This window comes from Coptis chinensis, chromosome 2 (genome assembly GCF_015680905.1).
Source record: "Coptis chinensis isolate HL-2020 chromosome 2, ASM1568090v1, whole genome shotgun sequence".
NCBI lineage: Eukaryota > Viridiplantae > Streptophyta > Magnoliopsida > Ranunculales > Ranunculaceae > Coptis > Coptis chinensis.
Genome location: NC_141457.1, coordinates 25,140,131 through 25,211,379, shown reverse-complemented (window position 1 = coordinate 25,211,379; position 71,249 = coordinate 25,140,131). Strand labels below are relative to the sequence as shown.

Genomic DNA, 71,249 nt, shown 5'->3' with positions numbered 1-71,249 from the left:
ATGGATCAACCAAGAAAAATAATGCAGAGAAAGACTACCCGAAAACTTTCGAAGATGGCGGTTTTCTCCTTATTTTGACAATCAAATCATACGCCGTGGATGGATGCCTCTTCTATATCATTCAATTGTTGGTTATTCCGAAGAATTGGTTTTGATGTTCTACCAATTTAATGGATCCGAAAATGGAAAATTCTACTTCAATGCCTATGGACAACGATTGAATTGACTAAGGAAATGATCTCCACATACTTCAAATCCCAATGAATACCCAAGAGTCCCTTTTTCAAGAGTCATCATTTGATTCCGCCAAAACTTTACTACGAGCTACCGTAACTCATGACGAAGTCGGAAATACACATCACATTGTTCTTCAACGCTCTTTGAAACAGATCAACGTGTTGTGCTCCACCGGGTTGGGACACAATGTGGTAGGTACATCACACCAATCGAAGTCACAAAGCCTCAACTTCACCTACTTTGGATTTTGCGTGACTCAAAGAGATGACTTTTGTCTAATCCAACACCTCCGAACGTAATCACCAAGAAAACAAGAAGGTCAAGACCTACCCACTTTAGTAATGAGTTACATTATGATGCGTTGGTGTAGCGCCCGTATTTTTAAATACGATTTTTTATATTTATTAATTAATTAAATTATTTATTTTCAAAATTGGCCGGACCGACTCGGGATACGTGGGCCCGATTTTTACGCCCGAGGAAATGTTGTTGGGCTTGGGTTTTTGGACCAAAGTATATAAACACATTTTTCTAGAAAATAGGGTTGAAAAGAAATAATAAAATAATGAAAATGGCAAGAGCATTTAAAGTTCTGGATTTCTGGAGCGTTGGAGCGCGACGGTTCGGACTACGGAGGATTCGTCGGGTTTTAATTCAGGTGAGTAGCTATTTTGCTATTTCACCGAATTTATAATTTCCGTGTACCGGCGTATACTGTTAAAAAGTTTATGCTCATATTTTCGGTTCAGTATTTTGTTATTTGCATTCGTCCTGTTTTGAAACTCATACTGTTCATACTGTTGAACTGTTAAACTGTGGTTTTGGATGAGCTGTTGAAGCTCTGAAGAAACATCAATGGCGGCACCAAGAAATCGCCGATACCATATTATATAAACTGTTGGTGGTAGTAAGGGGATGAAGATTGGCCGGGTGCTGTCGAAGTTTCGACAGAGCGTCAATGGGGGCAGCGAAAACCCCTGTATTCGTTTTTGGTTTTTGTTGTTTTGCTCTAGTTGGATTTTGGTTGTTGTATTATTGTTGTTGGGGGTTGGAGTACGGTGGTTGGGCTGTTGGGAGCCTTGAACAGGCGTCAACGGCGCCGAACGCCATTACTGATATACTGGAGTTGAACTTTTGTAGTTTTCATTGGTTGGTTGGATTTCGTCGGCTTGAATGGTTAGTTTGGTTGTTGATGTATGAGGGAAGGTCGAATTTGGGTGGGCTGTTGGAAGCTTGAAGCCAGCCATTAATGGCGGCAAGAAATATTCCTAGATCTAGTTTTTGTGATGTTTGGATTGGACGATTTGGGCTTGTTGTTTTCATTAATGTTGTTTGGTTTCTTATGGGGAGTCTAACCGACTTAATGGAATGGGAGTGGGTGGCCGGAAAAATTTGGTGGCCGGTGGTGGCAGTTGGAGAAGAAGGAGAAGCACTGTTGACGGCTTGGGCTTGGGCCTGGGTCGGTTTCAGTTTTTGGGCCGGTCTAATTTCATTTGTGGATTGGGCCGAAATGTTTAAGTTTTTGGGCCCGGTTTGTTTTAGTTGTTTGGGCCAAATTCTATTAGCTATTTGGGCCCGGTTTTGTTTTAATTGGTGGACCAGTTCAGTTAAATTGATGGGCCGAACCATTTGTGGGTTGGACCAGTTTAATTAGTTTCCTTTGGGCCCGATCACTTAACTGTTTTGGGCCAGTTTCTAATATTGCTTGGGGCCAGTTCATTGGACTTAAAATAGATCTTTCTGGGTCTTTACATGTTTAGACTTTCGGGTTCTAAGGTTTGGGCTTGGCGGTTGGTCCGAACCATTACGTGGTCATGAGCCACGAAATTTTACGACTTTGACCTTAGCTACGAACCATGGCTACGACTCAACCCCGTCGAATCCGATAACCAGTTGAAACTTTGACCATGACATTGACTTTGACTTTGACCACGACCGATTGACTTTGACCGCGACGGTTTGACTTTGACCTTTGACCATGGACGGTTGACTTTCACCTTTGACTTTGACGATGGCAGTTTGACTTTGACCATGACATGTGGAGTTTGACCTTGACCATGAGGTGTTGACCTTTGACCGAGATTGACTTTGATTTGTTGACCGTTTACTTTGATGATTGATCGAATGTTGACTTTTCCAGCTTTTCATATGTTTGTTTATATGGACAAATATAAGAATAAAATATTATCGATATTATATTTGGGATGGTCATTATCTAATTTAGATTTGACGCGAAGAAGTGTAGAAAGATATATATATATGGGGGCTTTGATCATTGGATAATGGATTTGTTTATTTTCTTACACGCTTTATGCAGATATTATATGGATAACATATAAGAATAAAATCGCGGGAAGTTCAGAATATAATTTGGTGGTCATTATCTAAGAAAGATTTGACCTCGATGTTCACAGATTTTGACACGCGTGACGATATTGAGATATTAGGAGATATTATATTCCTAATACGCTATAATGTATGTGATAACGTTGAAGATTGTGACATGATATAATATCTTTGGGATATTTATATTAACGCAATATCTTGGAGAAATGTATATACACCATTCCATTATTTTATATGTGAGATCTTAACGTAGTATCGGTGAATATTTATTGCGGGAGTGTGGTATAGTCAATAATATATTGGCACGTGAAAAACGAAAGTGACTATGAGATATAATTGAGATGTTTCTAGATATTATGGCTTAGTGCAATAAGGTGAATTGACCAAGACGCGATATAGTAGAAATGTTTATGAGTCATTAATGTATGACACCTGAATAAATTACATAACGAAAATCCTAGAACCTGACTACCACAACTCATGTGATTGGCCCTCCTGGCGTAGCCGAATAGTGGCTTGATTATTCCGTTCGCAAAATAGAACGATGATGCGCAATATTTTATGCCGAATAGTGGCAGTGCTTACATAGATTTGGCTTCCGTGTGAGGATTTCTCGGTGTCGCGATCCCGCTTCGGTGGTGGTTACGCACGGAGTGGCTCATTATGTAAGGGAGGCATGTGGATGTACATGTTCGGCGTTGGGTAGCGATTGTGGTAGCCAGGGAAACTAGGTAAGACATAGATACGACGTGATTTTAGGGACACACAAAGAAAGCCTAAACTAATATAATTATGGTAATATGTTGGTAAATGATATATCTTTAGATAGATGATTTGTATATGGTTGGCTGGTTATAGTTTAGTTAGAACCTAAGGCGCCTCGATAGAGGAACTACATGTCTTATTTATGATGCGTATAGTATGTTGTGTGGTTAGTGGGAAGTTAAAAGCGCTACTTCGATTGGAGGAACTACCGCTTTAATTATTGTACTTGAAGTATGTTATATTAGTCGTTGAAAGTTAAAATTTTCGGTGGAGGAACTAAACTGCGTATGGATTATGTATATATTTGTATAAGTATATGTTGTTTTTAGAGCTACTCACACCAAAGATTTTTATAATGTCGACCCGATTTGCATGTTTGTTTATCGGGTGTGTTCATTCAATGAACATAGTTGATAAGTTTTAATGAGGTTTAGTGTTGAAGAAGATTGGGTTTCGCTTGTGGTTCATAAGTTAGCATTCAGATCTCGTGTTGTGTTTTGTTTTCCTCGAGGTGATATAGATTTTCAACGAGATAATAATAGTATTTGCATTTTCATTTGTAAATTGTTTTATAATGAAGAGGACTTTGTTTAAGTTAAAATTTTTATTGGTTTTAATTATCCGCATATTTTAAACTGTTTATGGGCTTTTGGAAGTGGAGAGTGCGTCACACCTCGGAGATCGAAGAGTCGGGGACAAATAATGTTTTTCCGAATTCTGTCGAAATTCGGGGTGTGACAGTTGGGGTTATCTAGTAATTTCTCCAGAGACACCCCTTCAAAGAGCACATATAAAAGTACTCCAAACAGACTACTCCGTTGGTTTTTGGACTCCTGATACTCTGATAGATGAACAGAACGACCCAAGCTCAAATTCTGACCATTTATTTGATGAAAATGCCATGATGAACATTATTAATCCCATGGAAGGCATTAAACGTCTTCATCATGGTTTGAGGGAACTACACGCTCGTCAGAATATCATCATCACAACTCTTTAGGATTTCCAAGATCGTCAAGCAATGCATGATGTTGAACAAGAGGAGATCTTGGAAAATCATTCGGCCCTTGCAAAATCACTCTCTCCTAATGGAAAATCAAACTACACTTCTCTCGCCAACCAAGAGGGACATTCAGATGCAACTTCGCCAACAAATGGAAGAACTAAAAATGACCGGTGCACGATATGCGTCTCCAAGATCAACATAACAATCCATAATTTTCTAATATTACTAAGTCAATAAATAAATACTGTGATATGTTATTACATTTTTCGTAATATTATGAATTTTGTCTTACCTTTCAGTCTTCTTTTTGTATGAAATGCTAAATAGGATTGTCATCATTTGCGTTGGACTAATATAATTTAACATGTGCTTACAGGAGGGTCTATTCTCTTACATACTCATTTATCCATCCAGGTTTGCCTTTGTCGTTACCTATTTCTTTACTTCATCCACTATGGCATCTTCATCAATCAGATCTTCATCAAACATGGTATCTCCCAAACTCATTCCCCGAAAGCAATCCTTTCGCCTATGATGGATTCCAATACCTATGGCCATCTCTTCCGTGACTACATTACAAACATCGGATGGTCTTCCCTAATTCTTCAACCCGACCAAACTTATTCTCTCGAAGTTTGGTCGCATACTTTTATGCTAATATGGAAGACACACCAAAGATTCAACCACGCGATGGTTTCTACTTTTTAGACATGTGTTCACAATCAAAGTTGGTGACACACCTCATATCTTTTTTCAACAACAACTTGCACTAACTTTGGATCTTCCATATCACTTAACCCGTTTGATCATGGCATTACATCTATCATAATTTTTACCGTTCCTTTCAAATTGGAAAGCGTTTTCGAAACTTACGGTGATGGTCTTGAGATTAAACGAGAAGGAAATGGCCATGTGGCATGGCGTGACATCTCCATTCCCTTAGCAAGCATGACCATGAATATGGGGACCTGGATGTTATTTGTACTCAACATTATGGGAGATTGGCATTTTTCTATCGCCAATGAGGTCGCTTTGTGTCGTCGATTCGCACTAGCTCAAGGTCATACATTATTTAACATCCTAGGTTGTGTTATCTCCAACCCAAACGAGCTCGCGACTTTTCGGGATCAATATATACTTTTACCGGCCACCGCCATTTTAATCATAAAGACACATTTCCCACGGTTTTGCGCCTACTTTTCATGATCGGGTCAAGGTAGATTCTATGTGCCCAAAGAAACGTAATCATTCGCTCATTGAGGTTTCTAAGAATGGAAGAGTCCCGCTTCGGACTGAGGCATGTTCGTTGTTACCCCAAGGATGAAAATATGAAGACACATTCGAGGAAACTGAAACGAAGAATGGGCGTAAATTTGGCAGACTATTATCTTTTTGCGCTGATGCTAAGGAAATGCATTTCCTTCAAGAGGACGCTTAACTTCACATCCCGGCTGGATGGTAAACTCGAGCTTGCCATTGTACATATATCTAGCTAAACCTTATGTTTGGTGTGCTATTATTTTTTCATGTTTCAGATTCTATTGTTTTTATTTCGCGGTGCTATGTTTAGTGTGCTATTGAACATTTTCTTGTTCTTTTCGAATAATATATTATGTTCTCCAACCTTCTCGCGTTCTAAAGCAATCTAGCCCTAATTTTGCTCCACGGTTCTCGTGTACTTTTCTCTTTAATTATTGATACTTCGGGACTAAGCATCATGTTGGGGGTGCTTTAACCCTCAGAGCAAATATTAGGCAAATTGTAACCAGATATAGTTTTTATTTTCATGTTAATAATTGTACTTAGTGACAAAGTCTTGTTTCCTTTTCAATGATGAAAATTGTCTAGAAATCTCACATTAGTATCCACGAATTAGGATTTGTTTTTTAAGAAACTTAAGATAATATGTATGCAATAGTTTATACATCTTTTCATGAACATTCATGTACTGAGTATCATCGATTGTACATAGCAGTAAGTTTCTGGAACTAATGGTTAGTTACTTAAACTATAAATCCTGTAAGAATCTAACCAAAAACCTTGACATGAGTGATTTGTGTGTGATGACACGTAGGAGGAGTAGTTTTACCGATTAGAGAAAATCACGATCTACTTACTTGATCACCACCACCAACCCTAAAGCGAGAATTTAGGCCATCTTTGGATCGACATAGCTAAAAATTCTTACTGTTACAAATTTTACCGCTTAGTCACCTCCAATCGAACCTTTCATCAAACCTTTCACTTTCACTAAAAAAAAAATCCTTACCCATCTATTAAACCAAATAAAAGAACCTACCTAAGTGATGAGTATGAGAAATATGATGAAATGTGGAAAGAATAAAAGAGAAAGACTTGTCCCAAATAAAAGTCGGGTTACTTGTTTTTAGGAAAGAAAAATAGAATCATGTTCTTAAGCCATTTAAAAAAAAAAAAAAAAAAAAAAAAAAAACCATTAGAGGCTTAAGAACAAGGTTGGAAAAACTTCGGTTAGAAGAAGGAAAGAAAACAAGGATTTCTAGTGTAAAATATATGAAGACCATATTCTCTCATACTTGTAAATTTTAATTATCCATTTCCATTTTCTTGTACACTATCACCTAAGCCCCACAATACCTAATAAAGACCTCTAGCTCAATTAGGAGTAGGGTGGTGTGATAATAAGTAGTAGACGGATTGATCGACATCGGCTCCTCCGGGTCCGTCATTAAGATGTGAGGAAACGTGTGCCCACTACATAACCGGAGTTAACAAAACCCGAGTGGAAAATTTTTGAGTGAAATTGTGTTTTGACACATACCGCGGAGAACCCATTTAGGTACACTCTCCAAAGGATTCAAACAACCCCGCTAGTACATTTCAATGAAAAGTTCACTTTGCATGCATAATCATATGTAGATGTTTTAATTATTGAATACATATTAACTTGAATTTCAAAGAAATCAATCCTCGTTCCTCGCTAAGGAGATGTATGGATATCCGAGATTAATTTAGGAAACGAAGTTTACATCGAAGTCGCCAGAAGTATAAATGAAGTTTGTGAGTATCTTCTCTCCGGAAAACTCTCACGAGGCTATAACTCATCCACTAGGGAATTCCTAGGGGTTTAAGGCCTTGTTGCATATGGTCAATGCAACCGCACTCTGCGAAACGAGACTTAGTTAGGACTACACATTTTTTGCCACTTATCTGTTTTAATGTCTCTTCTTTGCTTGAGGACAAACAAAGTGTTGTTTGGGGGTTGTGTGATAAGCACCAAAAAGTGTATTATGAAACCCCATTGAGACATATAAATTTGGTTAACTATGTGTTTAATAATCATAAAATAAATATGTTTTCATACTTTTGCAGGTATTCGCAGTAGACATGGAAATATGGTTTAAACCTGCGATAAAGCACGAGGAACGACATATATATGAAATCTTCCAAATCCGCACAGAAGCATCAAACTTCCAAAGCTCCTACCTCTTGAACCAGGACTCCGAATGTGACAAGTGAGCTGCTCGCATAATCGTATGATGAACTCTACGATAAGTGGAAGTTGTAAAATTGCCCAAAGACCGGACCGCCATCGATTGCACATAGACCCACTATACGGTCCCGCAAGATTGGATGAGTCATCAATCATGGAGCATGTCAAGACAAAAATGACAAATTATTGGTGCAAAGTTGACACCTTGCATGTAATTAATTAGATTAGGTGTTAATAGTGAAAAAAAGGCAAGGTGTCACTTTGTTTTAATGTGGTGGATAAAAATGAAGTAAATGTGATGTGGTTTGATGTTTCACATAGGAGGAAATGAGATGTCTCTCAAATGAAGAAGAAAACAAAACAAGGGGGGACACTCCATTTACTCCCTTGACTTCTTTTCCTTACCTTGTATTATTTTAGTTCCTTAGTCATTTTTATTATTTAGTTTTAGTTTTTGTAAGAAAAGCTTGTAATAGTTTTAATGGAGGAAACTTTGGTTTTCTTCTAGAAAATAAATAAAAAGCAAGTGAGTTTAAGTGAGTTTTTCTTCTTCTTCTTCCTCTCTCTCTTTTTGTTCTTCTAGTTTGTAATTCTTTATCCCAAGGATCATGAGCTAACTTCCCTTTTGGGGAGTTAATCCAACTCATGTGAGGGAAAATAATTGTTGTTGGCTTGGTAGGTTGTTAGGAAGAACAACTAGACCTACATCCTATCCCAAAATGATAGTTGGTGTAGTGTCTAGTTAGGAATCAAGTAATGAGCTTAGAGATAAGTCATTGCTTGATTCCAATTGCTAACATGTATGAGCTTAAAAATGAGCCATATATGTTAGGGATCAAATTTTCTTCCATTAGGGCTTATCTATGAGTCTAGGAAGAATCAAATGAACCTTTTCAAATCAACAACTAAATGTTATTTTCACATGAGGAGGATTAGCTCTCCACCTTTTCTTTAGTAAATTGTATTTTGTCTTAGTTGCATATTTCAAATCTTAAAGTTTTTCTTTAATGTTTGTGTAGGAAAGAAACCTAGTATTAATATAAATTTACTCACTAGTTCCCTAAGAGTAACAACCAAGTTGTAGTTGTCCTAACCTTTAGGTTGGTTCGATCCTTACTTCAACTTTACGAACGCGAAGATCGTGAGTAAGGAACTTTGAATTCGCTCTTTTGCCAAATTAGAGAGTCAAATCTCTAACGTAGTAAAAAACTAATATCAGGATGGTTCTGTTCGAACAGGATCAGAGTTGGTGAGGTTCGTACCGCGTGCGCGAGTCGATTTTAGACTAGCAGTACCATGTTTGCAAGGATTTCTATGAGGGAGCAAGATCCGGATTTTGGGGGGGAAGAAAACTGAGAGGCTGACGCATGGGTCGTCTCGCGTGATGGGTTTTGTGACCGGACACGTGATTTGGGTCGGTTCTAATTTTTGGCCCAAGCTCAAATGAATTCCAGAAATTTCCCTTATGTCCCGAAATTTCAAACGCGGAATCTCGATTCGTTTCAACTCCAAATTGAACGGATGAGATGTCAAAATGATCGGCATTAAAAATGGCATCCAATGGAATATGGCTAAGGCACATTCAAACCTTTTTTTTTTTATATATTTATTTTTGTTTTTAGGGGGTTGAATTTTGTAAAAACAGAATGTTTTTTTTTTTTTTTTTTTAATTTTTATGTTTTTTTTTTAATTTAATTTAATTTTATGTACAAATTTACAAGGGGAGATGAACGTGTCAACAACACCGGACTTCAAGAAGATAACCATTACAGTAAAATTAGGCAATTGTCATGTTGGCCTCGAGGCTTAACCCAATCAGCCCGGGCATCGGTGGCTTAACCTTTATGTTTTGGGGCCTAGGGTTGAGGGGCGGTACCATCCCCGACCAATGTGTAATGGTCTAATAATAATATTACCCTTAGTACATATGGTATAGCCTCAAACCGCCCCGAACTGTCATCAAATAGAAAACTATTCGGGGTTGGCCTGGTGAAATCCATTGCCCGTGCGAACGAGCCTCAAACCATCCGATGTTGCACCTCACGACTCTCTTTGTGCACAATGCTTAGTGCAAAGGTGAAAATAAAATACACGAGTATATACATGTTGACTCTTTTAACATCAGATCCTCAAGATGAATGTGAGTCTTTTAACGTCAGATCCTCAAGACGAATGTGAGTCTTTTAACGTTAGATCCTCAAGACGAATCCCAACCTGTGGGAGCAACGGGACGACGACGAAGTTTATCTTGCTGAGCTGGTGTCAGACAATAATATACCTTATACCGGCTCATATCAGATAGTAGTTCAAGACTTGGACATAAAGGTGTTTGACAATTCATACACCACCCCATCCTTCGTGCACGTCGCTTTCGAGCAAAAGTACTACGACCATTATCTATTCGAGATGGGTGAGATTTATACCAAATGATGAGCTAGAGTTCGCTAGGAAGAGAATATAAAAGGGAAGAGAATGAAGGCTGAGAAATTTTTGGTGCTCATTGTTTACCAGAAGGCACATTTGCTCGATTAACAGAAGACATTTATACTCAATTCTGAAATAGAGTTTTTGTGGACTAAGGTTCCGGCGCTTGCAACTACACACTCTAGGAGATTTGAGAGAAGAAAATAGAAGAGGGCCCGACTACCCTAATGGTGTACTTTCCCTGTTTTAAACACCTGGAAAGAAAGACACCAACGAATCTTTAGTCTTTGTAGACTGGATCTTTGAGAAGAGTCTTTTCGACATCTGGAGAATGCAACTCATGATAATGTTTAAGGCGTTGGCCATTTACTTGAAATTCGTTGTCATCGTTTAAATTTTTCAAAGAGATAGCCCCATAAGGGTTGACAACAGAGACAGTGAAAGGACCAAACCATTGAGTTTTAATTTTCCTGGAAAAATGTGTAATCTCGAGTTGTACAACAAAACTTTTTGACCAATTTTGAATTCTTTTCTTAATATGTGCTTGTCATGCACTCTTGGCTTTATAGGATTTCGAGAGATCATAGGCATCACTCCAAATCTCCTCAAGCTCATTTAACTACAATTTTCGCTTCTCGCCTGCCGCATCGGTATTATAATTTAGGCTTTTGATGGCCCATAGAGCACGACGCTCAAGTTCAACCGGAAGATGACAAGGTTTACCAAAAATGAGGCGGTAAGGTGACATGCCTATAGGTGTCTTAAAAGTTGTTCTATATGCCCACAAGACATCAGATAATCGAAGAGACCAGTCTTTTCTAGATGGATTAACTATCTTTTCTAAAATTGATTTAATCTCTCTATTAGAGACTTCTACTTGGCCACTGGTCTGGGGATAATACGGAGTTGCCACTTTGTGAGTGACTCCATATTTCTTTACTAATGATTCAAAAAATTTATTACAGAAATATTTTCCCCCATCACTAATTATAGCTTTTGGAACACCAAATCGAGAGAAAATATTTTCTTTTACGAACAAAACGACCGTCTTATGATCGTTAGCACGACATGCCAATGCCTCAATCCATTTTGATACATAGTCAACTGCTACTAAAATGTATAGGAAGCCATATGAATTTGGAAATGGACCCATGAAGTCGATGCCCCATACATCAAAGATTTCCACAATTAAAATGGGATTTAAGGGCATCATATTGCGTTGAGTAATGCGTCCTAGCTGCTGGCAGCGGTTGCATGCTTTGCAATGCTCATGTGCATCTTTAAACAGCGTTGGCCAATAAAATCCACATTGTAGGACCTTGGCTGTAGTTTTCTTACCACTGAAATGACCACCACAAGATTGTTCATGGCAAAAGGATAACACGTCATTATGTTCCCAGTCGGGAATGCAACGGCGTATCAGTTGGTCAGAACAATACTTGAAGAGGTAGGGATCGTCCCAGAAATAAAATTTCACAGTGGATAAGAACTTTTTCCGGTCCATTCGAGTCCAAGATGAAGGGACCTCCTCGGTAACTAGGTAGTTTATTATATCAGCATACCAAGGAGATGAAAAAACGGAGTACAAGTGTTCATCTGGAAATGAATCGCAAATTGGTTCGGCATCATTATCGACATCGTTGACGAGTCGTGATAAATGGTCTGCTACCACATTCTCGCAACCTTTTTTATCTCTAATTTCTAGAGTAAACTCTTGCAAAAGGAGGATCCATCGGATCAACCTCTGTTTGGCATCTTTCTTTGCTAATAGATAACGCAACGCCGTATGGTCAGTATAGACTATTGTGGAAGAACCAACTAGGTAAGGACGAAACTTATCCAGGGCATATACAACTGCGAGAAATTCTTTTTCAGTGGTGTATAGTTATGTTGAGCGTCATTAAGAGTTTTCCTAGCATAGTAAATGACAATTGGCTTGTTTTCTCGGCGTTGTCCTAGGACAGCTCCAATAGCATAGTCACTCGCATTAATTCAAAAGGTTTAGACCAATCACTCGCATTAATTCAAAAGGTTTAGACCAATCAAAAGTGAAGTCAAATATAGCATCTTTAAGTAACAGATTTGTTAAAGGTCGGGCAACCTTTGAGAAATCTTGAATAAATCTCCTATAGAACCCTGCGTGTCTTAGAAATGCACGTATGTCTCGAACTGAAGTTGGTATAGGCAAGGAAGCAATTTTTTCAATCTTTGCTTTATCGACTTCGATTCCATCCTTCAAAACAATATGACCTAGAGCTATTCCTTTTGTAACCATAAAATGGCATTTTTCCCAATTAAGAACGAGATTTTTCTCTTCACAACGTACTAGAACCTTTTCAAGATTTGATAAACAGTTATCAAAAGAATTTCCATATAATGAGAAATCATCCATGAAGACTTCCATAAAACATTCAACCATATTACTAAAAATGTGAAGCATACAATGTTGGAATGTACCTGGTGCACTACAAAGGCCAAAAGGCATTCATTTATATGCAAATGTACCAAAAGGGCAAGTGAACGTTGTTTTTTCTTGGTCAGCAGGATCTATGACGATTTGAAAATATCCTGAATAGCCATCAAGAAAATAGTAAAATGCATGACCCGCTAACCGTTCAAGCATCTGATCAATGAAGGGAAGTGGAAAATGATCCTTACGAGTGACAGCAATAAGTTTTCGATAGTCAATGCATATTCACCACTTCATTGGAATGCGAGCGGAGATGCATTCATCTTTATCATTTCGCATAACTGTAATGTCAGACTTCTTGGGAACCACGTGTACGAGACTTACCCAAACATTATCGGAGATGGGGTAAATAATACCTGCATCAAGTAACCTTAAAATTTCTTCCCGTACCGCATCCTTCATGGTGGGATTTAGACGACGTTGCGATTCACGTAATGTCTTGGCATTTTCTTCAAGATGTATGCGATGGGTGCACACATTAAGGTCAATGCCTTTAATGTCATCGAGAGACCATCCAATAGTAGAACAGTGTTCTTGAATGACCTTAATTAAACATGATTCCTGATCGGTAGTCAATTGTGATGATATAATAATTGGGTGACTATCATCTAGATATAGATGTACGTACTTTAAATCTGAAAGAATAGGCTTTAAGTCAGAGGTGGGAGGAGTGGGTATTAAAGATTCTTGAGGAAAGTCGTCTTCCAGAGAGAAAATAGATTGATGTTCGTCCAAGTTGCTTGATAGGACGGTAGTAGAGTCAATTGGTGGTATTGACTCTAAAAAGTCGTGTACCTCCTGTGAATAATCATCAACATCAAATTCAGAACCACCAAAAGAATGGAATTGGTGTACTTCATCTTTAGAAAAAGAGTTTGTGAAATATTCTTGTACAAGAGTGTCAATCATATTAATCTCACCATCAATGTCTTTCTCTGGAATTTGTTTCATCAACTTGAACATACTAACCTCGACCGAAAGATTTCCGAAGGACATGGTCATGGACCCATCCCTACAATTTATGAGAGCATTAGCAGTTGCGAGGAACGGACACCCTAATATGATAGGAATGGAGTCACAAGCAACTTCTGTATCCAAAATGACAAAATCGACGGGATAAAAGAAATCTTGAACTTTTACAAGGACGTTTTCCACAATGCCTTTTGGATACTTAATGGATCGATCGGCTAATTGTAAAGTCATCATGGTAGGTTTAAGCTCATGTAGACCTAATTGTTTGAATAAGTAATAAGGAAGTAAGTTCACACTAGCTCCTAGGTCTAGTAATGTCATGGTCGTATATTTGTCACCTAATGTGTCTACTAGGGTCCTTGTATTTTACTATACCATTGTATTCAGTGATGGATGGAAACTGTTCAGTAAGGAAGGCCTGTTGAGGCACATTTGTTCTTGTTTTTGTGGTGCACATGTCTTTCAAAAATTTTGCATGTTTTGGTAATTGCTTTAGGGCATCGAGAAAGGGTAAGTTTATTGTCAAATTCTTAAAGGTTTCTCTAATTTCATCAAAGTTTTCACCAGGTTTATTCTTTGCCAACCGGGCAGAAAATGGCGCCTTAGGGAGAAATTTGGCATAAGGGTCTAATTTCTCGTTTCCCAATTTTGTAGATGGTGATGTTGTTGAACTTGGTGTTTCCATCGTAGGTTCATTCTCTGAAACAGATTCATTGGAACCTCCGGTATCTTTTGTTTGATCATCTGGCATACGGATTTTATTATCAACGATTTTTCCATATTGAAGAGTAGTGATTGCATTCACCTCACCTTGGGTTAGAGCATTTGTACCAGGTGTATTGGTGAGTTCAAAGGCAGTGTTTGCTGGCTTAAGGTTCGGAACTGCTTGGCTAGGAAACACGCCTTTCTGACTCTTTTCTTGCGCTAGTTGTTGGAGTGATTGTTGGATAGACATTAGGATTTGTGATTGTTGGTTCATGTAAGCGAAGAAAGTCTCGTTTGTCCTATCAGTGGCGAGAGGCATAGGTTGTGCAACATGGACAAGTTCACGATTATTGCTTAGAAGTGGTTGATTATAGCCAAAATTTGGATTAGCGGGAACAAGGTTGCGGTTGTTTTGATAGTTAGCATTGGAATTACTTTGAAATGGATTTGGACTTTGTTGGTATTGCTGATTATTTCCTTGGTGGTATGGAATAAAATTATTGATTGGCCGAACAGGTAGATTGGCGAAACCTGGAGGAGCCATTTGTTGGTTATTCGGGTGCCAAGCGAAATTCGGATGTTGTCTCCAAGGTGCATTAGGAATGTTGAATGCACATGCCTCCTCCTGTGTTTGGGTAGGGGGAGTATGTAACAAGGGACAATAAGCATCGGGATGGTCTAGACTAAGACATAGAGCACATGGGGAAGTGTTAACGTTCATCGCCTGTTGTGAAAGTTGATCGTTTACTTGAACTGCAAGAGCATCTACTTTTTTAGTGAGGGATTCTATCAATTTTTTCAACTCGGGATTGGGTTTTACCTCAAAAATATACGTAGCTTTTGTAACAGTATCCTTAGATGACCTAGAAGAATCAGTGTTACCCCACTGTGTACCTTTTTTCGCTTGTTTTTCAAGAAAGGTATATGCTTCAGTAGCTCCTTTATCCATGAAGCAACCGTCGTTCATTATATCAAGCGTTTCTTTTTGATGATCCGAAAGGCCATTAAAGAATGAACGAACAAGTACAACTTTGTCTAGTTGGTGATGAGGACATTCTAAAAGAAGATCAGTAAAGCGACTCCATACTTCCGTAAAGGATTCATGAGGATTTTGACGAAAGAATTGAATCTTCTGAAGCATTTCAGTAGTTTTCTTCTGAGTATAAAATTAAAGCATGAAAGCTTGAACAAGTTTATTCCATGTGTCTATGGATTGTGGCTATTGTCCTGCTAGCCAAATTGACGCTTTATCTGCTAAAGTGAATGGAAACAGTCGCAGCAAGAGTTGTTTCTTAGAGACGGCAGGATTGTGAAATGTTGTGGCCACTTGTTGAAGCCTACGATGGTGATTATACGGTTTTTCATGATCCAAACCATGATACACAGATAACAAACTAAAAATGTTTGGCGGAATTCGAAAATCACCGACAATGTCCTCGAGTTTGATGCAGAAAGAAGGTCCTTCCTGTAATGCTGTATAGAAGTCCGAAAGGGGCTTCTCAGCTGGCGGATTTTCGTCATCCATAATGAATGACGAGAATGGTGACAAGGAATCTGGTTGATTTGGATTAATAGATGAAGAACTTTGTGGAGGTGAGAACTTATGCAAATGCTTATCGTTTTTCTCCTACGATAAGTATGTTCAAATTCTTTAGTAGAACCAGACCGTAATCTCATGCATGCATAAAATTAAGTCTATTTGACAGAATTAACTTATTATTACTTGAGGTTTATGATTATCTTTAAATATTATAGTTTAACAACGTAGGCCTAATGATAAGAGCCCAAAACTGTAGTTTTAACCCTGTAACAGTCATACTTTTAGACCAATTATGTGAGTAATAATTAAGAGTTAACACTGATTACGTGTTTTTATGCATTTCAGGCTTCAAAGTCCATTATGTGTAGAAATGTGCCACTTTAGCGAGATAAAAGAGCAAAGTTCGGTTACTAAGGAGTTCCGTAATTAAAGGCCAAGATTCAAGAAGACAAAGCCTTTCTAAAAGCCCGGTCAAAAGCTGAAAAGTCGACGCGGGTAGAAACAAAGACACAAAGTCAAGAGAACTTCCGGCGTCAGATCTTTGGACTCAGACCTCGGAAGGGGGCCTACCTTATGTCAAAACGACCGGCTCGGAAAGAGCTTTCCAATGGTCTAATCCTTGATCCAATCAGAGGAGCAGAAGAAGACGAAAATTCTGCTGAAGCCAACTGCAGCTGAAAAGGCCTTTTTGGACTGAAAGAATTGGGTTTTGGGCCTGATTATCTGGCCCAAAACATGGCTCCAAGCCCATGCACGATTTTTGGATCTGAAAACATATAAAAACAAAAGCTTAGCTCTTTGTGTATGGTAGATAGTTAATGGTAGCTAGTTAGACCTAAAACTATTGATAATTCTAGATCTAGATTTAATTGTTTTTAATTTAGTTTAGCTTCAATTCAATTCTTGTTTTAGATTAAACTCTTAGAATCATTGTTCTTAATTAGTTTGATAAATAAAATAGCTAGTTTGTCAATTTCGATTCTTGTCATTTACAATTGTTTAAATCTAAATTCCCTTATTACGTAGATAGCTAGACCTAGATTAGTTAGATTATTAATTTAGTATTTGAATCATTGTTTTATTATTCATTAGATTAATAAAATAGTGTTCTCCATAATCTAGTTTCATTTCCATTGATTGTTTAGTTTCAATTCGTAGTTTCAATTATTTGTCAGTATCAGTTTAATTCAATTATTGCATGAGTAGTTTTGAATTGAGTTTAAACAAGTAAAGTTCAAATCTTTATATCATGTCTTGTTTGAATTCCATTGGGAATGATAGCGTGATGATTCTCGGCTACACCTCCATTTGAGGGGGTTGAGAAGCCTTGATGAAAGCTTGATCCCGATTATCGTAGAGTCGTCGTAATTTCCTTTCCACTCTAGAAATGATTAGTTCACCATGAGAATGGGTGTAATCGTTCACATGCTAGTTATGAATTGGTAGAAATGCCATATGGAATTAGGGATTAGGAGTAACCAGATTGTTCTGCGAAGCAGTTCAATTCGGATTACGACGATTCGTCGTTAGTAGGATTAAGTCAAGTTAAGGTGGAATCAATCCCCCTCAACTCCTTATCATAGAATCGACGTAGCATTCCCATAGTTGTTCTAATAGTTGACTAGTTGCATCTTGTGGGTAGTTGCATCGTAGTCTAGTTGCCATTTCGTAAATCTCTCATTAGACTTTAGTTAAGAGTAATTATACGTAGAGAACACAGCATGCGGAAGGACTAGGAGTGGAACGAATTATCTACTCCACTATATCTCATAGGATGGAGAGTAGAAATCTTTGATAAATCTTAGGCACATAAAATAGTTTTAGTTTACTTACGTTTTGAGTTTCATCGTTCATTTTGTAGGTAAACTATCATCTTTTTATGTTTTATGGTGGCGAAGAGGAGGAAGGAAATAACTGCTGGGTTGTTGGCTGAGATTCTAGGCATTCCGCCTAGAATCCATCTAGATGTCACGTTACAGGAGTCCCAATATAATGGGGTAGAGCCGTTGATGCACGTGGACGATTACCGGTGGAGCTATAATGCTTAACTCAAGATTGTGTTCGCCAGCATCCCTCAGACCAAACCAGGTAGCTCAATTTCAATGGATCGGGTCCGGAACGCCCTAGAAAAGGAGAAGGTCAACGACATCGGTCCGAATGCCTCCACATTTTATGGATACTCTAGGGAGCGAATATGAAGTTCTCATATTGGAGTTTTGCTTAACATGATTAGGGGAGTATGGAAGTCTATTGCACCTCTCCCTATTTTGATAACCAAGATCATCTTTGAAGTTGAGAGCGACTCGGTGTCCGATAGGATTTACCTCACCCTACAATCAAATCCTCGTGATCTATAAGGATTGTGTCCAACGAGTTTGGAGGTTGCCTGAGGATAGGGTAGAGGACGAGGAGGATGGTGGAAATGAGAATGACTCAGACGATGAGGAGGATTTGACTTGTTTTGATGCTGATGCCTTGGAGAGGTGTTAGTCAGATACAGAACGCATGGCTGTGATTCATCGTGGCATGCGTTCACTAACACTATCTACTTAAGACCTCCGGACTCTATTGGGCTACTATCCACCATAACTTCGAGATCCGTACCCAGCGAGAGAATGAGCGGTGGGAACAGATGAGGGCCGAGCTAGAAGCTCAGCGCCAGTTCCGGGCCGATATGCTTGCACGCTTCCCACCTCACGGGGATTCTCCTTCTGAGGACACATCATCGAGGCACGAGCGTCGTTGCCGAAAGACGAATGGTGCTGGCCCATCAGGAGCTCAGGAGCCATCTCCTGAGCGTATGCCCTCCGCTACCAGTACCGACGTGTTTAGGGATAGTATAGCTTGATGATTTTTATTTGTAGTTTTATTATTGTTAGTTATTTTAATGTAAGTTTTAATTCCGTAATTTGGATTTTGTAGTAAAAGGGCATTTAATGCCAATTTTAATATAATGTCGTTATTTTCATTGTGCGTGGTTGTTTAATATTGATCCCACCTTCCCAAATTGTTTAGGAGTGGTGTTATCTATTCCAGCATGATTTTTATATGACCCTCGTTTTAGAAGTTATTTCGGAGTCAGGGTGAGAATATGGCCGATTAGGCATATCTATGAATAAATATCATGGTAGGTTGAAATCTCGATAAAATAGGTATATTCTATCCTAAATTCAACCTAAAAGATACTAGGGTTATTTTAGAATCAAGAATATGAGTTGTTTCTGTTTTTGGGTTTGGAAATTTTAGTATTTCCGGAAACTGCCGTAAAAACTTTTTGGCAACTTCCCGATCCGTTTTAGCAACTTAAAACCTATATAAACTTCATTCATTCTACACTCACAACCCACACTACACCTAACTTCCATCACTCACCTTTCACTCCCACGTTTCCCACGTTTCGTCTCATTTTTCGATCTTCAGCACTTCGGAGCACACCTGTAACGCCCGTATTTTTAAAATACGTTTTTATTTATTTATTAATTAATTAAATTATTTATTTAAAAATCGGCTGGATTGGATTTTGGATACGCGGGCCTGGTTTTGGGCCCGAGTCTGCGTTGGGCTTGGGTTTCGGACCCAAGTATATAAACACTTTTTTCTAGAAAATAGGGTTCAGAGAATAATAGAATATTAAAAATGGAGGCAGAGATGAAAGCTGGATTTCTGGAGGGTGGAGCGCGACAGCTCGGACTCGGAGAAATTCATAAGAGCTGTTCATACAGGTGAGTAGTTTTTGCTATTTCACCGGATTTATAATTTTCGAATTATATACAAACAAGATTTTTACCGCCTAAGGTTTCGTTGATTTTACGTAGTTATTCTCTATAATGTCCAAGTGTTAAATGGGCTAAGGTTAGCATAGTGTTGGTTTTTTATATTATTGATTCGAATATCAAAGCTTTGAAGAGCAAAGCTTCGAGGAGCGCAATGGCGGCTCCTCCGTCCGCTTGCGGTCCGTTAAACGGTGATGGGGATGGGTTGGTTGAAATCGGTGGTTAGAATGTTAGGATGGATATTGGGTGTGGTCTGTAAAGCTCGATCGTTCATCAATCAATGGCCCGGGTTATGATATTGGTTGAACTGTTATACAATTTCGGATGGGTGGTTTAATTGTTGTGGTGTATTGGTTGAACCGTTGAGTGGGGGCTTGACGATCGGCGAGAATGGAGCTTCGAATCCGGCCCAATGGCGCATTCTCGCCATTCTTGGTTTCGAAGGATTTGTTTTTGCGTTTTAAAATTGTTTAAACCTGTGTTTTTGTATGGTGGGTTGAGGGATGATGTTTAGTGGTAGTGGGGATGGTTCATTTGTCGATTTGAGCTTGGAACAAGCTCTAATGGTGGCCGAAATTCCAAATCTAGATTTAGGAATAGTTTTTGGATTGTATGATTTGGAGTTTTTGCCTTTGTTAAAGTTGGTTGGGTTTGGATGGGGAGTCGAACCGATTGGATGAAAAAGGCTGATTTTGGTGGCGCCGATTTGGTGGCCGGTGGTGGAAGAGAATCAGTGAAAGAGATGACACTGTTCACCGATTTGGTCCTCGGCCAAAGCCTTTTGGTTTCGGTTTGGGCCTTAGCTAGTTTAAGTGGTTGGGCCATTTCATTTTTTTAAGTTGTGTTGGGCCCATTTCTATTTTAAGTTGTTGGGCGAAATGTTTTATTTGGCCGAAATTTCAATAGTGGTCGGACCGAAATTTCAGTTTAGTGTTAGTTAGTTCGAAGGCGAAGTTTATTCGGATTTGGGCCAAACTAATTAATTTGTTTTGGGGCGATTCGATCCTAAAGTTTTGGGCCCGTTTCTAATATTGTTGGGGGCACCCATGGACTTAAAATAGATCTACTTGGGTCTTTAAATGTTTAAACTTTCGGGTTCTAAGGTTGGGCTCGGCCAGTTGGGTCCGAACCATGACCTTGGTCATGAGCCCATGAGCCATGCACCTTTGACCTTAGCCATGAACCATGGCTATGACCCTGGACTTGTCGAACAGGGAAACGACAGTTTGACTTTGACCATGACATGTTGACTTTGACTTTGACCATTGACGGTTGACTTTGACCTTTGACCATGGCATGTTGACTTTGACTTTGACCATGACATGTTGAGTTTGACCTTGACCATGATGTGTTGACCGTTGACTTTGACTGTTGACCGTTGACTTTGACCGTTGACTGTGGAATGTTGACTTTTCTAGTTTTTCACATATTTGATTATATAAAATATTGTCGATATTATATAACTTGGTTGGTCATTATCTAATTTAGATTTGACGTGAGTAGTGTGTAAAGCATATATATATTGAGCTTTGATTGTGGACTGTGGACTGTTTATTTGTGCTACATTTTATGTGTATATTATATGGACACATATAGTAATAAAATGCTGTGGAAGCTTGTATAATTTGGTGGTCATTATCTAAGAAAGATTTGACCTTGATGTTGTGTATTTTTGACACGTGACGATATTGAGATATTAGGAGATATTATATTCCTAATACGTTATAATAAAAATGTATGTGATACGTTGAAGCATTGTGACATGAGATAATATGCTGGGATATTTATATTAATGCAATATCTTGGAGAAATGTATATACACTCCATTATTTTATATGTGAGATGCTAATATAGTATTGGTGAATATTTGCCCACGGGAGTGTGGTGTAGTGCAATAATATATTGGCACGTGAAAGAATGAAAGTGACTATGAGATATAATTGAGATGTTTCTAGATATTATGGCTTAGTGCAATAAGGTAATTGACCTGCACGTGATATAGTAGAAATGTTTATGAGTCATTAATGTATGACACCTGAATAAATTACGTAACGAAAATCCTAGAACCTGACTACCACAACTCATGTGATTGGCCCTTCTGGCGTTTCAGTTAAATCTGAATGGCCTTCGGTGGCCCTCCCCGGCGTTCGCTTAATCGAATGGCCATCAGCGGCCCTTCCGGGCGTTCAAGAAAGTTGAATGGCCCTCCGGCGTAGCGAATAGTGGTCGGATTATTCCGTTCGCAAAAATAGAACGATGATGATGCAATATTTTATGCCGAATAGTGGCATTACTTACATAATTGCTTCCGTGTGAGGATTTACGGTGTCGCGCATCCCGCCGTGGTGGTTACGCACGGAGTGGTTCATTATGTAAGGGGAGGCATGTGGATGTACATGTTCGGCGTTGGGTAGCGATTGTGGTAGCCAGGGAAACTAGGTAAGACATAGATACGACGTGATTTTAGGGACACACAAAGAAAGTCTAAACTAATATAATTATGGTAATATGTTGGTAAATAATATATCTTTAGATAGATGATTGTATATGATTTGGCTGGTTAGTATTTTAGTTAGAACCTAAGGCGCCTCGTGGAGGAACTAAATGCATTTTTATTATGCGTATGGTATGTTGTATTAGTTGTTGAAAGTTAAGGCGCCTCGATGGAGGAACTAACTGCCGTATGGATTGTGTTTATATTTGTATAAGTATATGTTGTTTTTTAGGGCTACTCACACCAGCATTGTTTATAATGCTGACCCGATTTGCATGTTTGCTTATCGAGTGTGTTCATTAAATGAACATAGTTGATAAGTCTTGACAGTTTAGTGATGAAGAAGATTGGTTGTCGCTTGTGGTTTTTCGTTAGCATTGCATCTCGGGATAAGTTTTGTTTTCCCTTGAGGTGATATAGATTTTCAGTTGAGATAAGGTTATTTGCATTTTCATTTGTAAATTGTTTTTGGTAATGAAGATTACTGTTGTTTAAGTTAAAAATTTTATTGGTTTTAATTATCCGCATATATTAAAACTGTTTATGGGTTTTTGGGAGTGGAGAGTGCGTCACACCTCGGAGATCGAAGAGTCGGGGACAAATAATATTTTTCCGAATTCTATCGAAATTCGGGGTGTGACAACACCTGCGCCCCAGAAGAGCGCACTCGCGCCCAAGGTAAGCGCGACTCGTGCTCAAACACTGGAATTCCAAATCATCAGAGTGCACTTGCGCCCAAGTGGAGCGCACTTGCGTCCTGACTTCCGTGGACCAGAAAAATTCCAGTTTTCTGTGGGTTGTTCCCGGGTCATTCACAGCTATTCCAGAGCGTCATTTTGAGATGACATCTCCTACATTGATACCGGAACAGTCTTTCAAAGATTTGTTCCAAAGCACTACTTATGGTGCTTGGTTTCGCGAGGCGATCACATACGTTGGATGGGAACCGCTTATGGTAAGACCCAATGCACTTTATTCTCCAACACTAGCATCTTATTTTTACGATAACTGCATTTTCTTTGAGAGACCAGATGGAGAACAAGTGTTCTCCATTAACATTGATGATGAACCAATGGAAATTACCGTGTTCTTGCTAGCATTTGTTCTTGGACTTGCTATGCCCGCTGAAATACAAGACCCATGGTGCTATTGGGTAGATAATATGTATGTCTACACTTATGAGTTTTGCATGAGTCCTATGGGGCAGCATTTTTTCGATATCGAGGACCAAAGGGAATATAACGTCGCGCTTTGGTAGCCCGGGTCCATGAACATAGAAACTGTTATGTTTTGGATCATGCTAAATATTTTTGGGGAATGGCGTTTTTCTTACGTGAATGATGCCACTTGCGGCGTCTTCCTTGCTTTAGCCATGAGGCGTATGTGCCATGACCTTCCCGAACCTTGATGTCTAGTTTAGCACGAGCCCATAGCATGAGGCATAAGTATCTTCTTATGCATTTCTAATTTCCGTATTATGTTATGTTTCTTTCGCTTTTTGTACACGTTTCACGGATTAGATTACGGTCGACACTATACGACCCACCAATAGTATTATTCGATCTTTTCCGTGTAATGACTTGGCAAGGGTGGAGGATACAACCTCATCAGGTTGCACCCAACACCCGTCGGACCAAGTGGCGTTTAATAGGTTAGCAATAATAGATGATAAATGGCGGGAAGCCTGGCAAATTATCATGGCATGGCAGGACGCGAAGGAACCTCACTTCTTTATAGAAGAAAAGGATGAGGAGGATGATGAATAAAGCGGGAGATAAGGTAAGTTTTAATTCTAGTTAATGTCTGCTTATGTTCCAAGCAATTTGATTCTTGTTAACCCCATAATGGGTGGAACTCTTATAGAGTTGCGTCAGTTTTTATTTCCTATATTAGTACGTTCTAACCTTGTTTTGCATATGTTCCTGAATTTCAGGCGCTTCAATGGTATTTTTCCTACCCTCTTTATTTAAATGCTTTGAGGACAAAGCATGATTCTTGTTTGGGGGGGGGGCATAGAAACACGTGTAATTAAGGCATCTGTTAGGATATAGATAGGTATAATATGCATTTGTTTTCTAGTTAAAATTTTACAAATTCAAAAATATAAATAAATAAGTTCATGCTATACACTTAGGAATATTGGTATTGTTTTCCTTCTCTATGCTCTTAATAATCTAGAAGTCTCACGTAGCTTTTGCATTAGAATAATTTTTAGAAACTTAGGTTAATATGTAGGTAATAATCTTTGCATCTATCTATAAATATATTACATGAGTATCTATGATTGTTAGCAGTAAGTTTCTGAAATCTAGGCTAGAGTACTTATTTTACAAATCCTGTGAGAATATAGCCTAAAGCCTTATATGAGCGAAACATTTGAGAAATGACACAAGGGAGAAGTAAAATCCGGATAGAGAAATCACACGTCCACTTGCTTAATCACTATGCCATATCCTAAGCGAGAATTTAGGCCCTCTTTGGATCGATATAGCCAGAAATTCAAACCTATGAATTATTTTCCGCTAGTCGCCCCTCTGATGCCCTTCTTTAGCCTTTCATAAACCACAAATCCTTTACCCTCTTACAAAAACAAAACAAAATAAAAAAAAATAAATAAAATAAATAAATAAATAAATAAAAAATCAACCTACCCAATCTAGATAAGTCTGAGAATAGAATGAGGAAGAAAGAAGAAGAGAAAAAATCTATGTAAACAAAAGTTAGTTAATTGCTTCAGAAAATAAGAAAAGAAGTTTCCATCCAAAGAAAAGAAAAATAGAAATAGAAATAAAATAAAAACTCTAAAAAAATAGAATAAAAGGAGTCAAAAGCCAAAGAAAAAGAAAAAAAATATGGCTAAGGATGGAACAAAGTGTAGAAGCAAAAGTAAATAACAAGGTTTTCTCTAGTTACATAATATGAAGACTCTATTATCTCATACTTGTCCTTTTTGAATATCAATTTCCTTCCTTCTTAAACCATCTCCTAATCCCCGCAACACCTAATAAAGACCTCTAGCTCAATTAGGAATAGGTTAGTGTGATAATAAGTGGCAGATGTGTTTGATCGACTCCGGCTTCCTTGTTGTCATTGAGATTGTAAGGTAAAGTGTGCCCATTGCACACTGGAGTAGCAAAACTTGAGTGGAAAAATCGAGTGTTGTATCTTGACTATTATTGTGAGAACCTACTTTAAGGGGCTTATCCCGAAGTTTGAGAAATGAACCTCGCTAGGCATTTCATAGTATTACTCATTGTATATATGTTTATTGTAGATGATTGATTATTATGCATATATTAGCTTAGGTTTCGACTTGATTACTCTATATGCATTGCTAGTGAGAGGTATAGTTAATTTAGAGCATGAATAAGGAAACAATAGTTTTATTTCTTAGTCGTTGTAGTATAGATGAAGTTTGTGAGTACCTTCATTTGGAAAACTCTCACGAGTTATAACTCGTCCACTAGGGAATTCCTAGTGGTTTAAGGCCTTGTTGCATATGGTCAATGCAATCGCACTCAGCGAAACGAGAGTAGTTAGAACTCCATTTTTAGTCACTTATTCAAATTTCTCATATTTGCTTGAGGACAAGCAAAATGCTGTTTAGGGGTGGTTTGATAAGAGCCCAAAACTGTAGTTTTAACCCTGTAACAGTTATACTTTTAGACCAATTATGTGAGTAATAATTAAGAGTTAACACTGATTACGTTTTTTATGCATTTCAGGCTTCAAAGTCCATTATGTGCAGAAATGTGCCACTTTAGCGAGATAAAGGAGCAAAGGTCGGTTACTAAGGAGTTCCGTGATTAAAGGCCAAGATTCAAGAAGACAAAGCCTTTCTAAAAGCCCGATCAAAAGCTGAAAAGTCGACGCGGGCAGAAATAGCACACAAAGTCGCCAGAAACTTCCGGCGTCGTATCTTTGGACTCAGACCTCGGAAGGGGGCCTACCTTATGTCAAAACGACCGGCTCAGAAAGAGCTTTCCAATGGTCTAAGCCTTGATCCAATCAGAGGAGCAAAAGTTGACAAAAATTCTGCTGAAGCCAACTGCAGCTGAAAAGGCCTTTTTGGACTGAAAGAATTGGGTTTTGGGCCTGATTATCTGGCCCAAAACATGGCTCCAAGCCCATGCACGATTTTTGGATCTGAAAACATATAAAAACAAAAGCTTAGCTCTTTGTGTATGGTAGATAGTTAATGGTAGCTAGTTAGACCTAAAACTATAGATAATTCTAGATCTAGATTTAATTGTTTTTAATTTAGTTTAGCTTCAATTCAATTCTTGTTTTAGATTAAACTCTTAGAATCATTGTTCTTAATTAGTTTGATAAATGAAATAGCTAGTTTGTCAATTTTGATTCTTGTCATTTACAATTGTTTAAATCTAAATTCCCTTATTACGTAGATAGCTAGACCTAGATTAGTTAAATTATTAATTTAGTATTTGAATCATTATTGTTTTATTATTCATTAGATTAATAAAATAGTGTTCTCCATAATCTAGTTTCATTTCCATTGATTGTTTAGTTTCAATTCGTAGTTTCAATTATTTGTCAGTATCAGTTTAATTCAATTATTGCATGAGTAGTTTTGAATTGAGTTTAAACAAGTAAAGTTCAAATCTTTATATCATGTCTTGTTTGAATTCCATTGGGAATGATAGCGTGATGATTCTCGGCTAAACCTCCATTTGAGGGGGTTGAGAAGCCTTGATGAAAGCTTGATCCCGATTATCGTAGAGTCGTCGTAATTTCCTTTCCACTCTAGAAATGATTAGTTCACCATGAGAATGGGTGTAATCGTTCACATGCTAGTTATAAATTGGTAGAAATGCCATGTGTAATTAGGGATTAGGAGTAACGCATTGTTTCGCGAAGCGATTCAATTCGGATTACGACGATTAAATGGATTAGTAGGATTAAGTCGAGTTAAGGTGGAATCAATCCCCCTCAACTCCTTATCATAGAATCGACGTAGCATTCTCATAGTTGTTCTAATAGTCGACTAGTTGCATCTTGTGGGTAATTGCATCGTAGTCTAGCTGCCATTTTGTAAATCTCTCATTAGACTTTAGTTAAGAGTAATTATACGTAGAGAGCACAGCATGCAGAAGGACTAGGAGTGGAACGAATCATCTACTCCACTATATCTCATAGGATTGAGAGTAGAAATCTTTGATAAATCTTAGGCACATAAAATAGTTTTAGTTTACTTACGTTTTGAGTTTCATCGTTCATTTTGTAGGTAAACTATCATCTTTTTATGTTTTATCACCTAAGTTGCTGCTAACGTAGCAGTAAAGCTAGGAATACGTATGCATAAACCAACAGCCATGTCACAAAAAATATATGAGGGAGGATTTCCGTGCAAGCACAGTTCTAATTAAGTAACTTCAATTTTTCAAGTTTCCTAGACACCGTTGGAATATGATTAAGATTTATGGAAGTAAGAGTTATGCAAGGTCTTAATTAATTTTATTTTAATTTAATTTAATTTAATTTATTTATTTATTTATTTTTAATTTTTTAATTTATTTATTTTTTAATATTTATGCAAGGGTTAAAGTAAAATCATGTCATCATGGAAATATAACTCTTACGTATATAATTAAAGTCTAATCATGCAATTATAACTGACTCATACATTATCAGATACCGTAGCATGTGAGGATACTCTACTCATACGTATAGTAATATTTATAGGCAGGGTTGTATCATTAATAAATACGTCAATACGTACAGGTAAATACACATTAGTAATATGTATATGTAGGCTAATTTGTAAATATATATTATGTAAACGTATATCTACAGTAACAGGTAAATTGGAATTACTCATTAGCATGTAAAAATATTATACGTACGCGTATATTATATATAAACTAGACATGCAAATACATAAATTAAAATACGTATGCATATATTATACTAAGCAAATACATAAACTAGACATGCAACATATTATACATAAATTAAAATACGACTATTGTATTGCAAAATAATTCGATTTCGTCAATACTCATTGAGATTGCGAATGTCGTATAGAGATCGAGCAGCTTTACCCCGCAGGGTTTAGAAACAACTTACCCAACTCGGATATTAACCCTTGTTGGAATGTTCTCCTCTTTCATGACAAAATTGACTTATTAAACAAGACATTTTATTTATACGTAGATAAATACTAAACATGCAACAACAGTCACTTATACGTATAGATAGAGGTAACCATACAGAACATTACCATTTGTATCTATATATACATTAATATGCAATTCGTAACCACTTAACTGCATATATATATTCACAGGGGTATTGTCATGATTCATGCATATTATTAACCTAATATGCAAGAGATAGTCCATTAATTATGACATAGTAACTATCTATGTACATCATGCAAAACTATTTTAAAAATTGGAACCTGCAGCGTCCTGCAAAGCTGCCAAGAAATAAAACTTTCGTTTCAACTCGTTGACATCTCGAACACCAAAAGGAATTTTCAGTAACTGGTCAAGATCAGAAACTTAGGCCCTTCACTGGAATGAACTAGACCAGTAGATGTTGCTGATGAAAATCGAGCAAGTGAAAGTTACCACCACTCGCGCGCACGAGTGATGATGGCGAACGCGAGTCCAATACTGCGCACGCACAACTATTCAGTACAAATGGCTCAAATTTTCACAGTAGTCTTACAGCAGTATATAGATGATTTTCCAGGTCCTAACTTTTGGTTCCTGCAAGTGCCATGAAAAATCCGATATTGATCAAGTCCAAAACGCAGGAAAAAATTCAAAACGACAAAACGTATAAAAACATAAAATTGAAATGATTGAAAGGATGAGAGTCGGGGTTTCCCCTTGGAGCATTTCCAGTTTGCAAGCACAAGTCCTTGATTCTTTAGAATGGCAGCGGCGTCATTTGATCTCTACACTTTGTGGCAATAAGATTAATTCTCGTTTCTGTTTGGTGTAGATTCAAGTCCTTACTCACGTCTTCGTGTGTCTATTTCGAGAAAAGATTCGAACCAACCTAAATACTAGGACAATGTACAACTTTATTGTGCTCTAAGTAGGGAACTAGTGAGTAAGATTCAATTTTAGATTACTAACTAGGTTTAGTTATGTCATGTAAATCCTAACGAACGTTTAAACATGTGGAATACAAAAGACGGTAAAAACTAAGATGTTTCCTAAGATATTCAAAGAGAAAGAAGGGGTGGAGAATCATGCTGCTCATGCAAGGTCATATTATCCTATTTTAGTATCAGATTATCACCATCTCTAAGCTATTTGGGGTTCATTATCAAACCCGAACCGGCTTGAGCGTCGATCCCTAGCGAAATGGACTCATCTCTAGGTCCATTTCCCTAGCTGAAGAAGTTGAACTGGGGTTTCATCTCTGAAATCCCATCTCAACTCCTGGACTCATAGACCTTAATCCTGTCAAATCTAGAAACAAGAAGCTAACTAAGACCAGCGCGCGCGGCTAGCCCAGGCATAGAAAGGGAGGCGCACGTGAGTCTTCCTTCACTTCCAAGCCTCAAGTTTGGCCGGACACTACCATTTTGGGGTAGTGTGTTAGATGCGTCCTTAAGTCTAAGCAATGAATCCTACTACTAAGAAATCTATACAAACCCTCACGTGAGCATCATTAACACTCCACCTTTGAGGGTTTTAGGTCATAATCCTTGAGATTAAGATGAAAATTACAAAATAGATATGTAAATGAGAGAGAGAGAAAAGATAAACAAGATATAACAACCTGTTTTTCTAACTAAGGAAGAAAGAAATTTTATTTCAATACTAGAAAGTGATGTCCACCATTAACATATTACAAGCTTTTTCTCTAAAAGCCAAAACTAAAATAAACTAAAAATTAAAGACTAAGTATTAAAATGGAACAAGAGTCAAGGCAGTTAATGTAGTGCATCCCCCTTTGTTTGTTTTCTTCTCTATTTGAGAGAAATCTCATTTTCTCCCACGTGAAACAAAAAATCTCATTTACTTCCTTCTTACCCACACAATCCAAAAACTTGGCACCTTGCTTCCTTTTGATTATTAGCACCTAATCTCATTAATTACATGCAAGGTGTCACTTTGGCACTAATTATTTGCATCTTTGTCTTGACTTGCATGATGACTCATCAACTCTGGCAGGCCCGCATGGTGGGTTCATGTGTTGTGTCTAGTGGCGGTCCGGTCTTTTGGTATTTTTGCAACTTCCTGCCAATGCATAGAGTTTGCCGCACTGATCATCTGAGCAGCTCACTTGTCGCATTCGGAGTCCTGGTTCAAGAGATATGAGCTTTGGCAGTTTGATGCTTCTGTGCACGTAATCCCATTTCTGACTGGATTCTGTACTGTTTGAGTCTTTGGGCTTTAGTCCGGATTTGTTGGGCTTTACATGGGCTTGATTGGAAGGCTTATGTATACTCCCTATTCCATGCTTAAATGTTGGCTTTATCATTATTTTTATATTAGTTGCTCCAACCTGCAAAAAGCACGAAGATGCGATTATTTCATGATTATTAAACACAAAATTGACCGAAATGTTACGTCTCTACGGGGTTTTATAATACAGTTTTGGGTGCTTCTCACACTTCATCAACTTCCTTCAGCACTTGTTGGTAGTAAAAAAAATCGTCACTACAATCACCGCCGAAGTTAGAAAAATCCTCCTTGAGACATATTAAGCTTGCATTGGTTATATATGCAAAGATAAAAGTTGTGGTAAATCCTCTTACACCTGTTGTTCTTGGAAATAATTTCAAACTTCAATTCCAAATGGTGAACGAAAAATGGTGGTTTTTCGTTACGAAAAATCCATACTTGTTTCAAATGTGCCATGTTAGGTCACTATGAAGTTGAATGCAAAAATCTGGAGGTTGCAAACAACACAAATGGATGTTTTTGGTTCGAGAACACACAAACATAGTTCAATCCCCACAAGTCAAATCTACCTCGCTAGAACAAGATGCATGAGCAACAATATAATATAGAAACAGAAAGGAATTGTTGACAACCCAATTGGTAGCCAAAAAACTTATGATAGAATTGGATGAGGTAGCTAACAATGAAGGTGATAGGGTTATATACTAAAAGCATTACTTTTGTAATAACTCTAATTCTTTATATTTTGAATGAGAATCATATGGGCAAATGTTATGCATATTATATATGTTATTAGTTATATGCATGTGTCTAATACTTTATATTGTAAATGATATGGTGTGTGGTGACACACAGAAGATCATATCATCAGTACCTTATAAAGTGTAAGTAAACGTTCACAACCTAGATGGATTTGGACAAACCATTGATACGATTGTAGTATAATCTGGTATTAGTCTATCTTGGCTATATGATTACACTAGTACACTTTGTGTGTATTGAACAGGACCAAGTGAGGTTGTTTCTCTTTATACTAACTAAATAAGATAACAAACGTCTCTGTTATTATGGATGTTTGTCCTCTTAATCCGGATATAATAATGGGCACTTACATGCATTGTACATTGCTTTAAATCATCAATGAGTGAGATTCATTTGTGAATCAATAAACTCGATGGATTGGGTAATGACATTGTATGTAAGGTGTGCTGTTGATTATAGAAGAAATCCGTGTCCAGCAAGAAGTCGGGCTAATGATGTCGCCTTGAGGAGCTCATAAAGATTGTCATGTAAACCCTACAAGTGGATTTGATCCGACATGACAATGAGGTTGAGTGATACTACTCAAGGACATAAGAAGTTGATTAATGTAGTTGTCAGTAACTTTACTTAATCAACGGGCATTCGATATCTTAAACACAGGGAGATCAACGAGCATATAATATAGAGCCCATAAACGCTGACACATAATTTGGGATTAGGGCAGTAGTGCAACAATGACCTTTAGTGAAATAAGCCATTTGTTGACAGACTTGGGCTGTGTGTTCTGGGCGAACATGGGAAGCCCAAGCCCGTCAGGAGGCCCAACCCTAATTTCTCCTCATGGTCCCTGTTGTAGCCTATAAAAAGAAACCTCTTTCTCTGGCCTTTTTTTCTAAGACATCACTCAAGCAAAAACATATCCAATTCGGTTCTAAGGTTGTGAGAGAGAGAGAGGCCAAGTGAGAAAGAAGAGGTTGGAAGATCATTGCCCACATAACGTCCACTCTGTGTATAGGAATACAACAGAAGATTAAGAGGTTGTTGATTCTGGATTCTTAGAGTTATCACAGCTGATCTACATGTATGATTTTCTATCCAAAATTGTGAGAACCCATTAATTCCGCTGCACATGGTTTTCACGGTTTGTAGAAATTTACATTCTGAAATAACGGTTCCTACAGAAGGAATCAAGATAGCCATAATAGACATGGAGCACCAAATAACACCCATGTCAAATGAGACGTTGAACGCATATGCACATGTTATGGAAACACAAATGCATGTTAAGGATAACCTGTAGAATTATGACAATTAAAATGATTCATGTGAAATAGTATTTGCTAAAGGGACACAGGGCATAGGGGTATTCAACAAAGGACAAGAGATATAGAAAAGGTAGATGACTTGATGGGGACTTCTCACAACAACGCCTTTATCAAATGATGATTTGACCAAGGAAAAAGTTGTGCCACAAAATAAGGAGAAAAACTGTTTTTATTTTCTCTGCAGAGTCCAACAATACCAAGACTCAAAAGCAACAAAAAGTCTTCCCAACTCTTAAAATCAAGTCTAAGGCACATAGGTCCCAATGGCACCATAACCCAATAAAAATGGGCCTTATCTTTGAGCAATTCAAAACGCTAATGGGTCTAAACTGGTCAGGGTCATTTGGGTTTTGATTGGGATGAGAACAAGGGTAATTTTCCCGATTAGACACCAATAATATCAATGTGTTCCCAATTGTAGGCACCGCCTTCTAATTTTGACTTTTCAATGTATCTTTTACCATTTTTGATTTCCAGAGAATGGCCACGTGGACCTGCAACATTGTTTCTTGTACCTTCAACAATTTCTCTCCTCTTTTACTTTAAAGTTGAAGTGATTTGATAGGTTTAATATTGTGTAGCACATTATTACCTTCGAGAAGAAGAGATGTAAATGAACAGTTAAGATTGTTTTGTAGTTTGCAAGATTGCTTACATTCACCGAGATTGGTTAGAAGACAATGAAGGGTCCAGATTAAGAGGAAATATTATGAGTTATTCTTTGATTATGAAGCAAAATATTATGATTAATAAGAAAAAAAATAAAACACCATAAAAATAAAACAATTAGGAATTAAATAAATTAAATAGTTGTAAAAGATGTCATTTTTACTAATTAAACCATAGAACAACAATCATGTTCTTCTTCAACAACCATTATCAACTCCAAACCAAAAACAACAAAAGACTAGACACAAAGAAACTAGGGCAAGAAACTAACATAACCATCAAAATTTCCATAACAAAGGACACATGACACAAAGAAACTGAAAGATCAGTCCATCTTCTTCATCGTCTTCATCTTCGTCCTTGTCCTCGTCCTCGTTCTTATCCCCATCATCAGAAGTGGAACTTGAACCATCATCATCCTCGTCTATCGGCACAGGTTTTTCATTACCATCAAAGAAATCTTCACACTACCATCAAAGTCCAACTGTGGGATGAATAAATATCCCATTGGTCTTCTTCTCCCTCTTCATCTGAATAATCAGTTGTCTCGACGAGATGATCACATCCTTGGCTGATTTGGTTAGTTTTGATGTCATCATCCAATAGTCATAGAAGTGTCTCCATACGTTCAGCCGGATACCATTCACAAGAGATGTCACTGGCATAGCTCTCTGGAAGTATCATCTTGTTCCAGCTCTCTATGTAATTTGTGTAACAAATGCCATACCTTCTCATTGTAGCAAATGCATAACTTCATGACTCTTTTAGAACCTTAACAAGCTTTGTGTAACACTTCGAATTGCTATAGTAAATCTGGCTCATGAATCTAACAAATTCTGCTTGTTCATAAGTTTCAACAACCCTCTTCACCTTCCCTTTTGTGTTTTCCTCACTAATATTAATGTTTGAGATGGGTTGTGCACAAAAACAATGAATAGCATTAGGAAATATTTTAGGCATGGTTGAATAATGCTCTGATGCCTATCAAATAGAATAACAAATTTATCCTCAGTCCCAATGACAAGGTCCCTCAACTTTTGCAGAAACCAATCTCATTGATCATTATTATTTTCTTTTGGGACTATGGCAAATGCAATGGGAAACACGTGGCTATCTCCTTTAGTCGTGATAGTAATGAGAATGACTAACTTGTACCTACCACTCATGAAAGTGCCATCGATCATAATCAATAGACGAAGACATTTTTTGTAAACTCAGACAGTGATGATGCCATAGCTCACAAACAACGTTCAAACCTGTGTTCAGGAGCGGACGATGTTAGCAGCTCAGTGTAACAATCTAGATCTACTCTTTTTAGTTATTTGCAATAATTTGGTAACATTTGGTATGACTGACTAAAACTTTCCCTTATCTATAGCCAAATAAGTGACACGAACATATGTTAGTTGTTGCTAGGATAGTGTTAAGGACGTTACCTTTTGCATTGTAATTTTTTTGGCTTTCCAACTCTATAAAATACTTTTATTTGGTGTGCGTTCTTCACCTCCAACTGCAAATGTTTTGGAGCCAGTTCAATATTGTCCCTAAGTTTCGATTTCACAAGTTCTGAAATACTTGATTTTGTGAACAACTATGTGTTTCTCTGAAGGTTATAATAACTTATATATCAAGACCAATAGTCAGCCGGCTTTGCAAACAAATGAAATGTGCAACCAGAAGACTTACACGTCATATATATATAGCCTTTGAGGAGAATTGCTCGTGAGACGTAGATCAAACATGTTTGCTATTGCGTGTGACTTCATGTCTTTGATAAGATTATCATCTCGAGTAAGATAGTGTTGTCCTACGTTAGGAGGAACACACTTCAGCTTCACATGAGGAGTTACATCCAAACCGTTATCTATAGGTGTCTTTGGACTATGGGAAGAGCGCAGAGGATCATATCCTTGATGCAAGTCTTCCGAATTTAGGTCCTTCACATCATCTACCATTTTCTCCATTCTAAAATCAGCTAGGTTCACTTGGGCCTTCCCCATCATTAACAACTGTCATAGGTGTGCCTCCCCAAAAGAACTCTTGACTACCGTTAGGAGTCGACCATACATCACAATCATCTCCATCCAATAATTGAACTTCAACTTCATCACCACCATTCAATACTTCAACTTCATCATCATCATCCACTACCTCCTCTTGAACTATCACAACTTCATCATCATCAGCTTCATCCAATACTTATACAACTTCTTCTTGAAAATTAACTGCATGTAGTATTTCAACTTCATCACCTTCATTATCGTCAATACTTAGATTGGTGACATTTCTATATTCCTCAGGGACCTTTCCAAACGTCGACAAGTTGTGAGGTTCAATGTGTTCAACCACGACATGAATCTCCACATCTTCCGATTGACGAGTCCCACTCTGAGTTAAAGGGTTGGTCAAAGGAACTTTTAAACCAAATATTCATAACTATCAGGAACTCAATCATGTACTCTCACTAAGAATAACCTAAATAAACTGAACTACCTTACTTACCTATTGTTTTGCCCACAAGGTTAAATTGGTTGGAAAAAAAAAATCTAACGAGCTAGAACATTTTCTTTCAAAAAAGTATGTTTTCCAGAAAAACTACTAGTTGTAATCGCGTCTTTAAACACCTCAATACAAACTTCTTTCTTCTTCACACTAGGTTGTCCACAACCCAAACTGTCATTGCTTTTCTTGGAGACTTTTTTTGTTTCTTAATCATGTTCAAAAAGTCAGTTTTTTTGTCGATTCGACAAGGGGACTTCTTCATTAAGTACCTCAAAGAAAAAGTTGATCTCGATGACACACCTTCCACAATACATATGAATTCTTCAACGGAAATATCCACATCATGAACTCTCAATTTCACCTCACCACCAGCATACTTCATCACCTCGTATTTGTCCGCTTTCATCTCCCCATTGTAGTGAATAAAAACATCAAAAGAAATACCTAACTAATACAATAAAAAAACATTTAAAAAAAGTTAAAAAAAAATGTCCCAAAATAAAAAGTTCTCACATTTAAGAAAACAAATCATGGAAACTAAACACAATTTATGACACAAACCATCTTAAATAATACCTTAAAATTAACTATAGAATCAACATGAAAACTACAACAATCAAATACTTCAAAATAACCATGAAACCTCAACCAAACCAAACTATGAAAATATTTAGTATTGAGATTTCCAAAGAGTATGATGTCATTATGGGCACTCTTGAAGCTTCAATATATCATTTGGACAACTTTGCCAAATAGGCTGAAAAGTTCATGTAAAATAAATGGCCGAAAACAATTGAATTAAAATTGTAAAATGGATCGTAGATCTGGTGGTCTTAAATGGGCCAGTTTTCGCGTTGACTGATTGAGTACTAGAATGAGGCATGTCCTATATAAAAGCCTTCCATTCTCCTCTTCCCAAGACAGACAAGAGCGCGCTCACCAAAAAGTTTCCATTTCTTACTCCGTATCCATCGTTTGCGGCACCCTCCTTCTCTTCTTGAAACTCCCCGCAAAGTCAACCATGTCAATGCCTATATTTTCCATCATTCCACTTCACTCATTACTACTACTACTCAAAAGTCAAAACCAAGAACTGAAACTTGTTCTACTCTTTCCATGCAATATATATATGGCTGCTACAGCGGAACTAACGAAGATTAGAAGAACACAAAATATGGCGGCCAAAGCTGCGGCTCAACGGCTAGCTCAAGTCATGGCGTCACAGAATGCTGGTGATCATGAACAAGAAGAAGAAGAAGAAGAGGATGGTGATACTAGTTTTGGGTTTCGACATAGTGGTCCTACGACTAAGTCTCTGTCAGTTAATATACCAGCAATATCAACTGCTAGGATTACTAGTAATAATAAATCTCGGTCACCTTCGGTAATTCCAATCATTTCTTTTTATGTTCTTTGGCATTCAACCATTCAGTTCTAATAAACGTGTTTAGTTTGTGAATTTCTATTAGCTGGGCCGACACTTTGTGGAGCCTGTTCCATCTTTTCAAACTGGGAGGCCATCGTCTCTGAGGATCCCAATTACTATACCACAACTAGACCCTCAAAGCAATAGGCAGAGAGATAACTGGTAATGATTTCTCTTACTCTGTGTTATGAAAGGTTAAGATCTATATTTGGTTTCTTCTCATTTAAGCATACCCTTTTGACCACGGTACAGTTAGTGGTTATAATGGTTTCCTACTGGTTATAACCTGGTAGTTCAGTATGTTCAATAGAGTCACTGGATGGGGAACTTGACAATTCCTTTCAACTTGTCAAACTGAGAGTAATATCCTTTTAGTAATTCCAATGTAAAACTTGTATTGCAGGTATCTGCCAGAGCTGGAACCTCTCAACATAAACAATTCAGGAAATCAGCATCAAACTGGTGCAATTCAAGATGAGGTATATATGTAACTTTCTTTTGGTAGTCATCTTATTTGAAATATCTAGGAAACTTATTGCCCTGGGTAAACTCATACAGTATGTCAATATGACTACTCTGAGCATGTAGACTATAAGAAAAATGAGCATTAAGTTGGATTCCTGTGATTAAGGGATGAATTTATGTCTTGATTGATTGATAAGCTGACATTAACTCGTATTGCAGCTTGATATGCTTCATGAAGAGAATGAGAATTTTCTTGATAAGGTGTGCGCTTTCTTATTCCGTTTAATTTTTCAAAAAAATTTATGAGGCCCACCTGCAAAAAATAAGAAAAAGAGAAAGTAAATATTATATGCCTGCTATGTAATCTAAGATGTCCTTGACACTCGCATTGGTATCTCATTGTATGCAGCTCCGAATTGCTGAAGTAAGATGTGAGGAAGCTGAGGCCAGAGTTAGGGAGCTAGAAAAACAGGTAGTTTTATTTCATTGAATAATTCTAGATATAATATGATATGATATGATATAGTACAATTAGTGTCTGTTGTACCTCTTCCGAATGTTGAATTATGTTTTCCCATTTGATGAGGATCTAAAGATGCAATTTGAAGTTGTAGGCAGACACCCCCCCTCCCCCTCTTATTGATCTCATACATGTTAATAAATTTTTGGTTTAATTTCTGGTACCGTCATTATCCTTCACATGTGCAAAAGCAATTTTGGTCATCAAACTCTCAGTAGTTTATTCATGTTTTCACTTGATTGCCTTTCTCATCGTTTATATCTGATGTTTTATAGATCGCTGCTCTTGGAGATGGTGTGTCACTCGAAACTAAATTGTTGAGCAGGTAATTTTATGGTTTAGTAGTAAAAATGCAAAAGCTATTTTTCAATGTATAGGTTATGATATCTTAGGTTATGATATTTTTCAATGTATAGGTTATGATATCTTATGTTATTCAACTGCAGAAAGGAAGCAGCACTTCGTCAGAGAGAGGTACATTAGAAGCACTTACTGATATTTGGTTTCTAACACTGTAATGAATGCGGGATATGGCCAGAACTCTGCAAGGGACTCTTTACATAAATTCAAGACAATTCTGTAAGGTTTAGTGGAAAATACAGATATTGACACTGAAAAAGATATAACAGATATTCATATATTTGCAGAAGTGATGCAACCAAATGCAAGTGCAAAATGCAGAACCCATAACGTGGCATCACATGAATCTGAAATTTACTGCATAGTTAACAGTTAAGAAACAAATGTTATTCAAATGTTCATACCTTTCTAAACAAAAACGAATAAGAAACTTCTTCAAGTAATGGTTATTGAGGAATCCAAAGTAGAAGTCGAAGTATCTCAAAGCTATGGTTATAAGGTTATTGCCAGTTAAAATTTTACTGTGATTCTATGGTACAACCAAGATAGTCATCTAGGGTTAAGTAAATTAGTAAAGGAAGGGTCAGAAAAATGCGGTTAGTTAGCATATATGTCAGTAATTGATTGTCAACATGTGGTTATGTATTGGTTTGTAATTTCCCCGAGGTATGCCAGAACAGTGCCTAGCCAAAAGGAGGCGAAGGTTGCACCAGGAGTTTAGTCCTGCATCTGTTAGGAACTTTCCAAGACATTCATAAATTATAAGTTATTGGTAGGACTCTACTTAGCACCAAGGCCTTTCAGGAGAATGGCACTTCTTTTGGGAGGTGGTTAAGTGGGACAAATCTAAAGCCTTAGAGTGGAGCAGGTCGTCAAAGGTGGTATCTGAGACGAGGAGGGCGCTTGCTAAAGGTCATTGTGATACCCGTAGGTCATGCTAGAAAGGCGCCTAGGCCAAAGGATACTGAAGGTTGGGCCTGGAGGTTCAGCTCAACATTGGTTATGTTTTCTGCAACGTTCCAAGACTTGCGCTCATAAGTGACTACCCTGACTCTACGTAGAACCAAATCTCTTTTTAGGAAAGTTCCACACAATTATGTGGGGACAATCTCTGCAATGGAACATGTTTCAGAATTTCTCAATTCTACTGTATCATGTACCGTAGTTAGTTTTTTCCTTTTTCTTTTCTGTGAGTTTGTATTGTATATGAATATATATGAATGCTAGCATATGCAAAACATCTGTAACAGAGTAAAAGCTATACACTGAGTAATGTTAGCTTAAATGTGAAAGATTCAAAGCGCGTATACTTAAAATAGTTACTATTGTAAGAGAATAAGTCTAAGAGAAAATAATGAATTGGTTTATTCTTCTTTGTGAGGTATATTTATAATACTTACATAAGTTGACATGTGCATGGCATGTGCCGACTATACTATATATAAAACACAAATACCATATAAATGAATACACGAAAGGGATGCTTTTACACTCCCCCGCAAACTTGGCAGTCTCTGCTGAACAAGTTTGGAGTCTAGAATCTGAAAGTGGTGCATGTGCATCCCTTTAGTAAAGATGTCCACAGTTTGATCAACAGAAGGAACAAAGCGAACAAGGTGAGTGCCAGAAACAACACGCTCCCTAACAAAATGGTAGTCCAATTCAATGTGCTTTGTACGAACATGAAAAACTGGATTAGAAGCCATGTAGGTGGTGCTGAGATTATCACAATAGAGTGTGATCGGTCTAGAGAAAGGAAGCTGAAGATCAAATAGAAGATAACCAATCCACACTATCTCACCACTAGAGCGTGAGACAGTGTGCTGCTCCTTTGCAGTCCAAGAGATGAGATTTGGACCCAATAACACACAATAACCAATAGTGGAGTGACGAGTATCCAGACAACCAGCCCAGTCTGCATCAGAATAGGCATGGATGGAAAGAGTACCAGTAGAGGGCCGGAAAACCAAGCCAAATTCCAACGTACCCTTAAGGTAACTCAATATCCTCTTGACAGCAAAAAGATGATCTGTATGGGGAGAACTAACAAATTGAGCAACATGATGGACAACAAATGCGATGTCAGGCCGTGTAAGAGTGAGATACTGGAGGGAACCAACTAGATGATGGAACTCAGATGCATCTGTTAAGGGAGTACCATTAGTACCTGAAAGTTGAGTCTTGGCACTTAGAGGAGTCCCACAAGGTTTACAATCAAGCATGCTACTTTGCTGAAGGATCTCCATGGTGTACTTAGTCTGTGATAAGTGCAAGCCGGGTTTCATAGGTAAGACCTCAATACCCAGAAAGTAGTGGAGAGCACCAAGGTCCTTGATTTCAAACTCGCGCCCAGGGGTGGAGATAAAGGAAGAGATTAAGGCGGGTGTGTTTCCAGTGAGAACAATGCCATCCACGTAAAGAAGGAAAATCATAAGTTGACATGTGCATGGCATGTGCCGATTCATTTATAACTATATCTGATTTCTCATGAAGAGTAACACTAGAAGCATCAAATATAACTTTGGCAGTTTATTTTTATACTTTTACAATAGAAATATAGTAGGCATTACAGATTATGCGTTTCACATATCGTATTGTACGGTGTATCTTGTCATGTCGTAAGCATTGTTGCATACTTACATTGAATCATTTAAGAAGATAAGCTATTACGTATTTTATCCTTTTACCTATCCTATCGATAGTGTCATACTGGTTAGTGTCACAACTATGATAACAATTTTAGATTCCGTGATCCTGTTAATTTGAAATTCCTGTTCAGTTTCCTACTAGACTTACCTGTGTGGCTATGTTACTTGGATACTTGTTCATGTATTACTAAATTAGACCCTTGCTAAGGAAGAAAGAGTTGGATGGCAACTGATGAGTGCGTGTAGGGGAGCCAACCTAGGTGGGATGTCTTAGTTTTCATGAAGGTGCCTGTAGACACCCTATTTTTGGGTTATGTAATTTTCATGCCATTAATGATTTTATGTTATCAATAAGAAAGCGTGGTTTTCTTCATTTTCATTCAATTTATATCTTTTCTTCGTTTTTATTAGAAGACTTGCCGCATAGTGAAGAACTATAACTAAAATCAACTTTTGCCGTTGGGGTTGTGGTTTTTGTTGCTGGGTTTTTGTGTTATAATCAGATATGACTTGCATACATGGCAAGTCATATATGACACAACCATTGGCAATGCTCTTATTGTACATTTATTTAACTTTCCTCGGGACTTCATATGGGGTCAATTGAAAACGTGGTTCTTTCTTCAGGTGGCTCTGAAAACCGCACTACAAACCAAGGATGGGAGAGATGAGGAAATTATGACTCTCCAAACAGAATTTGAGGTATCTTAGCAATATATTGTCATCTGTGCTCTACTATGGTTTCATGCTTTGTTGAATTTATCCAAATGTTTCCTTTTGTCTTCTTTGGTTTACTTTTGGTGTTATAATTTGTCTTCTTCATCAGAATGTAAAAGAAGAGGCTGCATCTATGATAGAACAGCTTCATGGGGCTGAGTCTGAAGCAAAAGCTCTTCGCTCAATGACACAGCGAATGATTTTGACTCAGGAAGAGATGGTATATGTGTATCGCCTTTCTCTTTTTCAGATAGGGAAGTATGGTTTCCCTGTGGAGTGGATAACATATCTGTTTCTGTCTCAGGAGGAAGTTGTTCTCAGGAGGTGTTGGCTTGCTCGCTATTGGGGTTTAGCTGCGCAACATGGTAATTCACCCTGTCAAGGTTCTTTTTGAAATTATCTTGGGGGTATATGTTCTCATCATATGTGGTAATTAAATCCATATCTTTAAAACAATAATTGCATTATACTTGTATCAGTTGGTGTGGTGATGGCTCTATATGTACCATTGCACTTTTAGATTAGCTTCATGTTGCGTTGTGATTGGCTTAGTTGGAAGTATTTTGTTGTGCTTGAGGGATATTAGATTGAAAAGAGGTGTGTTTATAGAGTTCAAGATACAACTCACTTAGCCAGTCATCGTGATCGAGTGAGTTGTTCTGAGTAGGGGGGACTCTTGAGATAGAAGCTGCAACTTCTCTCCGGTGAGTTCTCCCTAGGTTCATTATTCCTTTGTTGGTGGGACTGGTGTAGAAAAAGAAGCTCGAGCTTTGATGAACCATTCAGCTGGGGAGCTGCAGAAAAATGGGTATATTAACCAGGCATACGCCTTACTCAAGTCTTTAGGGTATGCAACGCTGCGACATTGCACCTAGCCATGGTTGTGGACTTCATGAAGATCTTTGGCTTGCTATGTTCTCAATGTTGTTGGAACAATGTGTTTTGACCTTACTTGCACTAGAGGTCTAGAGGCTATAGGTGAACTAGAGCCTTGTCTTTGTGTTTTTGGTTTTGTGTGTGCGTGTGTTTTTGCTTTCTCTTATGGTCTTATTGGAAATTTTAAGAGAGGAAAGGCTATTTAATTGCGAGAGATCCTTATGAGTGCAAGCGTCGTCTGCCTCAACCCCAAACTCTGTTCAAACGAAAGAAAGGCACCCAGAAGAATTAGCTGAAGCTAGTTTTTCACGACCAAAGACCCCATCCTGTTACCCAGCACTTCTCTTTTGAATATTCTTTGGTACTTCTTCAACTTATCAGTCCTCCACGCTTTCCAAAGATCTTGTAATCCTCTTTTCTTATTCTCCGCCTCTTTGGCTTCTTCCGAAAATGCTTCGAAATGCTCCACCAACGATCGGTTGTCTACAAGAAGTTCAGTAACAAACATGTCCTTCAACTATCTCTCTTTATTTTTCCTCTTGTGCATTGAAACATCGAAAAATCTGCTCCTTCACCAATGCTGCTTCTAAGTACAGTAGCATTGCATCCTGAGCTTAACACCTTAGTACTCTTGTATCTGGTTCTAGACCAACTTGATCAGTCGACTTTCATTGAATTCCAGCAGGTGTTTCCAGTCTGATGCTGTGGTGTTCAGAATGATTTTTTGATATTTTATCAAATTTCCCAACAATTTAAAGTTTTGACATTTTGTTGACTCACGAATTGCATCAGTCTGATTGAATGGTTAGTTCTAGTTTGGAATCATAACTGACTAGCTTTCCTTGCCTATATTATTTAGGTATCTGTACCGATATTGCGGTAACAAAATATGAGCACTGGTCATCATTGGCGCCACTTCCCTTTGAAGTCGTCATTTCTGCTGGCCAAAAGGCTAAAGAAGAATCTAGTAACAGAGGTCAATCATCATATATTTGTTTTATGCTTGTTGTAGTTCCCTTCTTTCTGGGAAAAGAGAAACGTTTCAATTTTTGCAGTAAATAATTCTGGAAAGGATGGTGCTTATTGCAGTACATTCTGTCCTACCAACTTGAGCAGGTGACAGGGATCCAGAGGAAAGGAGCAAGCTTGCACGGGATTTAAGTGGTCTAACTGGAGAAGGCAATGTCGAAAGCATGCTTTCAGTGGAAATGGGATTAAAAGAACTAGCATACTTAGAGGTATCTTTTATACTTTTATTTAGTTTCTCCACTTATTTCAAGGCCTTAGTTGTCCCTCAACCCAGAAAAATGTTGTGGTCGTTGGTTCAAGTGTTTGTATAAAGGTGGAAAACTTCTACTTTGAGGAATTCTTATTCTGAAATGGCAACGACACAGTGAAATTTAAGTGATAACTGATAAGTGATATTGACATGGGTACCAAGTGTGAAGTGTTCAACATGAAATTTTAAAAGCACTTGGATACGGGGACACAATAGTGTTGATTAAAATTAAAACTAGCTTATTTCAACAGCTATCGATATCCATTTTAAGATATAATTTATTTTGAACTCAAGGACTGCTTATCAGCTATTTTAGATTAACCACTAGTCTATATTTAACCCATAATTTAGACGAAGAGAATAATATTTCTTTCATTCTCTGTTCTTTTTCTGCCTTAACTCGTGGAAGGAATATAAGTTTTCTCATCTCTCCAAGTTTCTTAGCTTTATACCTATATAATGTGCATCAGTGAGTGTTTGTGCATCTGACACTAGTAGTCCTGTGTTCGATTGTTCAACAGACTTTTCTTTTGGAAGTATGAAATATTGATGTTACATAGGGTAAACCATATTTTTTATAATAAGAAAGATGCAACATATCATTAATAATAAGAAGTGCAAGAAAGAAGAAGAGGTCAGTGTAGGATTCCTAGAGGGTTCAATGCAATGACCGGCCTTCACAAGTTTTTTATCCTAAAATAGTTTGTATGGTGGTCCTCTACTTTATATGACAACAGAGGCAGCTGACTAAGGTATTTAAGTTATCAAGTCCTAACTGGAATACTGGATCCTATGGTTTGCTAGTAAGTCAGCTGACAATTTGACTTTCCTCAAGTAGATGAAAGGAACACATGATTGAAAGAGTTTAAGACTTGCTTCCACCTATTTATCATGGGCCAAGTTATTTCCCGTCTTTCGAAAGTGTGTACTGCTCGATCCACAGATTGGTCCAGCACTTGCTAACTGCTCGCTCCCACTACAATGGCCCAACACTCAGCCATCTCAAAGACATGACCCTGATGATCTTTGAAAGCAGCAGCCGCTGCTGGTCCAGGATTACCTTTGGCAGCTTGATCAATATTATTTTGTTCAATGATTGTGAGATGGAGCGATACATTTACACTCTTCCATAGATGGTGCTTTGGGTGGCCTCATCCTCATATAAGCTTACCAGTAACAGCTCTATCATTTGTATTATGCTTTGTACCCTTTGACAAGATTTCAGTGCAGTACAGCCACCTCTTAATTACTAGCTAGCATTTAGTCTTGGAAAAAACCCTGCCTTCATGGATTCTCTTGTTATCCAAAAACTAAGAGAAAAGGAAGTAAATAAGATAGTAAGTGTTCATGCACAGTTTATCAACATTAGTTTCATAAACTTTGTGGAATTCTTTTCCCAGACAGTACTCTTATTCAAGAAGCAAGATATTGTAGACTTCGGGTTATGTTTCCATTCATTCGTGTCATATCAACTCTTTGTTTACACTGCCATTCATCTTCTCTTATTTGTGTAAATCACTAGCAAAGTTTGTTTGTTTTTCTTCAAGATTGAGGATGCTGTCATGCTTGCATTAGCCCAAAACCGGCGTCCAAGTTTGTTCCGTCAATCAATCTCAGGTTATTTCTATCCCATGACGTTCCCCTTGTATCTTTGGGAAATTGGCAAGATGAACATCCTGTGTTTTTACATCAGCAAAGAACACTTTTATGATTTTACAATTTTATGATTTTGAATTCGTTTAGTGTTGCCCTTTTTATTAGATACTTGACAGGCGCGAACTTAATGTATGTATGGTTTTGATGTTTCCCTCATCAGATCCCAGATCACCTGGTGACACAAAGTATATGGAGGCATTTGGTAATGATCTTAATTTTCCACTGAAATTTTGCTTTGGTGTGTGAATGTAAATGACAGATAGCTACTCTGCTTCCATTTCATTACCATCCCAATGAAATAATAAACAAAATTTCTTGCGGAACGTTTTTCAATTTCATTATCTTGTACCATATTTACTATTTTTCTTTCGTCATTTTCTGATGAGAATACTTAACAAAATTCCCTGAAGTTTTAAGATAAAGAGCTGTAGTATGGATTAGTTGTCATTGAACGACGCGCTGTTAGGGAACTGTAAGATTGAATCTATCCCTGCATCTTACTGTCAAAGCGAAGGGAGTTAACCATTTATGACTATAGGATTTGATTGAATTGGATAGTTAGACTAATTGAATTATTTGGCCTCCACTTCCTGCATGTACCACACGACTATAGTAATAGTAAGTCATCCTTTTAGAGTGGGGGTTCAAAGCCTTCCTTGACCTATCACAAGGAGTAGTGGGTGTTTCTCTTCCTCAATTGTTTAGTATGTGCATCTTTCAGTCACGGAATTTCAACAATGTTTTCTTGCAGAGTTAGGACAAGAGGAGGCAGAAGATGTTCTTTTCAAGGAGGTCTGTTGTTAGCTCAAATGCTATTTTTGGATGCTAAGTTTTGAGTTATCCGTCTTCCCAGTCTTTGGGGGGTTTGCTTATAATCTGTCAGCTTTTGTGTTTTACTGACTCCGATTTACTTGTCTTGGTAGATTACTTATTTGTGTTGTGTTGCATCCACTTGCGCATGTCTGTCTCTTTGTTTTGTCACGCCATATGACACACGCCATTAAATCCACATGGAGGTGAATAAAGGGATTATTTTCAGTGAACCTGTCATCCTTGCTAAAGATCAACTCTTTCGAAAACTTCTAACCATGTTGAATTTAAAGCTTAGCTATCATTGAGGTTCAGAATTGAAGATTTCTTAAAGTTCATACCGTGTTTCCAAAGAACCGGTAACGTCATGATGGACTGATTTTTTCCTGAAAGCATTTCTTTTATTCCACGACTGTTCTCCATGTGGCTTTTATGAGTTTGCACCATGCAATTTTTGGTTTTGCATCGTCTTTTGGGATCACAAGAGATATTTTGAAATTGTCCGATCTCTTTATCGTCTTGGCATGAATAATGCGTTATCTAATTTTGTCTTCTATAGAACCAAGAGATTGCAGTGAGGTATACTGAAAGGAGCAACCTATGTCTCCGGGAAGGTCTTGTGTTGACTTACTTGCAGTTTGCGGTTGCTAAACTTTTATTTTGAGATCTTTTGGTAGTACAAAAATATTTGTTTTGGTTTGAATCTTGCAATTCCAATGGCTCGTCTTTGCTGCATGTAGGCGTGGCTTACGTATATGTGGAGAAGAGCAAAAGAACATGATTTAGAAAAAGATATTGCAGAAGACAGGCTCCAATTTTGGATCAGACGGGGTGGCAAGTCACCAACTTCACATGATATTGTCATTCGTAAGTATTTCCAACTTGTCTATATTCACTTGACTGTTCTCTGAAAATATTATCTACATCTACCGCCCTGGTCACCACTTTTCTTTACCTTAATTAGAATTAAAATAGTTCAGATAGTCGTCTCATTTCTTTGTTGTTGGAATCCAACTCTTCCTTTATGCGCCTTTCTCTGTTATGTTAATATCTTTCGTGCTTGATCCTTTTTTATTATTATTCTACCAATTCCTAGTCGTATTTTTTATTCATCACGTCAGTCTAGTTCTTTCTGTTCATTTATATGCAAGAGCATTGAACATTCGTCTAACGCATTACACTCTCTTACATTCTTCCTAGTGGAGCACTGGAGCCTCATTTTTAGACTTTCTTTTTTAAGAAAAGAAAACGTTTCTCATGTATTCACTATCAACATAGATGCTAATTCAATCAAAGCTTTTATCAATGCCAAAGTACAACTTCATTGGGTTTTGTGCCAGAAACTGATAACACATCGTCTAAATCAAGATCAACCAAAATTTGTTATGCAATCTTCGCTTTGTACCAAATTACCCGCCATTTCCTTGAACAAACTTATATTAGCCCTATTTGCCTTTTGATTTTCCAAGTTACCATTTACCAAGCATAAGTCCAGTTCTAGTTTTCACTAACAAGTTCAGTGATACTTCACAGCTATCGTTGTAGGTCTGTACCTATTGAGATCATCCCCCCCTCCCCCCCGGCGTAAGCCTCATTGTTTCGTGTTAAACTATTCTGTATCTTGAATATTTTGTTCCAAACATACTTAAAGAAGAATCTCCTCTTGTCGTAGTCTGTCTTTTTTTTCGACACGCTATCTATGGTTATATTGTTGTATTTGTTTTTTCTATAGCTCATTGTTTCATTTCCAACTATATATTTTTATTTTTTATTTTATTTTATTTTTTGTTTCAATACAACTTGAACAGTGGAGAGAGGTTTGATGGAGCTGAGGAAGCTAGGGATAGAGCAGCAGTTATGGGAAATTTCTCGCAAGGAATTCGATCCGAGCAGGATTTGAAACACACGAAGTTATGGATGCTAAGCAGTTATAGTAAGAATAGATCGATGAAAGCAACAACTCTAAGGAACTATCCACTTCCATTTTTAGTTTCTCTGTACTTTACTTATTCACGGGGACACAAAACTTTTTGTTGTTGGTAAAGAAGATGGTTATATAATACTAATTGCATGCAAACATGGTTATATATATTACTAAAGCAAACCAGCATTCTGGATGTTGATGAAAGGAATGGAACTATGGAAGTATAATATAGTTGTGCTATAAATAATTAAACTTTGTGGCTGATGCACTTGCTTTCCAACTAACTGAAACCATAGTACTGGAGTGAAGTTGTCGGTAGTTATACTGGGATGCAACATTCGGAGTTTATTCAGATTTTACCCTCGCTCGTGTTTGTTGGAGTTTCTTACTGAGTTTCTTGGTGCACTCATTGTAATGGTTGTTTGTTCAGTTGTAAACCACTTGAAATGATCTTTATCAAAAATAGGAAATGAGAAAAAGGCTTAGTAAAAGTTGTCAACCATTTTCTGTTTATTTATAATATCTGTTGCAAGCCTCGAAATTTCCAGAATTTTCACCATACAATAATATTCGCGGTTCTTTTGAACTTCTATCTCGTAACCCTTTTTCAATTCCCTTTGCCAGTGAAGATATGGCAAATACCAAAGCCTTGGGCCTATCAATTCCCAAGGCTTCACCAGTAGGTCATTGGACACCTTCAATAATATTTGTCTCGATTCAATCAGATTCTTCATCCCTAAACTCTTATCATCCGTACTGTGTACGATCATCCAGAGAACTAACCATAAATTCTGACTGAGAGAGGAATGGAGAACGTTTTGGGTCCTGGGCCCTGGCAGTTGAGTAGAGCAAGTTTGAGATGAATATGTCCATTTCTACGCATTACTTGCAAATGAAGTTTCTAAAATCTCTGTCAATTGGCAACTAGTGCTCGACATTTTCACTGCATCTACCATGCAAGATACTACATTATGAAAATTGACAACTTGGAAAGCTCAGGGAGTTAGGATCCTTCACATTTTACTACCTTGAGATGAGAAAAGCGTGAAATTACTTTCAGCATCCGTAAAGTTGCTCCAAATAAATGAAGAATAATACAACGAGAAACGCAAAGTCAAAGACTGCGTTGCCTTAAGAATTTACACCAGCAAGAGAGTAACCTCTAGCGTAAAGGAGGGAACTTGGTCCTTCGGTCTGTGATTGAATTGGTGCTTCATACATCGTGACACCAATTTGAAGAAGAAATACGTCACTGCCCAACTATACATTGCCACTGCTCATCTGCTCTCAAAGGAACACGGAATTCTGAACACCAACTTATGTTCAGAAACATTAATATCTAGCTATCATATCCTATACTTTGAATGCCTGGTGAGTGGTGAGTGGTGATTGGTAGAATGTAATCAAATGGTCATTACATGAATCAATAATTTGTCTTAATTACACTATTGGTTTTATATACTGACAATATTGCAATGCACCCGAAAGAAAATGTTCATCAGTGAGACAACGACGACACCTGCCATCCTGATGATCTAGAAAAAACTCCGAAGTTTGATCGATCATGCCCCCAAATAAAAAGGCATGATATATTCATTCAAAATTTCAAACCGACTAAAAAGGGTTTGTCAAAGTTCGTGGGGGAGTAGGTACTAGGAAGTATGAGGTGGGGGCCCAATGGAAGGAAATTGTGCAGCGGGGACTTAACATTTCCGGGATCCATGGCTTCACATCAAGCTGTAAATTTTATAAGGTCTAGTCCAAGATCCTGAACCATGACCATAAAGTTATGTGCATCGTTTCATGTTTTCCTCGCATTCATAATGATGATGTATATGGGCACCCATGAGGCCATGTAGGGACCCAAAATAATTTTCTACCATATGTCCATATCTTAATATTATATACATGGTATACTTTTTATGACCTATAGTTTTTGCACCTTTTTGTTACATTTTACCTTTCTTTCTCCTCTTTTGATGTCTATTTTCCGATAAACATAAGAAAAAAAAAAGTTGAAAAGCTCATTGACTTTCTTTACCTTCCATTCTTTGGAAGCAAAAACGTTTTTCAAAGTTCTACCTCGGAAACATTTGAAAAGGTATCTGTTCAGATTCCTTTTTCTACCAAAGCAAGTTTTTTTTTATTGTTTGAAAACTAAGTTTCATTATTTACTTATAAGTTTATATTTACAAAAAGCAAGTGGTAGCGCTACCATTTTATCTTAAAATTTCAATATGATCGTGTGGTGAAAACTAATCGAATTGGGTGGCCAGCTACTATACGCATGTACAAGCTTACAAGTCGTAAGCAAATTTTCACAAATAGAGGTTGGCGATTGTGTTCTGATACGCATTGGTCTTAACACTATAACCACCGAACTATCTTTCAAGATATATTGGATACTTAGTCTGAAGTCTGAACCATTATTACAACTTATTTGTTGGCAGTGTTTCCACTATGGACCATGCTAAAAACTTAGCAGTAAACAATATTTGGGAATGCATCATGAAACCTCGCAAAAACTATTTGTGGCTCAGGTTTGCAATGTACATACTGTAATTTTGACGAAACTAATATTTCTATACTCTAGAGAAAAAGAAAAAAAAATACACAAAGGGGTGTTGGGACTTGGGAGCCCAAAAACAAAAAATTAGGTCCTCAGATTAGAAGTTGGTCTAAGTTGAAAACTACGGTACAGATACAAAAACTACAATATAACACAAAACTTCATGATATCAATAATGGTCGATATATTATGATATGTGCCGAGATTAGGGTTCAGCATTTTGTGAGATAATCATACAGTGATACAGATCAAGTGATAGACATATATAGTTTGTTTTAAAGAAATAAATCTGCTGGACGTGGACTGAAGACAAGACAAAACAAAACAAACCAAAGGTTAAGGAACATTAGATGGGTCCATGTCCGAGGTGGGTACCCGAACCAGCGTTGTCCACAGTCCACAGTCCACTGTCCAGCTATTTCCTTTTCACCAGAGTCCTCAATCCACATTGTATGAACTCACGTGGTGCACATTTGGGTCTGCACTCGAGGAAGAGCATTGTTGGCAGTGTGCACGGTAGGAAAAGGATTACACTCTTATGACCTTGAGAACTCATATCTAAAGCTCATGTCAACATGCGCCCTTGATGTGGCCGGACTTCCTATCTTTGTGGCTTTATCCCAAGTTTATGTACTTGCAATAGTTGCATCTAAATAATTTACTGACATTTTGTGTGTTAAAACAGTAAGAAGGACATATGTAGGGGTGGTAATGGGTTGTGTTGGGTCGAGGATTCGTGTCGTGTCATATTCGGGTCACATGTTAAAAGAGCAAACTCAAACCCGACCCAATTATTAATCGTGTCGAATTTGTCAAACCCAAATCTAATCTGTCTATATAACGGGTTATCCAACGGGTGACCCGCTAAGCTAGCGGGTCAATTTCAGACCAGTTTCGGATCACAGACAATTTGTATGCAAAATATTTACTATTTCACGATTTTATTTATCAAAAATATATATAAAAAAAAATATGAATTAGTTCTCAAAAACCATCCATAATTTAATTACATATTAATGAAAAATTGAATAATGAAACATATCTTTATCGAATGAATCAATATGACAGCTAATTCTTCTCTTTTTAGTCATTTATTTTAGGTAATTGAGATTTTAGATCAGTTTTAGATCAGATTCACAGACAATCTGTATGCAAAATATTTAGTATTTCACAATTTTATTTGTCAAAAAAATATATTAAATATATATATATATTAATTCTCAAAAATCATCCATAATTCAATTACATATCAATGAAAATTGAATAACAAAATATACATTTATCGAATGAATCAATATGACAGCTAATCCTTATTATTTTAGTCGTTTATTTTAGATTATTGGGATAATTGAACTTATCTTAAAATATGTTATACAGGTCACATATTGATGATCCGACCTATTAGTCCTGAGAACTAATCGGGTTATTCGGGTTTAACATGTGACCCTAGTCCAACCCATTTATTTAATGGGTTTAGCGGGTCAACTCTTAAATGACCCAAAATCCTTTTTTCCTAACTCAAACCCACTAATTTTATATCGAATTTGTATTGGGTCGTGTACAAAACTGCCACCCATAAACACATGCACCTAAGTACCTACGTTTTCTTTAGGCAACCTTAGCTCGCAACACTAGGCGGGGACTGTAAACCCGAAATGTTGGAACCGGCCCATACACCGGATGCTGGACACCACGCCTGTCTAATCAAACCAGCAATTCCGCGCACCTCATGTGGGTGTCAGTATACTCCACGGCAACTGTGATGCGATTATCATGCATATTGCTATATGTTTAATAGTAAAAGCAGCCCAAAACATTTTTAGTGCTTCGCAATTCTGAGCAAAGAGCCACTCAACTTTGTGGCTCGACTAGTCGATTAACAGGCTTGTTCTAATAGTTTAATTTGCAAATGACTCCACATCTATAATCTCTCGACCTTAGTGGCTTATACTCTTGTAATACTCTCTGCTCAATCTTGAAATGCTCCCTAACATATTGAACTCCAAGTTTCCAATGCCGCACATCAATGCAAAAAGAAGGAAATAAGTTTTAGAGTAGGGTCGCAAACTCCTTTATGGCTTTATGCTCTAGTATGGTCCTATATATAAATCTCACGCGCGACTTTTGGAAATAAAACTACCTTTTCTTGCGTGTCCACAGTCCACACCACACCACTCCACTATATACAGTCCATAGCTATTAATTTTTACCCAGCACATGGACTGAGGCCACTCCCCACCACGGCACCACAAACAACGTGCATATATTAAATTCACAATTTCACACACATCATCTTTCTCATAAGCACTAACTCTCATTCTTCTTGTGCCAAATATCTGTTCTTTTGGAGGCTATGACTACAATTAGCTATCGAAAAAGAGGCTAGATTGATAATATTAACGGTTACTTAGAACAAAACCTGCCGTGCATGCAAAAAAACATGCCAATGTCCAAAGAAACGAAAACAAATTTGAGTATCCCATTTGCAATGCAAGCCACTTTTATTCACCTCCACGTCAGTTCTATTTCCCCTTTTATCCACCGTTTTGGTGAAAAGCAAAGTAAGGCTGCCCAATATAAAGGTTAATATTAATCTCGGACAGGATGTTGGATTTCGTCTGATATTTTGCCCGAAACGAAATGAAACATCTCGTCTGGTATTTTATAACGAGACTGAATAAAACATCCCGTCTGGTAAATCTAATATAACAAACGCGAAACAACCCACTTTCATACAATTTAGGACTGGCGGTTTGATTCCGTCTAGAAAAAAAGAAATATTGCGAGACGGGATGTTAGATTCCGTCTTATGAGTTTTGTAATCCATACGGAATCCAACATCCTGTTCAAAATTCATAACTCAGCCACTATCTCGGTTGAAGATTTCATTCTCGTTTTGACTCACGAAAATAGTCAACTTGATATTCACCTTTGCATTAAGCAAAAAAATTTGACCATTTGGGGGTGAATAGTGTCACATCCCTGATATTCATCTGCATTGGGAATGCTCTTAATGTTCTTTGATACTCTACCACCGATGGCTCCTAAATATAAATATAATAACCTCTCCACCTTCATCCGCAATCCTAAATGTATAATAAAAAATTATCGATTTCAAGGCCCTCAACTACAGAATATCATTTGCCTAGCCAGAAGTCGAAGCTAAACTAGCGTATCTAGTATCTACCATATTAGTGAATGGGAGTTGGACTACCATACATAGGAAAAACTAATAACCTTTTCAAAATGCCTAGTTGCCTACTGTTATCGTAGGGCTTCCCTCACTTGTTGAGCAACACTCACCTTTACTGGGCTATACCACCAGGATCAGGACCACATCACTCTGGAGCTTTAGATGGTGCCATGGTGGCTTTGGACCCTTGGTACTACAGACTTTTCTTTTCAGGTCAATTCAAACAAAACAATGCCACATAACTGTATCATATCTTTTTTGTATTTTTATTTTTTGATAAATTATAACTATTACATATCAAACACAAAAGAAAACAGGAATATATTTGAGACCTACCAGTGAAATGATTATTAAAATTTGCTGGTTTCCACTTAGAATCTTCTTATGGCAATGTGATTGATTTGTAATTTTGTACTAAATTCAAGCGAAGCGGTAAGAAACCATTATGGCGCCTTTGTTCACTAAGAATTGACTTGTTGCCCATTTCATAGCTTTTGCGGTTTTGCCTTTTGTCACTCCAGTTAATTTCAGCAGTACTTTGTTTTTGGTGTGAAATTTTTAAAGTTGGCAAGGTTGAAAAAAGAGGAGTGCTTATCCGTTATTATATTGGTTTACGAAAGAATAACTCATGATTATTGTTTATAATATATATCATACTGTTGATGGTCCATCTGGCAAGAGATCACCTAAAAACGGAAAAAGAGGATATGGTCTTGTACTTGTTGATGATCATCAAGATTATGTAATCACTCCAGCCAGATTTTGGAAAATTAAAAAGAAGTTCGGGTTGGGTCTGACAGTAATCCCCAAGACCTGAGCTGCTCGTGAGTATGCCGGATGAGTGACGCCTCATTGTCTTTGAAAAAAAGAGAGAAATTGATTGCTTTTTTATTATATAGTTTTTGTTGACAAAATGACAAGTATAATTGCACTTTTGTGATTTGTCCATATTAATCCATTTTTCTGAAGAAAAGGAAACATTCTTGTGGAAAGTTACTTTCAATGCAAAAGTGATAAACTCTACAGGCTGTTTTTCTGGTCCATTATTAGTATAATAACACTGGTATTCCAACAAGAATACAAGGCAAAAGCAACACACAGGTCTGGTGTATATGTCAAGAAGTTCTGGTAATCAGGTTACACTGTTACAGGAATCCATTATCACTTATCATTTTCAAACCACCCTTCACATGCTGACTTAACACAAACAAGCTATATACCTTCCTCAAAATGAATGCCTCACACATCAGCTTCATTTCCTTCTTGAAATCTACATAGCATAGTATAGTAATAGTTAAATAAAATAATGAACAAAACATGACTGTTTGTTTATATAATGCCCCCCACTGAGCAGCATTGTAGCTGTTTTCTTATACTCTCAGAATTTTGTGTTCCAGCCATATCTGTCTTTTACGAAATGATGGCTTCTCTATCATGGAAAACCATGGCAATGACTGTGATAATGGTTGCGGTAAGCTTTTACATGAAAGTAGTACAGTCTTCACTTTCACTAAATGATAGGATTACTATGTTGCCTGGCCAACCCCAAGTCAGCTTCCAGCAGTTCTCAGGGTATGTTACTGTTGATGAGAAGAAACAAAGAGCTCTATTTTACTACTTTGTTGAAGCAGAGATGAATCCAGCTTCAAAGCCTCTTGTTCTTTGGTTGAATGGAGGTCTGCATTGTCTCAAATGACTTCATGATATGTTATTGTTGTTATTATTATATGAGCACTGAACAAAAGAAACCAAACACACTAATTTGATTCTCCTTTGCATTGTTAATTTGGTTTCCATAGGTCCTGGTTGTTCTTCTTTGGGAGTTGGAGCATTTTCTGAAAATGGGCCTTTTAGACCAAGTGGAGAGATTTTGGTGAGGAATGAGTATAGTTGGAACAGAGGTACCTTTGAGAAGATGTTGTTTTATGCTAAAAATAGGTGTTTGAAAAGATTGTCCAAAAGACACATTTTTCCAATTTTGTGCTCTAATCATTTGCAGAAGCAAACATGTTATACTTGGAGACACCAGTTGGAGTTGGCTTCTCTTTTTCCACGGATTCATCCAATATGGTTATTGGTGATAAGATGACAGGCATGTTTCATAATTATTTTAACTACTCTTTGATGAGACATATTTTTCCTTAAATTCTGTTAAAGATATTTAAACATGTTTGTTTAGCTCATATTTTCACTTTTGTAATACAAACCAAGATTCCATGGATTCTTGAAGTTTTTGAATATTCTCAATATACATTAGAGCTTAACCAAAATGTGGTAAACTTTAATTTAAAGCCATGGAATTAGATTCCTGAAACAGTGCTTCCTTTTCTGTTCTTAAGCCAGGGACAATCTAGTGTTTTTGAAGAACTGGTTCCTAAAGTTTCCACAATACAGGCAGAGGGACCTATACATAACAGGTGAAAGTTATGCAGGTAAGTTACAGTTCCCATTCTTTTCACTTCAGTCTTTATGAGAGAGATTATTCTAAACTCTTATTATACTAGGCCATTACGTACCTCAACTTGCTGAACTCATGATCCAATTCAACAAGAAGCAGAAGCTATTTAACCTAAAAGGCATTGCTGTAAGTAGCACAAAAATATGAAACTGAGAGAGTAAAGACTATGCGTTTCTTCTAGTGTTGAAGTTTTCAGGATTTTCAGAATTTTCTGTATTTCTTTTGATAAGTCTTTTTCTTGATGTAGCTGGGTAACCCAGTTCTCGAATTCGCCACGGACTTAAATTCAAGGGCCGAGTACTTCTGGTCTCATGGGTTGATATCTGATTCAACGTATAGAATTTTCACCTCAGCTTGTAACTATTCTCGATATGTGAGTGAGTATTACAGAAGCTCTGTTTCCCCTGTTTGTTCAAGAGTGATGAGTCAAGTTAGCCGAGAAACAAGTAGATTTGTCGACAAGTATGATGTTACTCTTGATGTCTGTATCTCTTCGGTGCTCTCGCAGTCAATGATCATTAGTCCACACGTAAGTTAATCCATAAGTACCTACTTCTCTAGTTCGATCTTTAATTCGGCAACTCTCAAGTAAACATTGTCTACCTACATTGTCTATGATATCCAGTTTATTCAAATGCCTTTTGCATGGATTCTTGTTTTGATAATGCAGCAAGCTACTGAAAGGATAGATGTTTGTGTGGAAGACGAAACAGTTAGCTATCTGAACCGGTTAGATGTGCAGAAGGCTCTCCATGCCCGTCTTGTCGGAGTCAACAAATGGGCTGTTTGTAGTAGGTATGTCTCCAGTTTCCTCACTCGACTCTACCAAGAGCAATGATAAAAAATAAAGTAAAATCTAGTAGAATATGATTATTTTGAGAGGATAGAAATTCCAAATTCCTATTGACAAGGAGATACTGTGTTACCAACAGTCATATCAATTTCGATGGGTTTTAACTTCCCTATAATTTCAATGTCAGCAACTGTTTCATGACCATAATGAAATGTGGAATTGCTTACAAGCACGAATGTTGGTACTTTGGCTATAGTGGTCTCTGCAGTCTGGCTTTGCAAGACCACTGCTTTGAAATGTGCCCCATGCTCACTAGACCTGTTAGGGAAGAATACACATGTAAGCTGCAGTATCATGGAAATATTAATGATATCTACTTCATAGGTCATAATACGCAATGCCCTATTAAAGTTCGGAACGTCCTTTCACTTCCTTTCATGGATGGAGGCATGATGCATTCCTATGATAATTCAGTTTCTTTCTTCGAGTTGTTGATCGGTTTCTTCTTGTATGTGTCCACAGTATTCTAGATTACCAACTACTAGATTTGGAAATACCTACGATTTCTATAGTCGGATCACTTGTTGGGGCTGGAGTACCAGTATTGGTTTACAGGTAAGATTCTTTGCGAGATTTAATCGGTGTGTATACTTGTTCTTCAAAGCTAATTCACAAATCAATTTTGAATTGCAGTGGAGATCAAGATTCAGTTATCCCATTGACTGGTAGTAGGAAATTGGTCCAAAGATTATCAAGAGAATTAGGGCTAAACATGACTGCGCCGTATAGAGTGTGGTTTGCAGGAACGCAGGTAAATTTTGTTCCTAACTAACTTCAATCTAATATATCTAGTGCTTGAGTATGTTTTTCCAATTTCCATTTTGTTGTGCTTAAACATCTTTTTGATATTGTTATTCCCTAGGATTAATGTGCTCTATGGATTTTGTTTTCTCAGGTTGGTGGATGGACTCAAGTGTATAGTAATATCCTCTCATTTGCTACTATAAGGGGAGCTTCACATGAAGCTCCATTCTCTCAACCAGAGAGATCACTTGTGTTGTTCAAGGCATTTTTGGAAGGCAGGCCTCTACCTGAAGCATTCTAATCTGCTGGTCTGTTCAAAAGAAATCTGATTTCAAGTGTAAGTATAGTTTGTCCGATTTATAATAACTACAGCGGTCATTAACCCAATGGAACTTTCAATTGAATTTCTTTTTGTAAAAACATGTTGAGAGGAAAGAATATCTTCGATTGGTTTTCAAAAAGAAAAAACGATTAACCATAATCCAGTGAAAATGCCTTGTCAACACTCAAGACCTTAAAGAAGAGAAACGACAACAGGAGAAGGAAATATATACTCGAACACCGTACCGCTCCAGAAAAGTAAATTTATATTGATGGTTCCTAGATGTTGTTCTTCCAAATTTAATTGGTTCAGTAGACTAATGAACTCCCTATAATTTCAATACACTAATGAAGAATGTGAAATATGTAATAAATGGATGCAGCCATACAGGTTTCCACAGAAGCTAAGTCTCTTTAGAAACCTGCCATGCATATTTAAAATACAGGAATATTATTCAAAACAAGTGAAAGTTAAACTGCTAAGTACTGCAAGGATGTCAATATGCAGTATCACTTGGAAAAGTTTCAATAGGGAAATGCCTTGTTGGTGAGGAATCCAGAGTTTGCTCTAATTTAGCCCAGTCACAGTGAAAAACCGCAAAAACAATGTTCATTTGCACCATCTAGCAAAACTACCGCCTACATGGGAACAAAGAAGAAAAAACTAACACACGAAATGACTTGAAGGTTCAAACGTACAATATCTGAGATATTAGCTTCTCACTTTTTACTACCGGCAGAGGAGTTTTTTTTTTTTCGGAACACAATCATAGGAGTTAGTGTATGCTGTTACATCACCATCGGAATCAATGTCAGCCAGTACTGAATCTCCCTCATTAATATCTCCAATTAGCATCTTATGTGCCAGGGTATCCTCGAGAAGCCTCACTATTGTTCTTCTCAGTGCCCTTGCTCCATAGCTCGGGCTATAACCTTCTTTAGCCACCTTATCCTTGAAACATTTAGTAAACTGAAGCTTTATGTTCTTTTCCGCTAGCCTTTGAGAAACTTCTTTTAGCATTCTGTCCACAATCAATGTAACCTCGGACCCAGTAAGCTGATGGAAGATGATCACTTCATCCAACCTATTCAGGAACTCGGCCTTGAAAATCTTCTTCAGCTCCTCAGTCACGCCAGCATTAACATTAGTGAAACTATTTTGGTATCGTCCTCTCACACCACTACCAATATTGGATGTCATTATAACTATGGCATTACTGAAATCTACAGTCCTGCCCTTGCCATCAGTCAACCTTCCTGCATCCATAATCTGAAGCAGAATGCTCAAGACATCAGAGTGGGCCTTTTCGACCTCATCTAGAAGGATAAGAGTGTGGGGTTGGCGACGAACAAATTCAGTCAGCTGCCCCCCCTCGTCGTGGCCAATATATCCAGGTGGTGATCCCACCAGCTTGGAGACTGTGTGCCTACCGTAGAACTCACTCATGTCAAGTCTGATCATTGCTTCTTTTGAGCCAAAATATTCAGCTGCTAAAACATTTGCTAATTCAGTCTTTCCCACACCTGTTGGACCAGTGAATAAGAAAGTACCTATGGGATGACTTGGGTCCCTGATCCCCACACGACTGCGACGAATGGCACGAGCAATAGCATTGACCGCTTCTGTCTGTCCTACTACATTTAGGTGCATGATGTCTTCCAACTTAAGGAGGCGTTCCGAATCCTTGCTGGAGACTTTCTCCACAGGGATTCCAGTCATAGACGATACAATGCATTGTATATTTAGCTCTGTCACAACTGGAATTGGATACAATTTATTCTTTAGACGAAGACTTACAAAAGAACCCGCTTCATCGATTAAATCTATTGCTTTATCAGGAAGGAAACGGTCTCTGTGTGTTGAAAAAACCATTAGTTAAAATGGCAAACCAGACCCTAAATGATGTGGACTAATGTGTGTTCACCCATCTAAACAAATGTTACAGGACAAAACTGACAACTATATATTTATGCATGTAAGCATAAATTTTGTCGTACTTCAGAGCTGAACAGACATTTGTTTACCTGATGTACCGGTGTGAAAGTTTAACTGCAGCAGATATAGCATCCTCTGCATATCGCACACTATGATGAGCCTCGTAGTGTGTGATTAGACCTTGAAGTATTTGTATTGCTTCATCGACAGATGGCTCAGGAACATTCACGGTCTGGAATCGCCTCTCCAAAGCTTTGTCTTTCTCGATGTACTTCTTGTATTCATCATTTGTTGTTGCACCAATGCACTGTAAAGAGAACTCCCATGCAAGGGCGTAAGGCAGATACTAGCAAGGATTAAAGAATAAAGTATGCAAGCAAGAATGGTGAGACACTGAATTACAGATCTTAATAGAATCAATTATACTGGTAAAACTATTGACAGGAATCCATTTGCCTTAATAAAGTTTTAGAACTTAATAGAAGCGATGGTTTGCAGCTATTTGGTGCAGTAAAATCTACCTTAAATTCACTTCTAGCGAGAGCTGGTTTCAATATATTTGCTGCACTGCTTGCATTATATCCCCCTGCTCCAATTAACGTGTGAACCTCGTCTATGAATAGGATTATAGCACCATTGCTTTCTCGTACTTCATCCACAACTCCATTTAGCCTTTCCTCAAAGTCTCCACGATAACTTGTACCCGCAAGGAGACGTCCCATATCTATAGAAAAAACCTGAAATGCAGTAGATATTAGAATAATAACTATTGAACTTCAATCATAAAATAATCTCTTTAGCCAAAGTTTTTAAGGTGGAAAGCTTGATCACCTTATCAGCATGTTTTTTGAGTAAATGCAGAACAATATCATAAAATATTCTTTGTGAAAGAATGGAATGATTGATAGGTCCTTCATGTGGCATATGGTGATATGGGATTAGTATTCTTGATTTAGTAGAAAAGAAGTTATACTATACACTGACCTTATTCTCCCGAAATTTTTCTGGGATGTCAGCATTTTTTACAATCCGCAAGGCAAGGCCTTCCGCAATTTGAGTCTTTCCAACACCAGGTTCTCCTATGAGGCAGGGGTGGTTCTTTCTGCGCTTACACAAAATTTGCATAACACGCTGAATTTGTTCTTGCCGTCCAATTGTTGGATCCAGTTTACCCTGAACAAAAAAATGTACAACGGAGTCAATAGATACATGTACTAATATTGCCATACGAAATAATTTTACTGGGAAAAAAGGGCCAAATGAAATAAATGATGTATCGTTGTGTAAACAAAGGCGTATACACGTAACAACTAACAATCAATAAGGTCCTAATTTCTTGATTCGTAGATATATAGAATCGCCCTTAGTGGCCTAGTCTGAATGTAAATCATGTAGATAAATGCACTGCAAATATGCAAAGGCGTCTCAAGATCCAAATTGAAGTGGTACGTGCCATTGTTACAGCAGTCAATGTAATCACTATAAAGTATTTTCATATGCACCAGCGTTCGCTGTACAGTTACATTTACAGTGATTATTGATAACCGATGTGCATACAACATGAAAATAATTCCCTTGACGACTGTGACACTGGCTTTCATACACATACGCATCTTAAGCAAAGCTTGCAGGATGACATACCTCTTGGGCTAGTCTAGTGAGATCAGTGCCATACTTCTCAAGTGTTACCATCTTATATTTCGATTCAAATTTCTCCATATTGTACTGGTTAACTGATGAGGTAGGCACCCAATTCCCCTTTATATATAACAGGCTTGGTACCAATTTTGAGGATATTAATTTACCCCAAGGAGGTGCATGCAATGGACTCATCGTTTACATTATCTGAGTGAATTGGCAACACTTTCCAACAGCATTATCTGCTCCAGCTCCCAAAATAAAGATTAATAAAGCAATCATCTCTCTCTCTCTCTCGACAATAATTAATAAAACTAGCAAGATGCACGTATGCACGCGATATTAAACAAAATTTGTTGAAAAGTGTAAACATAATTTGGGTGAGCACACTTACAATTGACATTATGTCTGAGCGGACACACTGGCAGCCGTTTTAATTTTGAATTGAATGGAATTCCATTCCTATTTGATTTCCAGACATACCTAAGCAATAAACTTTTAAGTATAACTCTAAATAACATGTACTTTGAGCCTCTCATCCTAGCAAGTACACGTTGCAAACGACAGAGATAAAAAGTTACTACATCAAAAACATGTATGTAACGCTATTCACTGAAATCAGTATCCAACCCTTAGGCAAATTGGGCACGCTCGATGAGCATGAACTGGAGAGGTAGTCTTGAGTAATTGCTTCTATTTAACCGAAGACATTGGCTATGGTATTTCATAATGTCGGTTGCCATGATGACATGTGCTGTAGAACGTAGGCAATGAAAATTTTGAAATTTATTTGTGTATCTCAAATACATTGCAGCAAATTAAAGAAAATGGTGATATACATGGTAAGAGAAAAAAGGGTTGACCGTATTAGTTTTTGGGTATTGCTGCATCTCAGCTGTCATGCCACTTGAAGGGACGGCAGAAGCATTGGATTGAGTATTAGAGGCGAAACTGGCAGTTGGTTTTGGTCGGACTTGATCATTGGTATGTTGATATCCTTCACGTATCATCTACAAAAACAAAGTAGTCATAGCAAATAAAATGCAGATAGAACACATGATTGAAGAACTGATTTCCCATAATTTGGTCTAGTAATTTGTGAAGTACTGAGCTTTGTAGTAGGTATCTTGCAAATTATACTTTCGACTTTGAGACATTTGTGTTTCTTGTGGCGCATTCTATGATGCACACATGAAACATTTTCTATTGTGCCTCCAGTGAAACTTGGACTACCTGTGTTGTTAATAATATGGTTTGCTTAAAAAGAAAAATAATTTTTATCATTTTCGAAACATGGTTCTTTAGAAGGAAATTCTTCCTTCTTCCTTTTTCCCAATCAGTGCACTTTCTGAAAATTCTGACCTGAGTATTTTGCAAAGCCCGAATGCAGCAGTGTTCTCTTTCATTCGGGTCAGAAATAGATTCATTACGCCCATACACCTTTAGGTGATCTCTAAACTAAAGAGTCAATTCTTCAATTGCCTTTAGGCGATCTCTGAACTAAACAAATTCAATATACTACGAAATTACACCGTATAGACTGCAATGAAATTAAGATACTTCAAACTGGAACGTTGTTTCAGAATAAAGATAGAACAGTTATGGGCTACACCGCATTTAAAAGAAGTGCATACACATGAAAGATGATCAAGATTTAGTTGACAGAGAGATAACAGGTACATAAACAGCAGATTGTGTAATAATCATAGTCCACAACACAGATATGACCACATCAGTCATCTTTAGATTGACATACTCTAGTTGGCATACTCAAATTAAGTCATCTTTACGCTGTACAAGTTGCTAGTAGAGTTTCAAACCATACGCATTTAGGTTGTAAACGATCGAGTTGGCCATCTCTCATCATACCTCCCATATGAGGAACCCATTGATGGAAGCTCAGACAGATGGAGAGGATCTGGTTCTATCCCATAATCTGTCAAGGGCCTATGCTCAAGAACATCATCATGAGTTTTCACAAATTCAGGAATCTCTACTTCTCCTTTCTTGATATCTTCCCACAGGTATTGCAGGCGGCTAATATACTTTATCTTCCAGTACACACTGCACAAAAAAAGATAACAAATTTCATACAAGTATTGTATATAAAATATTAAAATCCAAGTCCAACTCTCTAATTTGGTGCAGTATGGAAAAAGTAAGAACTCACCCTCCACTCAAGAAAAACCGACCAAGTGTTGCAAGAAGTAGCCGTGACCGAAGGCTAGGATGAACGAAGTACACCTAAGTTCCTCATTAATTAGTGTGTTGGAAGGATGAGATGAGAGCAATTGGGTTGAATATGACATTGGTTTCCTTATAGGGTAGTCATCAACCTTATTCTTTTTGTGGTTAAGTTTGTGCCTGCAAATGATATCAGAATCAGGAGATGATTATAATCATGTTGTTAACTTGGTATAGTTTTAAGATTTTAACTTATCAAGTGCAGAGTACAGACACGAGTCAGCAAGAATTAATATGGGCATCCTGCCAATGCTAAAATACATAGAACTCGAAACATTGAAAGCCAAATATTGTTAAGCGGGGGCTGTTAGTTTAAGACCTTTTTAAGTCTGTTCATTCTGTGCCCTTTTTTTTTGCAATAGGTTTTTTAAATTTTCAGGCTCATTGTTTCTGTAGATCAATAACAGGCCTTAGTCCATTGGCCTGATACAATTACCATATAGAAAGGGAAGTAACAAATCAGCACACATTTCTGGAAGGGAAGATGGTGGGTTTTGTTAGAGAAACATCATTCTCCAAGCTTAATTCATATGTTCACCACAAAAAGAAAATCTAGCTCATAATATGATTGTCAATTGGCATGGCATGGTTACACTTTCTAAAAACAGGAAGAAATTCCACTTTTACAAACCTAGTATTCAAAGTTTCAATCTTAACTCAAGCTGCATTTTATGCTGCTCACCTTCATCGGCCGTCTGGTCATTGCTATTATCGACAATCTCTTTTTGCCGCTTCTCTGGTCTGAAGGATGTGTAGTCTGGGTGAGTGTGTTTGACAGCTAACAATATGACCTCCTTCTTATATTTATCTTCCTTTGCTGAAATCTGCAACACATAATCAAGGTAAAAGCTCTGTTGTATGGACACTTCGAATGAAGATATATCCTTGCTAAACACACCATTTTTAAACTAAAAAGGGTGTTTATGGGAAATGCCCAATTTTTCCATGTCGAAAGATGCACAGTAATTCCCAAGTCATATCAGAGGTATCCTACATTTTCTAAGATATATAAGAAGCAATTACTTAATTAAAAGATAACGACCAGCTTGGAATGTTGCCAAACTTCATGACCAAAAGGAACATCGCTGCATGGTCTCTCATTATTATGCAAACGGCGTATTAAGCCTTAAATCAAGCACGCTTCCAGACTTTTTTGAAACAAATTAGAGCAAACACAACAAATGAAATAATACAGAATTTAGGCGGATAAGCTTGCTACCATCCACCAATCCTTATTAACCATTGACCCTCTAACTACATAAAGTACATAGGTTCACCTGTCATGTAAATATTACCACCTTATATGGATTTCGACCCACATGTAACTTCCTCTCCTTGTTCACCATAAAAGGAGTTGTAGAGAATTCTCACAATTGCCTTATGCCTTAGTTTAGCCTTAAGCCATAGTTTTATTCAATTAGTTACAAAGTTTTAGATCTAGATCTAGGTTTATGTGCAACAAAAGAAGCTGAAAGGAAGAAATAGGAAACACACTAGTCCTGCAGAAGATTTAGATTGCAACCACTTAAGACAGTTTTTTATGTGATGATTTATTGATGTCCAATGTCATTCCTAGAAGCCTACATGGCTCGACCTATGCAAGCAACAGAGACATAATACAAAAACTATTAGCACATCTATTGATCGTGACATGCTTCCAGAATACAGAATACAGAAACAACAATGACACAAATAAAGGACGTGACAGCAGTTGATCAGATGTATCTATACATGGCATGCTTCCCGAGAATCTAAGTCTACAAGCAAGAACCTCAAACCCTAAACCCTACAATATTAACCATAGAGCAACATGATCCTACAAATACTTTTTCCCCCTCTCCAGGATACTACAAATCTCATATTAACCATGCGTATGAAATGCCTGCTAATTGAAGAAAATGGAAATAGCTAATAAGTATGCAAAACGGCATACCTGTTGATGCAGAAGAAATTCCTTCTGTGAGTTTGACAACTGTCCTTCGACTTTTTGTGTTATCTTCTCTGCTACACGAATTGACTGTTGCAAGGAAACGATTACGTGTATGTAAAGTGTCTCCATCCATGAATAGACAATAGACATAGAAGCATAATATCTTGGCACTTAGTTTCATTCTCGAAAGCAATCGAACACAAATGGGAAAGTGGGATTCCCATATTTCTTTGCTCTATCTGCATATAAGAAGATGAATCTCCTACTTTCAGTCCTTTCCATCCATAATGCCTCCTGCAGCTATCTGAAAGACATGCTTCTAGTAAAGAAAAAAACATCGCATAAGAGTTTATAGCTATAACCCTGCCCTGTTTCAGTCATGCAAGCTAAAAAAATAGTATATTGATACAATTAGAGGGTTGGGAGTTAGTATGGGAAAGTCATTAAAGATAAATATGTAATATAACTCTTGATTAGCATAGTTAGATCATCAAACAGGAGCACCAAGGCCACCACCTCTAAGAACAATGATTTCAATTAATAGTTAAATTTGGTGTTCCTATTGGTCTAGTCATGATGGTAAGCTTATAAATTTTAGGATGAATAAATCAAGTCTGAGGATATAGCTTCGGACTCGGGTAGATTTGGAGAGTCGAACACCTTGCGTCACGTTGTTCGCCTTTGCCCTTTCTAAGAAACATTAACCTAACTATGGAAGCATGAGCTAGGACGCGCCCCTTTCCTGGTTTAGTTGGATCAGATATGAACATACGACTACATTGGTCAGCAATGAATGTGACCATTCAAATATGTAATTTCTAACATTATGTGATTGAGTCACAGGCATTATTTAAATTATAAGCACATAATATCAATAGACATCCAAGTTTCATACTGATAGTCAATACAGTAAGGCGTTTTTCCTGCAGCTCTTCCATTGATAGAAGCTGCAATAAGTTGCTGGAAGTCAACCACCAGAACATCAATCCAAGGAAATACTATATTACTATATTATACAAAAGTAATGCAAATCCATTACCCTTTCCGGAGCAGGCACAGATGGCATTGTAACTTCCTGGTGCTCAAACCCTTCTTCCTCCTTCTATAAAATGAATGTGTTGCAATATTACATACAAATAAATCTGTAGAAGCATAACATTTTTTTTTTCAATCAATAAAAGTAGCTACAGTTCACCACTGTGTTGTATGAAGTTAAAATCTATTGCGACTTATATTATAAGAAAAACCAGTTGTAGAAAGAAAGGTCGCCATGGCATTGCTCTAACACACTAATGAAATTGAGAGTTGACCAACCAGCTAGATGTATTCCACATGAGTACATGACCACATATTACCCTATGTACCTGGGAAACTAATAGAACCGTTGATCCATTAGCTTCTACTAAGGATTTTCTATTAGCTTCTACTAAGGATTCAGTAGGTCGTAAAAATTTTACTCCAAAGGAAGATTGAAATGGAGTAGAGCATTAAAAAAAAATGATATTTGTGATATAAGATTAGCAAGGATATATAGCGCAGAGGTCGGTAATTCCTGAGTGCACAAAGCAAATAAAAAAGTAAAGAAAGAACATTATGGCAGAGAAAGTAACAAACCACCATCCTCACCTGCAAAATAGAGATAAGAAGTTCAGCATCACACAACAATAATATCCCCAGAGGTTTCAGCAGTTAATATCAGGGTAGAAAACTCAAACAAAACAAATTAAGAAGCAAAAAAGTTAGAGGGGGGTAAGGGAACCTGATGTGATTTTGGCGTAGTCTTCAATTAGTTCAATCAGAGGGGTTTTGAAGGCCGTGAAGAGATTCAGAGAAACCAGAGAATCAAGTTGAGATTTGAGAACTGAGAGAGAGGTGGAGGGTGAGAAAACAATAGAGAACCCCAAAGGTTTCGAAGGTTTTTGGCTTTTTGCCCATTAAGGCCCAATTAAATTCTAATCTAACTGAACACTGTGGTTGATTCCTGAACACAATATAAGAATAACTGAAGTTCAAGTAACCAAAACTCGTAATTGAACCAAACCCATAACGCATTAGCATAATACCATTAAAAAAATCATATTAATGGAGCGAATAAAATGATTAAAACTCATACGCTCAATTCAACGACAACAGATGATTGTTGTGAGACATTAGAGATGTTTAAAATGATTGCTAAAGTTTTGATATCTAATTAATGCATAAACAACGGATATAAGAGATTTTTCTGAAAAAGAAAACACCAATACTGACAGAGTGTAAATCAATAAGAATGTTTTGAACAAAGGTAGAGAGAGGGAAGATGAATATGCATACCCAGAAATTTATTGCTGCTCTTGGGAAGAAACAATCAAACTCAATACACCTATAAAAAAAAATGGACGTGTTAAGTAATCAATTCGAAGTTCTTTTTTTTTTAAGATAGCAAACCCATACATATAACTTCTCAAAAATCATAATCCAAAACACAACCAAGTCTAATCCATACCTAAAATTTAAATCCATAACAAAAATCTAAATCCAGATTCAACATAAGAACACTGGTAAAGACAACAAACTTGAAGAAGGGAAATATAAGAGTAACTGGTCCGTTGAGAACAAAAAGGACAGAAACCCATCAACGCAATCTCCTTGCTTCCCTTTCAGACTCGAGCAGGGTAAGGATATCCCCCTCTCTGACTGGTCCCTTGACATTCCTCATGATGAGACGGTTCTGATAATCCATAAACTTCACTCTCACCTGAGTCACCTGACCACTTGATCGTGTTCGACCCGGCCATCACCTTCACAACCGATGCCAACTTCACTCCAGAATCTATGATTAAATGCTTTTGCTTTGGAACACAAAAATATAGTTTGCAATAGAATGAGAGTAGTAGTTTCATCCCAAGAAGCTTGAATAACAATTGTACATTTACAGCTATTGAAAACATTTCTCTGCCAATCAATAGTATGCAACGAATAAAAATGTATGTGCGCTCTAATTGGGAATCCAAGGACAGAAGATATCCTAAGTGGAACAACCGAAAGGTTGGACGTCCCTGTATTTCTTTCACAAAGGCAAACCATGAAGCACCCTTTTTTTTCATTCCTTATTAACCCACCACAAACCAAACCTAGCCACTTCATTAAACCAAGGAAATAGATGATGTACCTTATACAACATTCCATTCTTTGGGCCAGGGACTGAATGAGGGCTTTGGAAATGATCCTTTGTTTCATCTCTTTCACTACGACGACAATGAAAATGGTCACCCACATGCCCAACACCATGCTGCAATCACAAATAAAAAATAAACTCAAAACCTCAGAAGTCTAAATTGATCAGTTAGATTCTTAATAGTTTTAAAATGCAAGATCTATACACACAAAGTAATACATGTTCATCAAGCTTAACTAAAATCGAATTGTTTTTACTACAATAAGGAGAAAGCTCCTCTGTCTTTCTTTTCGATTACAAATAATCAGCAGTGGAGTAGAGAGGGGATCTCCGATTTTTTTTTTGGCTTTGATCTTTTTTAAGAGAGAGAATGAGAGGCTGGAAAGAGTTCATGAAGAAAGAAGGGGAAGTTGAAAGAACTCAGTATTAATGGTAGTTAAGTGGGTATTAATGGTATTTAAGTGGATATTAATGGCAAGATAACACCGCGTACATGTCAATATAGGCGTGGATTTGGGTTTTTACCCTGGATTTACATAAAACTCCTTTGTCTTTGTGTTGTGATTGAAGGGTATAAATAGAAATCAAAAATTAAATGACAAAATAGTCCTTTTTTAAGACATTGAATAATATTTCTTTTTATTTAATCAGGGGTATTAGGTGGTAGAAAAAAGGCTGGTCTAATTTAAAAGGCCAGGTTAATTATGGTGTATTTTACTAATAGAGATCATGGTTAAAGAACTATAAGGTCCAATAACTAATAAAATCATGGCTCATGAACTCTAAGGTCTAATTGAGTTCTACGATTCTCAAAGCGTTTGGTACTTTTGGTTATGACTGGTGACTCCTTTCACTTTAACAAGCTACACAAGTCTGTGTGGACGCCCGCTGTGACAAATTTATAAGTTGCGCCGGTCAGAATAAAAAATAAAATCAAGTAAACACACATTTCATAGACCATGCCACCATGGTGACTTTGTAGACTTTTGTGGCTATGTATATAACCAAGGATTACGCCCAAGGACAAAACCCAGTAATAGTTTCACACCAAGTCCACCCTAAAATTTTAATTACAGAATTAAGAAAAACCGGGCTAAGTAAGCAATCTTCACTAATAATTTCAATTTTATGACAAATCTTCATTAATAATTTCAACTCAATGACAAACCGGGCTAACGTCATCATATGTCAATATAAAATGACACGGTTTTCTGTATCCTATGTAAATTTAAATTTTCATACGAAAATGTAATGTAAATTTACACAGTATTTTACATATGACAATTTACATTTACATGTGGAAATTTAGTTTTACATAATATTTTTCGCAATTTAAGAAGTCTATAAAATTATATTTACATAATTGTCTTGTATAAATTTAAATTTTCATATGTAAATATAAATTTATATTGCTGACGTCAACCCGTATTTTTATATTAAATCTGTAATTAAAATTCAGAATAGACTTGAGGCGGGGAAAAAAATTGGAAAATTGGGATCTCATCCCAATTACTTGTACAACAACCAATGGTTGCCCCAATTTCGAATTAAAACAACTATGTATATAGGCTTTTTTGGGAACCACCCAGAAAACCATATCCAAAATTAGAATAACCCACTAAACCATATTTCAAATAAAAATAGCCCACAAGGACAAATAATGTTTGACTATG

At 37.4% G+C, this 71,249-nt stretch overlaps 4 protein-coding genes and 1 pseudogene across 21 annotated transcripts; 2 read left to right on the top strand and 3 right to left on the bottom strand.

Annotated features, from left to right (window-relative positions):
• The first annotated feature begins 36,706 nt into the window (after positions 1–36,706).
• LOC147515513 (coiled-coil domain-containing protein SCD2-like) lies at positions 36,707–48,797 on the top strand. 4 transcript variants are annotated; one of them, XR_015210660.1, is made up of 18 exons: positions 36,708–37,236; positions 37,322–37,440; positions 37,682–37,757; positions 37,963–38,004; positions 38,153–38,215; positions 38,539–38,588; positions 38,710–38,737; positions 41,899–41,973; positions 42,098–42,208; positions 42,293–42,353; positions 43,724–43,840; positions 43,981–44,102; positions 45,691–45,760; positions 45,960–46,001; positions 46,551–46,591; positions 47,169–47,223; positions 47,350–47,476; positions 48,418–48,797. XR_015210660.1 is itself a non-coding variant. In XM_086588142.1 (18 exons), exons 1-18 carry the CDS (start codon positions 36,727–36,729, stop codon positions 48,507–48,509), a joined length of 1,830 nt encoding a protein of 609 aa, XP_086444268.1. In that variant the 5' UTR covers positions 36,713–36,726; the 3' UTR covers positions 48,510–48,732. The 4 variants fall into 4 exon arrangements, 3 of the variants coding, with proteins under 3 accessions (XP_086444285.1, XP_086444268.1, XP_086444274.1); XM_086588142.1 differs by having other exon boundaries at positions 36,713–37,236; positions 47,169–47,252; positions 48,418–48,732; XM_086588159.1 differs by lacking the exon at positions 43,724–43,840 and having other exon boundaries at positions 36,707–37,236; positions 47,169–47,252; positions 48,418–48,732.
• A 6,495-nt stretch (positions 48,798–55,292) lies between these two features.
• LOC147515512 (serine carboxypeptidase-like 45) lies at positions 55,293–58,770 on the top strand. 2 transcript variants are annotated; one of them, XM_086588039.1, is made up of 11 exons: positions 55,293–55,423; positions 55,693–55,971; positions 56,095–56,196; positions 56,295–56,387; positions 56,635–56,727; positions 56,800–56,879; positions 57,001–57,282; positions 57,424–57,548; positions 58,069–58,161; positions 58,240–58,357; positions 58,502–58,770. In XM_086588039.1, the coding sequence occupies exons 1-11, from the start codon at positions 55,408–55,410 to the stop codon at positions 58,649–58,651; spliced, it is 1,431 nt and encodes a 476-aa protein (XP_086444165.1). In that variant the 5' UTR covers positions 55,293–55,407; the 3' UTR covers positions 58,652–58,770. The 2 variants fall into 2 exon arrangements, with proteins under 2 accessions (XP_086444165.1, XP_086444162.1); XM_086588036.1 differs by having other exon boundaries at positions 55,375–55,971.
• Positions 58,771–59,264: 494 nt separating this feature from the next.
• On the bottom strand, positions 59,265–62,482 carry LOC147515511 (ATP-dependent Clp protease ATP-binding subunit ClpA homolog CD4A, chloroplastic-like). Its single transcript, XM_086588027.1, has 5 exons — positions 62,249–62,482; positions 61,592–61,780; positions 61,129–61,344; positions 60,697–60,914; positions 59,265–60,524 (listed from the first exon to the last, which is right to left on the bottom strand). Exons 1-5 carry the CDS (start codon positions 62,438–62,440, stop codon positions 59,402–59,404), a joined length of 1,938 nt encoding a protein of 645 aa, XP_086444153.1. The 5' UTR covers positions 62,441–62,482; the 3' UTR covers positions 59,265–59,401.
• Positions 62,483–64,169: 1,687 nt separating this feature from the next.
• LOC147515509 (uncharacterized) lies at positions 64,170–70,024 on the bottom strand. 14 transcript variants are annotated; one of them, XM_086588052.1, is made up of 10 exons: positions 69,796–70,024; positions 69,571–69,690; positions 68,733–68,781; positions 67,459–67,521; positions 67,315–67,366; positions 66,423–66,738; positions 65,984–66,083; positions 65,172–65,313; positions 64,416–64,609; positions 64,170–64,309 (listed from the first exon to the last, which is right to left on the bottom strand). In XM_086588052.1, the coding sequence occupies exons 1-6, from the start codon at positions 69,801–69,803 to the stop codon at positions 66,524–66,526; spliced, it is 507 nt and encodes a 168-aa protein (XP_086444178.1). In that variant the 5' UTR covers positions 69,804–70,024; the 3' UTR covers positions 64,170–64,309; positions 64,416–64,609; positions 65,172–65,313; positions 65,984–66,083; positions 66,423–66,523. The 14 variants fall into 14 exon arrangements, 13 of the variants coding, with proteins under 13 accessions (XP_086444178.1, XP_086444225.1, XP_086444241.1 ...); XM_086588099.1 differs by lacking the exon at positions 65,984–66,083 and having other exon boundaries at positions 66,423–67,161; XM_086588115.1 differs by lacking the exon at positions 65,984–66,083 and having other exon boundaries at positions 66,423–66,658.
• LOC147515510 (uncharacterized) lies at positions 68,890–69,571 on the bottom strand (annotated as a pseudogene).
• Positions 70,025–71,249: the final 1,225 nt, after the last annotated feature.

What these genes read in the sequence shown, in the direction of transcription:
- LOC147515513 (XM_086588142.1), top strand. Translation starts at nt 36,727, where the DNA reads ATGAGGCATGTCCTATATAAAAGCCTTCCATTCTCCTCTTCCCAAGAC. An exon ending in AAGAACTAGCATACTTAGAG is followed by an intron (nt 44,103 to 45,690) that starts GTATCTTTTATA and finishes TTTTTCTTCAAG; the next exon opens with ATTGAGGATGCTGTCATGCT. An exon ending in GTTCCGTCAATCAATCTCAG is followed by an intron (nt 45,761 to 45,959) that starts GTTATTTCTATC and finishes TTCCCTCATCAG; the next exon opens with ATCCCAGATCACCTGGTGAC.
- LOC147515512 (XM_086588036.1), top strand. Translation starts at nt 55,632, where the DNA reads ATGCCCCCCACTGAGCAGCATTGTAGCTGTTTTCTTATACTCTCAGAA. An exon ending in AAATGGGCTGTTTGTAGTAG is followed by an intron (nt 57,549 to 58,068) that starts GTATGTCTCCAG and finishes ATGTGTCCACAG; the next exon opens with TATTCTAGATTACCAACTAC. An exon ending in GTACCAGTATTGGTTTACAG is followed by an intron (nt 58,162 to 58,239) that starts GTAAGATTCTTT and finishes TTTGAATTGCAG; the next exon opens with TGGAGATCAAGATTCAGTTA.
- LOC147515511 (XM_086588027.1), bottom strand. Translation starts at nt 62,440, where the DNA reads ATGAGTCCATTGCATGCACCTCCTTGGGGTAAATTAATATCCTCAAAA. An exon ending in TCACTAGACTAGCCCAAGAG is followed by an intron (nt 61,781 to 62,248) that starts GTATGTCATCCT and finishes TTTTTTGTTCAG; the next exon opens with GGTAAACTGGATCCAACAAT. An exon ending in TCGCTAGAAGTGAATTTAAG is followed by an intron (nt 60,915 to 61,128) that starts GTAGATTTTACT and finishes TTCTCTTTACAG; the next exon opens with TGCATTGGTGCAACAACAAA.
- LOC147515509 (XM_086588052.1), bottom strand. An exon ending in GAGCAGCAATAAATTTCTGG is followed by an intron (nt 67,522 to 68,732) that starts GTATGCATATTC and finishes TTCATTTTATAG; the next exon opens with AAGGAGGAAGAAGGGTTTGA. An exon ending in CCTTACTGTATTGACTATCA is followed by an intron (nt 66,739 to 67,314) that starts GTATGAAACTTG and finishes TTTCTTTACTAG; the next exon opens with AAGCATGTCTTTCAGATAGC.